At 39.1% G+C, this 60,918-nt stretch overlaps 5 protein-coding genes across 6 annotated transcripts; 2 read left to right on the top strand and 3 right to left on the bottom strand.

Annotated features, from left to right (window-relative positions):
• The first annotated feature begins 8,630 nt into the window (after positions 1-8,630).
• On the top strand, positions 8,631-12,317 carry LOC122648708. The gene is made up of 5 exons (XM_043841933.1): positions 8,631-8,947; positions 10,210-10,246; positions 10,368-10,528; positions 10,606-11,304; positions 11,869-12,317. Exons 1-5 carry the CDS (start codon positions 8,738-8,740, stop codon positions 12,115-12,117), a joined length of 1,356 nt encoding a protein of 451 aa, XP_043697868.1. The 5' UTR covers positions 8,631-8,737; the 3' UTR covers positions 12,118-12,317.
• Positions 12,318-21,926: 9,609 nt separating this feature from the next.
• Positions 21,927-23,620, bottom strand: LOC122648707 (scopoletin glucosyltransferase-like). The gene is made up of 2 exons (XM_043841932.1): positions 22,451-23,620; positions 21,927-22,420 (listed from the first exon to the last, which is right to left on the bottom strand). Exons 1-2 carry the CDS (start codon positions 23,450-23,452, stop codon positions 21,956-21,958), a joined length of 1,467 nt encoding a protein of 488 aa, XP_043697867.1. The 5' UTR covers positions 23,453-23,620; the 3' UTR covers positions 21,927-21,955.
• A 1,828-nt stretch (positions 23,621-25,448) lies between these two features.
• LOC122648705 (pentatricopeptide repeat-containing protein At2g29760, chloroplastic-like) lies at positions 25,449-28,005 on the bottom strand. The gene is given in 3 exon segments (XM_043841927.1): positions 25,449-26,157; positions 26,160-27,134; positions 27,137-28,005. Coding segments are annotated over 3 exon segments (2,193 nt in total). The 5' UTR covers positions 27,960-28,005; the 3' UTR covers positions 25,449-25,762.
• Positions 28,006-30,385: 2,380 nt separating this feature from the next.
• On the top strand, positions 30,386-31,723 carry LOC122670787 (lactosylceramide 4-alpha-galactosyltransferase-like). The gene has a single exon (XM_043867809.1). The coding sequence runs from the start codon at positions 30,386-30,388 to the stop codon at positions 31,631-31,633; it is 1,248 nt and encodes a 415-aa protein (XP_043723744.1). The 3' UTR covers positions 31,634-31,723.
• A 4,693-nt stretch (positions 31,724-36,416) lies between these two features.
• On the bottom strand, positions 36,417-59,593 carry LOC122648706 (probable zinc metalloprotease EGY2, chloroplastic). 2 transcript variants are annotated; one of them, XM_043841929.1, is made up of 13 exons: positions 59,288-59,593; positions 59,100-59,165; positions 58,645-58,731; positions 58,465-58,557; positions 57,284-57,334; positions 46,104-46,208; positions 45,642-45,716; positions 45,387-45,492; positions 45,070-45,163; positions 39,242-39,395; positions 38,580-38,787; positions 37,127-37,287; positions 36,417-36,693 (listed from the first exon to the last, which is right to left on the bottom strand). In XM_043841929.1, exons 1-13 carry the CDS (start codon positions 59,441-59,443, stop codon positions 36,445-36,447), a joined length of 1,605 nt encoding a protein of 534 aa, XP_043697864.1. In that variant the 5' UTR covers positions 59,444-59,593; the 3' UTR covers positions 36,417-36,444. The 2 variants fall into 2 exon arrangements, with proteins under 2 accessions (XP_043697864.1, XP_043697863.1); XM_043841928.1 differs by having other exon boundaries at positions 46,104-46,214; positions 57,284-57,337; positions 59,100-59,163; positions 59,289-59,593.
• Between the last annotated feature and the right edge of the window lie 1,325 nt (positions 59,594-60,918).

The raw sequence follows: 60,918 nt of genomic DNA, 5'->3' as shown, positions 1-60,918 counted from the left end.
GTGTTACTTGTACTCTCACATTATTATATACTCTCCTGATCATGAGCAAGAATAAACGATTTAGATTAAAAAATACACACAAAAACATCACATTCTGTTGTTGCATGGATAACTAGCCTCTTTTAATATTGCGATTTGATGAAAGTTGTTCTTTTGCGGTGTTTATACTTTATCGAGGTTTTAAAAATAGGGCCACATGAAGGTGGGGAAATTCAGTCAATGTTTAAATCACATTGTTTGTTTTTGGGTATTGTTTAAATTCTATAAATACATTGATCTGGGCACATGCAGATCCTTTTCTCAGAAATGGCGATTTCTGTAATTGGTCATGAATTCTCTTTAATATTTATTTATTTTTTAATCTTTTTTCTCCCTTTCTTTGAATCAGTAAAATAATTGAAATCAATCAAACTTGTCTTTTTTAGCAAGAATTACAAGTCTTTTGAATAAATAAAAAAACCTCTGAAAAATCACAGAAATCTTTGCTTCTTTTTCTTATTAACAATACCTAACTGACCAAGTTTATTAAGCTAAACGATTTCCATGTGTTTGTCTCATTCTTCTCTCAACTCTCATGTATGGAGTACAAGGGTAACAAACCATGTGCCAAAGTAGGGCTCATGATAGGTGTAGTACACCTTTCTCATTGATCTAATTTCAGCCACAAACAAGGGAAATACCTCAAAAACTGATTCTAAAGTGAGAAACTATGATTGTTCTAATAATAATATGCAATAGTATTTCTTTAAGTTTCATGAAGATGCTAAAGAAACATGAGTAGGTCTAAAATGACTCTAGGAGAAATAGTGACGAAAGACATTGAGAGCTTATGATTAGTGACAAGTATAATTTTGAATAAAGCTGGTTGGGAAAAGAGATTCATCTAACCAGATTCTATTTAATTATGATAAGGCTGAGTTGAGTTGAATTGTGTTCTTGTAAGTTTCATGAAGCTTCACATTCAAACCATTTTCCTTTCTTATTTCAAGCTTGAATATAATCAGTGAGATATTGTCACTATTTTTTTTTTTTTTTAATGCAAATCAAGCATATGAGGTACGGTGCCCTATTTGCTGATCATTGTTTGACGGTGTGATCATACAATTTTGTGTTTTTGTTAGAAGGAAATAGTAAATCTTCCTTCACTTAAAAAGATGGCATACCCAGTGCACGAGGCTCCCGCCACTATGGGGTCTGGGAAGAGTCATGCGCACAGCCTTACCCCTGGTTCACAGATAGGTTGTTTATAGAGACTCGAATCTGTGACCGCTTTGTTTAAATTAGTGGATAGCTAAAACAAGAGAAATGAAAAGTAGAGATTTTGACCATGTAAGATGTATCAAAGGTGAGAATGCAAGAGTGCTTGTAAGGGATGAAGACATTGTGAGGAGATGGAATAAGTATATTTGTGAACTAATAAATGAAAATAGCTCGAATAAGAATGACTCAGATGATTGCATTATTCATCAAAAATAAGAATGACTCAGATGATTGCATTATTCATCAAAATACCACTGTTTAACAATATTATGAGCACAAGGAAAATGCCAGATGAATGGAAGAGAAACAATATTATAGTGTCAATCTATAAAAATAAATGTGATATTCAGAGCTGCAATAATTATAGAAGCATAAAATTAATGAGTCATACTATAAAACTATAGGAGAAGATTATTGAAGTCCATCTGAGAAGAGAGATATATCTGGAAGAACCACTTTGATTTTATTCCAGGTAAATCTACGATAGAAGCTATTTAACTACTAAGGAGACTCATGAAAAGGTGTAGAGTTTGCAAGAAGGATCTCCATTTGGTGATTTAGCATGTTCACAATGAGCAAAAATAAATCTTCCTTCACTCATTATTCTTAAATCACTTTCCTTCACGTCACTACCACTTTTTCAGCCATGTGGATCAGTGATTTAGTAGGTTGACAATTAGATACATATATACTTTGTGATAGGTTATCTGTTGTGTTTGGTTTGTCTATCGCAATCATATGGTCCTAAAAATTTTTCTTTGATTATTCAAAATTTATTTATTGAAACTGTTTTTAGTTACCAGGAAAACAAAATAGGGAGTGAGAGTTAGATGAATCCAAAATCCAACCATAAATCAAAATCACGAGTAAAAGAAAACTTTTGCCATGAATGATAATCAATTGGATTGAAAAGAACCACTTCTTTAACTGCTCACTACTAGTGCATACATTAATTGGCCTCACTTCTTTTGTTTTTCGATAGAATTGGTCTCATTTCAATTCACTTAACTTTTGGAGTCAAATGCCTTAGTCCTGCTTCCAAGACTCTATCATACAAAAACAAAAAAGGGAAAAACTTCACGAACACTCCCTATAAGTATATCACATATCACAGACATCCCAAATGTTGTCAAAATATCACAAACACCCTTTACTTTATGATTTTATTTCAATTTAGTCCACTCCGTTAGGTCTAAGCAATTATATTATTGTTAATTCTTTTATAATGACAAAATTACCCTTACCTTACCCTTACCACTGGGTGAACTTCCCATAATACTGTCAAGGGTAAAACACAAATACTTATGTTTTAATGATATTACCTTTAAGATTCTTTATTTTTTGTAAACCCAAATTTACCCCTCCCCTACCCACTCTTCTCCTTCCCTGCAACCCCACCCTTGCCCAGCTCACCGTGCTCTGTTAGTAAATCCCCACCTCACACCTGCCTCTTCCCCGTTTGACCACTCCTGCTGCAAGCCTGCAACCCCACGATCCCACCGTCTCCTCTTCTCGCGCGACTACCTCCACACCCACCCCCCTTTGCAACCAACCCCGACCCTAGACCCTATCGTTGTAATCCTATCTACCCTCGCCGTTGCAAATCCCCTTCTGCGAGCTCTGTACCCAGCACCTTCTGCCCACCCCTGAGTCCCTGTAACCCTATCTACCCCCGCCGTTGCAAACCCCGGCCCCATGGCTATGTGTCTTTATGTGATCAGGTATCCATTGATCCAAAACTGCAGAACCCTTCTTAGTAGCTGTAACCAATTTCCTTTTTTTGCTCGCACATGAATTCTCTTTACCTGCCACCAGAATTCTATCATACATTCCCCCATTTCATTTTCTTCTTTTTATCTTCCTATCATTTCTAAAATCAATAACATTCGAATACAATCAAAAGAAGAAGAAAAAATACACCTTCAGTAGTTTTCTGAGATTGAGAATCCTTATCCAATTTGACAGAGTGCCTCTCTAAGAGTTCCTTCTTCAACCCATATGACGAAATCCCTCTAAGGATTGCTTGTTCGCGTAATTGGCGAATACCCATTTGCAGGTTCCTTTTGCTTTTTACCCGAGTAGGACAGAAGCACCTTTGGGGGTTAAAAAGCAAGAAAAGAATGAATGCCTAACAGTTACATTGTTGCTTACGTTACCCCCATCTCCTAAGAATTGAATCTTTGTATGTTACAGAATTAAATTCTTTCTTGCTCCTCCATTAACCCCATTGTTCTCCTTTACCACCAGAAGAAATGTTATCATTTCTAAAATCAATAACATTCGAATACAATCAAAAGAAGAAGAACAAATACACCTTCAGTAGTCTTCTGAGATTGAGAATCCTTAACCAATTCGACAGAGAGCCTCTCTAAGAGTTCCTTCTTCAACCCATATGACGAAATCCTTCGAAGGGTTGCTTGTTCGCGTAATTGGCGAATACCCATTTGCAGGTTCCTTTTGCTTTTTACAGGAGTAGGACAGAAGCACCTTTGGGGGTTAAAAAGCAAGAAAAGAATGAACACCTAATAGTTACATTGTTGCTTACGTTACCCCCATCTCCTAAGAATCGAATCTTTGTATGTTACAGAATTAAATTCTTTCTTGCGCCTCCATTAACCCCATTGTTCTCCTTTACCACCAGAAGAAATGTTATCGTTTCTAAAATCAATAACATTCGAATACAATCAAAAGAAGAAGAAAAAATACACCTTCAGTAGTCTTCTGAGATTGAGAATCCTTATCCAATTCGACAGAGAGCCTCTCTAAGAGTTCCTTCTTCAACCCATATGACGAAATCCCTCGAAGGGTTGCTTGTTTACGTAATTGGCGAATACCCATTTGCAGGTTCCTTTTGCTTTTTACAGGAGTAGGACAGAAGCACCTTTGGGGGTTAAAAAGCAAGAAAAGAATGAATACCTAACAGTTACATTGTTGGTTACGTTACCCCCATCTCCTAAGAATTGAATCTTTGTATGTTATAGAATTAAATTCTTTCTTGCGCCTCCATTAACCCCATTGTTCTTCTTTACCACCGGTAATGGAGAGCAAGAACAACCAATTCCACCCACTTGGGGTCTGCCAGAAGCTTTTCGATTTCATCTTTGATGGCGTTGTAGCTCGAGGCTTCAAACGTATCACCTTGGGTCCTCCTAAGGCGCATCGTTTGATTGAAATCTCCATTATTGGTTCCAGTGTTCATGGGAGCTCTAAGAAGTTACCTTCTTTTATTGCCTCTGAAGGTGTTGGTGGAATTATAGCTATCAATGACACTCAAAACCTGTAAAGCCACTATTGGAGCATTACAGGAGAGGGAATTGGGGGCTTTCGGCATAGTGAGACAGGGGAGCATGGTGGGGGGAAAAGAGAACAATAGTAATGTTAACAAAGGGGTTTCTTTTATTGCTATGATTCGTTTTCATTTGAGGAAATATAGTGTTTATGAGATATGAATCACTATTCACATCCTCTATGAAACATTTGCAGAATAGAGGGTATAGCGGGCGAGGGTTGCAGAACTGAGAGCATGGATGGGGTGGGGTTGCAGGGAAGGGAGGGTTACAAGGGGTATAGCTTTGGGCGGCGATTGCAGCGGTAGATTATTGCGGAGGTTGGGGTTCGCAAAGTGGGCTGGAGGTTGCACAGGTGGTGGTGGTGGTGGTGACGGATGAGAGTCTCAGTTGAGAACGAGAAGAAGAAGAGGAACAAGCAAGAAGAAGAAGAATAAACAGTAGGTGGGTCCCATTTATTTGATTAAAAAAAAACATTAACAGGGAAGATGATGGAATTGTATGAGTTTTTTATTGAAATTACTAAAAGGGTAAAATGAACTTTTTTTTACTTTGGGTGCTAACTGTGCTTAACGGCGGGGAGAAAGGTTTCTCTGATATTTTCCCAAAAAAAAAATCTATCCATTTGGTAATTTAGTTGGGCTCAAATTTTGCATGTCATCCACACTTCTGAAAAAAAATAAAAGATGATTTTCACAAGCAGCAGAGGCTACACCATCTCTCTCTCTCTCTCTCTCTCTCTCTCTCTCTCCTTCCTTGTTCAATGTTAACCTTCAATCTAAATAAAGTTGTAGTGGCAAATAAAGTTACAAATCCATAACAAACATGGAAAATATTGAAAAGAAATAAACAACTAAAAATACAAGGACAAACCACAATATATGTATATAATTGAATTTATATCTAAAATTTGACATGAGACCAATCCAAACCATTCTAGAAATATCTAAAAATCGAAATTGCCACATCAATCTTCCACATTGTACATTGTGTTGACCTGCCAAAGTACCAAGTGTATTCATTCCTTGATAGCTGTAGTTTATGAGTCATATTCCACAAAATTTCATCCCCTTCCATTCTGCCACATGGCAAACATTTGATAAGTTAATCAAGGAAGACAGTTTTGGAAAGTTTAAAAATTGAAATTGCAACATCATTGTGCTTGTTTTTAAGCTAATATTTTCCTGTAACGATGGATCCATTAAAAGTTTATCCAAATCTTGTAGGTGTGAAAGTATATGATATTTTCACTAACTTCAAGTCAAGGTTGTTTTCTACCAAAAAAAAAAAAAAAACAAGGTTGTTGGTGGCCAAATTTTATAGTCATATTGTCTACATCATCTTTCCACGGTGCAAATGAATCTTGAGTAAATCTTTGAGAAATGGTTAAGAATCTAACTTTGACATCCTTGTTCTAACAACTTAAAATATAAAACAGAGGGCACTATGAGTAGAGATGGAGCTCCAAGCTTGAGATATCCAAGCTAGCAATATGGCTAAGATGAAGCCCCAGCCTTGAATGTGGTTAATCCAAGGGTTGCTACCTTGAATGTGATTTAATTAAAGGGTTAGCAACCTTCCATGTCTCAAGACAGTGGACTACTAGTGAAATGCTTTCGGCCTACAATGAAAACATTTTCCCATCATACTTTAACGAGAGAGGGATTGACACACTTCCTGTTTATATTAACATCATATATACACGTCTAGTTAATAACATGAAGCATGATAGAAGTTTCGATGGATATCAATTTATATATAAGGAGGTTCACATCATTAAATAAGGAGAGAGAGATTTTCATGCAAGTACCTACTTATCACCATCTCATCTCAAAGTAACAATAGCATTAATCATCAAACACTAAAAATAAATATTTGCTAAAATTTAAACACCAAAATACACTTCTAAAAATTGAATACCTCCTAAATTAAATTAAGTATTACCTTGATATTTTATATGATTTTGCATCTTAAGTTAACACTTTTCAAGATCCCTAATTTAACTTATAAAATGGTTAAAGGACTTGGGAGTTCGAAACATCCACCCAAAAAACCCACAAGTTGCTTCTCTCAATGGAGAACATTTTGGTAGCTGGAGCCTCGAGACTATTGACCCAACTTAACGTCGAAGGCAAGGAGCTTAACCAAAGTAATTAAGAACCACGGATTCAACAACCTCGACCTCGCATGGACGCACCATCAATTATATATCATTCCGGAACTTGGACGTTGAAACCCCAAAGACACCAAAGTCCAAACTTAAACATTAGAAGAAAAGAATATTTCGCATGTAAAGAAAAAATTAAAAAAAATTTGAATTTGAATTTGAGAAGAGGGATAGACATGTGTATATATGATGTCAATAAACATCATTGGATGAAGTTTCTTTCACGTGTTGAGCCCTTAGGCCTGCACTGCAATGCACCACAAGATGTCCGCACTGTAGAGGATTTTAATCCACTCTCTACACAGGCTTCAACTCCGGCAAAAGATTGGGGTGGGATGGAGTTGGAGTGGTGGGAGGAGAGAGATCGTTGTGAGTAGCGAGGGAGAAATTGCTTTGTCGATGATACCAATTAAACGGTAAAGTGAATTAACGATTAGGATTTGAATTTTTTTTTTTTTGGGAGACTGAAGGGGTATTCGATTTTAGGCCTACTAAATCCCCCCTGGGCTCGTACATGACCCCCACACCACGCACGAACCGAGAACTTTTGGGCCCTAGTGAGCCTCAAGCGGGTGGCCCCAAGAAATTATGCAGCGGTAAAGATTTGATCACGAGACCTCGCTTCTTGAGATTAGGATTTGATTTTTTAAATCAACGATTAGATTGAGGGTGGTGCGTTTAAGAGGTGAGTTTAAAGTCGCACTGCCACATTTTACTCAAAATTTATCTCTCTTATCCATCTTGGTATTCTCTCTCTTATCTGCCCCCTCTATTCCGAAACTTGGAAGTTGAAAGTTGAAACCCCAAAAACACCAAAAGTCCAAACTTGGAGAGAGAGAGATTTGGTTTGTGGGATTTCCGAGTATCTCCACATTTTCATTAACATTAGAAAAAAAGAATATTTCCCATGTAAAAAAAAAATTAAAAAATTTTGAATTTGAGAAGAGAGATAAACACATGTATATATAATGTCAATAGACACCGTTGGATGAAATTTCTTCCACATGTCGAACTCTCAAGCCATCACAAGATGTTTACACTGTAAAGGATTTTAATTCGCTCTCTACCCAGGCTTCAACTTTGACGAAAGAATGGCATGGGATGGAGTTGGAGTCGGAGGAGGAGAGAGATTGTTGTTCGTGAGAAGTGAGGGAGGTCATTGCCGGAGAAGGGTGAGAGACCGGTAGGAAAGGGTTAAGTTGCTTTATGGATGGTACCAGTTAAACATTAAAGTGAATTAACGATTAGGATTTGATTTTTTAAATCAACGATTAGATTGAGGGTGGTGCGTTTAAGAGGTGAATTTAGGGTCGAACCGCCACATTTTACCCAAAATTTATGTGTCTCTCTCAATCATCCTCGTATTCTCTCTCTTATCTGCCCCCTCCCTATGTAGGCTTATTAGCGTCTTCAATTCCTAAAACTCAGTAGGGCGACAGTGTTAGATGGAGATGTCTACACATGGCAGCTCGGACATCCAAGCATTACCATGTGTCCGAACTGCCATATGTCAGCAGCTCCACCTAGCACTGCAGGAATGCGGAACTTTAGGAATTGGAGAGGATAATTTCCCCCTATGTAGTCCTCTAACTAATGAACTAATGAACTAATGAACTAATGTGTGTGTGTCTCCAACCTATAAAAAAATAAAAAAATAAAACTTACGTGTCTATTAATGTCCCTGGCTCCTCTATCACCTTATTGGTTGTCTCACGGTGGCCTCATATTGAGTGCCGCAGGAAACTGCCAAGTGTCAGAGTTACCTATTAACATGAAATCAAACCGTTAACTGGCTCCCCTCTGAATTTTTCTCCACTCTGATACCCTATTTAAGGCCCCCGTCATCGACATCTGTGGCCACTCGAACTGGATTCTACATTAAGAAAAATTTCTATTGTCGTCGTCTCTTTCATTACTTGCTCACTCCACTTTCTTCACTCTCGTGCGTGCTCTCTCTCTTTCTTTTTTTCTCTCTCTCGAACAACGGAAAAATAGGCACAGCTTAGCTCTGCTGCATTGGGCGATGGAGGCCCTTACAACTTTGTCGCCGAAGATTTTTGCAGAAAACTACACTAGCGGAGCATACTTGTCTTCAAGAACCATTTCTAATAGTTCACAAATTCGTTTCTTTGGGGTTCAGAAACTCGTTAATCTTGATTGCTCACTTTCGTTTCCTCTGCAATTTAAGGCAATTGAGTCTGTTGCATCCTCATGTTTCTCATCGGAAGCAAAGGTATCACTTACTGTTTATTTTCCGGAAGCTAAAGATTTTCGTTTTCCCCACTCATCTTATGCTGTTTTGGAGTTCTTCGTGAGTAATCGATTTCGCTCGATCTTTGTATTCATTTCTTGTACTTCTGTCGCTTTAATTCTTTCAGTTTCTGGTTTTTTATAAATAAGGTTCCTCCTGATTTCTTAGTTTTACCCCTACCCTGATGATCATTTTGTTGGTTATTCCGACTTCCGCAGTTCCCCCACCCCCCCAACCAACCCCAAAGTTTGGTTATAATACTCGTTGGATTATCCATTTCTTTGATTCTGTTTTCTTTCCACTTTCTTTTCTTCTCTTTTCTTTTTTTTTTTTTTTTTTTTTTGTCTGTCTTTTGGTGCGGCTAGGAGATGTTTCAGCTGTTGTAGTTAGTTTCCATTGTCACACCAGTATTTTAGGGTTTCGACCCTAATCACTATATCTTAGATCTATCCTTGGTTCCTTTCCTTCGGGAAGTGTCTTCTCTGATCTTGATTTTAGTATTTCTTGAATTCTTCTCTACTTATTGTTATTCTTTGATGGTCTTGTTAACGATTGTGATGAGTCTAATTTCTTTTATTCTTCTGATCTATCCCTTTCTTATTTACTGAATTCATTACTTTGTTCTCAAGTTTCTTTTGTTCTTCTCAGTCCTCTCTGCGTCTATATTCGTTTCTGTAGTCTGGTTCTTTGGACCTTTTTTAATTTGCTTTTTCTTTTTGGGTATTATTTTTTGTTGTTGTCTAATTCGTAATTAGCAATGAGTGCATTAGCTTAGACTAGGAGGTAATGAAAATTCATAGAATTCACACTATATTACTGCCTATGCTGGAAGAGAATTCACACTATATGAAGAAATGAGAAATCCTGATGTACAATAGTGAATACGTTCTTGGCCTGTGGTGATATGGCTACCCCATTGATTGGTAAATCAGTCCTAACATAAAAAATTTCAGCCACCATGGTGCCAGTGGATATTAGCCAAATGCTCTAAATAGTTGATGCTATTTAAGGAGATACTTGGCAAAATAGTGATTATAAGAGGTTTGTTTATTTAAATTTTTTTTTTTTGTGGGGGGGGGAGGGGAGGGAGGGAAGAGACTGGAATAATGTTCTTGATCCTACGTAAATAATTGATTGCAACTCATTTTAAGGAAATAATTCTGCACAATTGATTGTTGAAATTCTTTGTTTTTGGAGCTTAATCACAAGTAAAATAATGCCTTATCTAGTGATCATCTCTGCAGGTGAGCTGGGAGACTGTAGACGATCAGTCTCAAGCAAGTAAGTTTTACTTCTCATATTTTCGTTTCCCTTTTTCTTAAGGATGAATTATTGGTGATCTGATTTCGAATCAAATAATGCTTGCATTTGTCTATATATTAATTTACCATTTCAACTTCAGGTCAGTCAAAGACTGTTCATGTGAAATTTCAATTACAGAAGGAGTGTATGTTTGGTCAGAGGTTCCTCCTTGTTGGTGATGATTCTGTCTTTGGTTTGTGGGACCCTTCAAATGCTATACCGCTGGAATGGTCAGATGGACATATTTGGACGGTTGAGCTGGTAAGAAGTAATCCATGGAGAGAGAAAATTTGGATATTGACTGCTCTGTTCTGATTTGTGGGATCTGTGATGAATAGGATCTACCTGTTGGAAAGTCTGTACAATTCAAGTTTCTTCTTGAAGGAATCACTGGAGAGGTTGTGTGGCAACCAGGCGCAGACCGGCTTTTGCAGACTTGGGAAACTAAGAACACTATCATTGTTTCAGAAGATTGGGAAAATGCTGATATTCAAAAAGTAACAGAGGAGCCAATGATTAACCCAATCATGGAACCAGTTGCTACAAAAGGGGTGGATAATGTAAATGAGGGATTGACTGTTGTGGAGAACATTTGTTGTCCAAAAGAGGAACCTATGGGTAGTGCAAGCAGTGAATTGATTGCTTCAGAGTATACTAATCCGAAAGAAGATCCTGTAGTTACTGTAGAAAATACATTAGTTGTTGCAGAGAACATTACTTATCCAAAAGAGTACACAGCTGATTTTGACAAGGAATTACAAACCGTAGAGAAAATTACTCCTTCACAACAAGAAAGCATTTCAAGTGCAGACAAGGAACTCATCATTGCCCAGAGCATAACTCAAAGTAATGGGGGAGTTTTAAGTTCGAAATATGAGAACCACGGTGTTTATGAAGGAGGTCCTGTTCTGGTACCTGGCTTGAGTCCATTACCAACAATGACAACTCAAGATTCTTATCCACAGAAAGTTGAGAAAGTCAACAATACTGATGTCCCTGTACAAGCTGGTGAAGCTGATGACAACAGTGCAACTGAGGTAACTGTTTGAAAACATTGTGTGTTTTTTTTTCTTGTTATTCTTAGCAAGGAATCAATCACTTTTTTTTCCGCTGACCCTGGCGGTTTGAATTCATAGGCCCCATTGTGTGAAAAAGTGTTTGGTTGTGAACTGTAATTTATTTAGCTTCAAACTATTTGCTAAGAGATGGGGGAGGTTTGAGGTGAAAAACTGCAGCTTATCGTCACTTCCATTGAATAACATGAGAGCAATGGATCTGGGAATCGTAGATTGAAGTTGCCCAGTCTTCATAAGTCACATCTGATGGATGCCTTTCCTGCAGCAACTGAACTTAGAAATTGAAGTGACAAGGCACAATAAGAGGGAAACATAGCTTCTTATAGTTGCTCAATAAAAGATCAGGCTGTGCTTTCAACTTAATAGAATTGATACCCTTTACATTTTAAGTTTAATCTGTGGTAGATGTTTCAGCATTCTGTCCATTAAAGTTTGCATTGCACTGGCATCATGTAACATGGAAGATTGTTCTTGACATCCTTTCCTGTCTTTGTTTCATGTATCACATAACCATATAAAAATCAGTTACCTCAGAAGCAAGAACCCGCCGAGGTTACATGTCAGGAAGAAAGAAATATGATGATGACAAGTAATGGGCCGGAGGTAGAGTTGCATGTCGATGGGTTTGCAGAAAAACCTCAATTAACCAACGAGGAAGAGGAGTCCTGTTTGCAGCCAACTGATGATGATGATGATGATGATATTGTGCAGAATGACGTTGAATGGGGTCGCAAAACACTACGCAAGTTTCTATCGACTTTGGGTTTTCTGTAGCTATCGTAAGTCTGAACTGCAATTGCAAAAGAACCTCCACCATTTTACATGACGACATGGACATTCTGGGTTTGCAAACAGAACAAGAAAATGAAGTAATATGGATGTGGCTATCTGTAAATATTGCTTTCAACCTTCAGGTCAATCATGGCTGTTGGTATTCATTTTCTTTTCTGTAGGTTGTTGTATGACATTCTTTCAGATACCAGATTTGTTCGTCTCCTTTACCATGTCTTTTTTTTTTGGTAATAGTCTCCCTTGCCATGTTCTTTTTTATGGTAATAGTCTCCCTTACGATGATCTTTTTGTATGGTAATCATTGACGATGTCTGTATATTGCATGATATCTTTTTTTTTTTTTGGTTAAGGTGTGATATCTTTCCACAAGTGAATGAAAGTGAGAACTAGTTGATTTTGTAAACATGCAGGTATCTGCAAAACTTTTTGTTACATAGCTTCTGCAATCCCCCCCCCCCCCCCTCCCCCTCCTATTCTTTTTTATGTTCCTTCAAGAATTGCCAGTGATAATTGTATGGTATCTGATATAATGGCTGACCACTACAGATATTCACCATAATCAAGGAACAATTGTAGCCATGAATGGGAGTCAAAAAGCATGCCAAGCTTATAAATAATAGGGATAAAATGCCTTCAACTCAAGGTGGCAGACTGAAAGCCTGCCAAGCATGAGTCCCGAGTTCAGTCACTTTTCGGAGAGAGAGACAGAGAGAAAAGGGGGGGGGGGGGGGAGTTATAAGATTTTTGTGATTGGTGCCTACTTTGTTTCAATCAAATATTTCCTCTTCCATCATCATTCATGTTTGAATGAAACATGTTAAGCTGTTTAGCACACCAATTTTCAATCAATTCAAGTTAACTTTCATTGAATACTCTTCAAGAGAGGAGGAGAAATTGGAAATGAAGAAAGTTCCCTATCCAGTAGCAATAAGGAGTTTGATGTACGCTATGGAATGTACATGGTCAGATATTGCACATGCCATTAGTGTGGTTAGTAGGTTTCTTTTCAATTTTGGCAAAGTTTACTAGACAACAATGAAATGGATTTTCAGGTACCTCAAAGGCTCAAGTAAATCTTTACCAGAAAAAGAAAAAAAAGCTCATATAAAATTATGTTATGTTTTGGAGGCTCACAAACTGTATTGCATGATTTTGTGGATGCAAATATGGCTGTGACTTGGACACCAGGAAATCCATTTCAGGTGTCTTATTCACTTTTGTACGGGAGCTATTTCATGGCAGTCAACCACAAATGTGTTGATCTAGCCACTACATAAGCCGAGTATAGAGCAACTATTGAAGTGAGCAAAGAAATATTGCGGTAAAAGAGATTTATTCAAGAGTTAGGCTTGAAGCAGTCTAGCTAGGTATGTGGTGAAGTGCGATGGTCAGAGTGCTATGGATGTAAATAAGAATGCTATCTATCACTCTAGAACCGGGGGGGGGGGGGGGACTCCTCATGGGTCTGGAGGGGGAGATTGTTATTGGGTCCAACCCATGAGATTGGCTCAGACGTTATTTTGTTTGCCATGTCACCTTACCAAGTCACCTTGGAAAAGGAGAGCACGAAGAGAGGTAGTAAAGTGTGAGTCGGTGAGAGAAGAAAAAGGAGATCATGTTTTGAGAAGGGTTTTTCTTCGAGAGGGTTTGTAACCTTTATAGAAGAAGCCAAATGATATCAGATTTGATTCTTGGGGGAGGATAAAACCATTGCTTTGGCTAGTTTTTCCCAACTTCAACCATAGGATTTGTTGTTGGAAAGGCAAAACTGTTGTGACTTGATTATTGAATCATCTCGAACTTGTTGAAAGGTTTTGTTAAGGTTAGGGTTTTAAGCACAAGGTTGCTTAAAGCATTACACCCTGAGTATCTAGTTTGGAATACCCAGACTGCTGCCTCCAGCTAGTATATATAAGGAAACTAGGGTTTAGGTCAGATGGGCTAATTACTAGATTGCCCCTCACAGCCTGGGCATTAACACAAGTAGGATTATATTAGAACATATGAAGGGATATTACATAAATACCCTTACAATCTCCTCTTATGTTCTACATATATCCATTACACATGTATAGGAACCATTGTTCAATCAATAATTGAATCAATATAAATTGAATATCAATAATCCAATAAATCAAATAAGAAATAAGTAAACTTCAAGAAATAAAACTAGGGTTTTAGATCAAAACTAAACCCAACAATAAATCCAAAGTTCCACATGCAAGTGGCTAAACCAAAAGAAATAATCAAAAGGAAAAGTCCTTGCAATCCATGTGACTTTACTCATCAAGTAAGTCATCATCATCGAGATCTAGATTCAACCGTTCTTCTCCATCTTCGTCATTCTCTGTAATTTGTCAAATATGAATTTCATAAGATATTATGAATTCAATCATTTGCACAATAGTATCTAGTTCAACAATAAGAACTTAGTACATTTCATATATGGCTGAAGGTAAATAAAAAAACAATAAGCGTCATCATCAAGTTTCTTTACAAGAACTCGATCATATATAGTCTCTATCATAAGGACCATACCATGTTTTCATTTGGAATACTGTGTTCGTCATATCAGTCATAGATTTATGTTGTATCATCAAATTTGGAATGGTACACCATACTATGAAAGACATGTCATCAAATTTAAAATGACATAAAGACTAGCACAATATCATTGAAACATATCAGACATTTTCCATATTCCTTTGTGAAATAACAAAGTAAGGAGACTTCACATGAAAATTTGCTACACCATCAAGTTTGGAATGGTTTCACAAACCCCCATACTTAGTAACCTAACTAAGTTATCTGAAATATGTAAACTGTCCCGAATGCTTACCAAGGCTAGATGAGATTCGAATAATTCAAAATAATATGGGGTTAGATTAAGACCTGACTAAATGGTCTTTAACCCCATCTCCCCTGTAGTTTTGAATGTTCGATCTTTGTTCAATCCCTTTGTAAGGGCATCTACCGTATTATCCTTTGATCTCACATCAATCAAAGTGATAATCCCTTGTTCTGCTCTATAATTCAGCATGGCCTGTTCCTGTTTCAGCTTGATGTGTCTCCTCTTACCATTAAAGAGTGAGTTATTCACAATCGTCTTTGTTGCTTGATTATCACAGAATATAGATATAGAGTTTAACTTAAAACTCCTCAATGGAATATCCATGATCAGATTCTTTTTCCACTCTGCTTCATCTCCCGCAGAAGTTAGAGCATAAAGTTCCGATTCCATAGATGACAGAGCAATACTAGTCTGTCTTTTGGATTTCCATGCTACAGCTACTCTTCCTAGTGTAAATACATAACCACTGGTGGATCTGTTGTCTCCCAAATATGAGTACCAAGATGCATCAGAATATCCTTCCAAAGTTGGAGGATGTCCAGTATAACATAAAACATAACCTTGAGTACCCTTAAGATATCTCATCAGCCTCGATAGGGCATCCCAATACTCTTTTTCAGGATTACTAGTGAAACGACTCAGCATGCCTACCGTAAAGGCTATGTCTGGCCTAGTGCAACTCCTTGCATACATGAGACTACCAATCAGTTTAGAATAATCTAATTGATTCACGGTGTCACCTGTGTTAGGTTTCAACCGTTTGTTATAGTCATAGGGTGTCTCAATCGGTTTACAATCACTGTATCCCTAACTAGAAAGTAGCTTCTCAATGTAATGAGTCTGACTATGGGTGATCCCTTGCTCACTGAAGCTTACTCTCATCCCAAGAATGGTGTCTACCACACCAAGATCTTTCATGTCGAATTCTTTGGACAAGGTTTCTTTAATGTCACTCACTACAGAGAGATCAGAACCTAGAATCAACATGTCGTCTACATACAAGCAAATAATCACGACCTTGTTTGACTCAGACAAAAAATAAAGGCACTTATCCGAGTTGCTGGTTTGAAAACTAAGGCTCTTTACTGTCTTGTCAAACTTCTCATGCCACAATTTAGGTGTTTGTTTAAGACCATAGAGAGATTTGTTTAATTTACAAACTCTGTTTTCAGAACCTTCTATGACAAACCCTTCAGGTTGGTTCATGTAGATTTCTTTGTTAGGTCTCTATTAAAGAAAGCCGTTTTTACATCCATTTGATGGACAACATAGTGCTCAATAGATGCTATGGCAAGAAGAATCCTTATTGTTGCCAAATGGCAGACCGGGGAGTAGATGTCAAAATAATCTATCTCTCTCACCTGCTTATAGCCCTTAGCTACTAATCGTGCTTTATACCTAGCTATAGACCCATCCGAATTAAGTTTCTTCTTCAGTACCCACTTACACCCTATTGTCTTGGCCCCTCTAGGCAGATCAACAAGGTGCCAAGTCTCATTCTGCATTAAAGAGTTCATTTCTTCATCAATGGCTTCTTTCCATAATAGTGAGTCTCTAGATCTCATCGCTTCCTTATAGGTGGATGGATTAGCCTCTAAATGGTAGGTCACAAAATCCTCACCAAAATTCTTGGGTACTCGATCTCTAGTAGATACTCTTCTAGATTCTGATTCAAGGAACATTATGGGAGTAGTGTCAGAAACAATTGGTTCAGATTCCAAAGGTGATTCTGTAACCACTTCAGTCAGACCAGGCAAGGTCAGGCCTTTATCTCTAAGGAATTTATCCTCAAAGACTATAACATCCCTAGATTCTATCACCACATTGGTTGATAGATCCAAAAATCGATCTGCAGCACTGTCTTCTGCACAACCTAGATATACATAAGTGTTTGTTCTAATTCCCAGCTTAGGTCTCCTAGGGTCTTGTATCCTAACATAAGCTACACAGCCCCAAACATTAAGAGTGTCATATCTACAGGGATGATTATGTCATAGTTCATAAGGTGTAGAAGTAAGTTTTGAATGTGGTAGTCTATTTAGAATGTGATTTGCAGTCAATACTGCTTCTCCCCAATAGCAAGAGGGCATGCCAGTTGTCAATAACATGGAGTTTAACATCTCTGTTAACGTCCTGTTCTTTCTTTCAGCTATGCCATTTGATTGAGGTGAGTAAGGAGCGTAGTTTCAAGGATTATGCTCGCAGAGGCACGAGAATTCCTTGAACTCACAATTTGTATTCTCCTCCCCTATCACTTCTAAATCTTTTAATTTTCAAGTTCAACTGATTTTCTACCCTATTCTTGAAAATTTTAAAATTTTCAAATGCTTCATCTTTAGATTTTAACAGGTATAAATGACAATATCTAGAAAAATCGTCTATAAATGTTATCAAATACTTCCGACCTCCTTTAGTTGTGTAGCTTTTAAAGTCACAAATATCAGAATGTACAAGTTCAAGAAGTTGAGTGCTCCTAGAAACCGGTCTGAACGGTTTTCTAGTTATTTTGGTTTGAGCATACACTTCACATCTGTTAAATCTAATTGAAGTATCTAATGGTAAATTATGAGTTTTAGCTAGTTTGAGCATTTTCCTATAGTTCACATGTCCTAACCTACAATGTAGTATTTGATCAAGTGAATTATGGTTAACTTGGTTTATTGTCTCATTAGCTAAACTCAACCTAAATATACCATTCAAATTATAAGCACATCCAAAATAAAAGGAATTAATAGACAATGTTACTCTACCACTACTAAAAATAATAGACATGCCAGCATCAAGCAAAATTCCAATGGAAATTAAATTCTTTTCAAAACCAGGAAAGATTTTAACATTTTTCAAAGTTAATATTTTACCTGATGATAGAACCAGGTTCGCTGTCCCTTGTTGAGCCACTTCCACGACGTCTCCATTTGCAACAATGGCGATCTACCGCTACTTGAACAACATCGTGAGCAGGTCCTTGCTATTGCAAACATGACAAGTCGCTCCAGAGTCTAACCACCAATCAAGATGTACTTGGCCAACCCCTTACCCTTGCCAATCATGACAACAAAGTTAGTAGGCTCAGTCTTGTCCACCAAGATGTGAACTTCCTTCGTGGTGTGTCAGTGTTCCCTTTCTTAGGACTCCTACACTCGATGCATAGTGACCCCACTTTCCACGATTGCGGCACTTGCCCCTCTTTTTAAAATTAGTCTTTTTGGCCTCCAACTGTTGGGGTTCTTTCTTAGGTGGCTTGGACTGCCTAGGATATTTCTTGGGTTGTGAAACCAAATTGGCAGATGCATGTTGTTGTTTCATCATCTCTAAGTTATTCCTGGCTCTATTCTCATCTTCGATTCTAATGAACCGTTTGAGATCATCCAGCCCCACTTGTGTTTTCTTTCTGTGCATCTCAGTTTTAAAGGAATGCCAAGTAGAGGGTAACTTAAAGATAATTGCACCCACTAAGAATGCATCAACAACAGAAATGTTTTCTTGGTTCAATTTTGTTCTCAAGTTCTCAAAGTCTGTTACTTGTGAAAGTATCTCCTTATCTTCTTGAAACTTGAAGTCCATAAACTTGTCAACCAAGTGAGTTTTTGATAGGTCCTCCTCCTTTTTGAATTGGGCTTCTAGGTTTTCCCAAATCTCTTTTGCAGTCTCATATTTACTATAGGTCTCTGCTAGCCTATCTGACAGGTAGTTCAATAGGTAGTCTTTGCAAAAGTCCTTATCACTTATCCATTGGGCTTCAGTTAGGTCCGTACAATCAGAAAATTTATTTACTACAGTGTAGAAAATATTGAGGTACTTCAATCCAAACTGAGTCCTCCTTTTCCAAGAACTGAACTCAGAGCCACTAAAGCTTTCCAATTTGATCATCTCAATTGGAACAGCGTGTTTCTCCATTGTTAAGTGATTTGTTTATATGCCCAAGCAAAAAATTCAAATAAAAAATAAATGCTCAAGGAACAGTCACACCTGAGATGGAGAACACTGGATTTATTCGACGGAGAAAAAGATAGCGGCGATGCAAGGGCTTCGACAATCGTAATGTGCACCCTAGTGCTGGCAAGCACGGATCACTGGCTATTGTTTGATGACGGCTACCGATGCGATCGTTGGCAACTGATGATGGCTGCTGGTCACGGATAGCTAAGCGAAGCCAAGAGAATGAAAAGGGAATTGAAAAGATAAACTGTACTGCTCACGGACAGGCCACTTGAAGTCAAAACAATGAAAGGAGAGTTCGTAGAGGATCTTCTTTTCTTTTTTTTTGTTTTTTCAATCCAACGAATCAAAAATCTTCACAAAAGTTGCTTTTGACTTTCTCTAATCAAATAAATGCTTTGAATAATGATTCTGCCAATTCTAAAACACTTGTCCTTTTGATTTTTATTTTTTTTTTCAATCAACAATCAAATCAAAAAAGGAACACCATGATTTGTCTATTTCACATAATAGTAAAATCCAAATATCGATCAAATAAGAATTGAACAGAAGCGTGATTCCGTATAAAGTAGAAGCTTTGATCGATGCCGTTGACGAAAAAGAAAACAGTAACCGTGAATCAGTTTCGTGAATCTAATAACCAAAAACAGATCTAGTAAAACTTCAAAGCCGATCAGAAAACCAGAATTGTGACGAAGCCTAACGTGAATCCGAAATCCAAAGCCGATCTTGATCGTAGAGAAACAAAAATCCTAATGCTTTAAGATTGTTAGGGTTAGGGTTTTAAGCACAAGGTTGCTTAAAGCATTACACCCTAAGTATCTAGTTTGGAATACCCAGATTGCTGTCTCCAGCTAGTATATATAGGAAAACTAGGGTTTAGGTCAGATGGACTAATTACTAGATTGCCCCTCACAGCCTGGGTATTAACACAAGTAGGATTATATTAGAACATATGAAGGGATATTACATAAATAAGGATATTACATAAATACCCTTACAGTTTTATCTTATGTTTCTTGAAGGGGTGAGAAAATGACCATAGTTTGTTGGAAATTTGTGAGCGGGAATCTTGTATCTCCCATATTCGCTAGCCAAAAACTTGAGAAGCAAAGTTGATGTAATATTGTTATTAATTAATGGAATTTTCTCAGATTTGTTTCTTAGTTTTTTCTTTCACATTCAAAGGTTTTCCATTTTTTATGGGTTATTTTTAAAAGCAAATACCAAAGAAACACGAAGAAAAACAAATGGAGCAAAGATAATACGTAGATTTAACGTGGTTCACACACCAATGCGATGTGCTATGTCCATGAGCGAAACTGAAGATGATTCACTATATAATGTAAGAAAATGTAATGGAGATCTCTCAAGAACATCCAAACGGCTCAACAAGCTATCTCTTCTCAAAACCGTAACACGAAGAACCCCCAAAAACTGACTTCTCTCTTGCGTACACATGATACGAAAACAGGGTAATACTCCTCCAAACAGTCAATCCATTGGGTCAGGGCAGAAGCCTCCGCTACCAACATAGACCTCAGAAAAAATCTCATTCGGGTCACCACCAAAAATGTCAAAGCAGGTTAATCTTCTAACAGATACAAGAATTTGAGACACACATAACAGTTATTTTATCCTTGATTCACACATGGATGGAAAGGCCTACATGAAATAGATTAGTAGGACATTGGTGGGTTTTATAGACACAACAAATGCAAAGACAATTATTCCCGTGTCTCTCCCCTCCTCCACATGCATTTATTCTACGAGGAAGAGGGATAGGCACATTGCCCGTGTGCGGAAAACTAAGAAGATGACACCAATGGGGGCGTGGAAAAGAACATTCCAGGAGGGGCAAGGATATCATTTCAAAAGGGGAAGAGAGAGATGGACACAAAAGGCATTAGCTTATGGTACATCAGCAGTGTGCCCAGTCTTTTCCCATTCTACAAAAATGATATGGGAAAAAGAACGTTGTTTGGTCATGTGGTTCCTAAGCCTAGACACAGGTGTGAACAAAATTACAGCCCAACCCTTCCTAAGATAAAAAATATATATATCATCCGTATTGATGCCCTTGCACGCACTCTTGTTGGCCCCCCACACTAGTGTAGGGGTTACACGACCAAGCAGTGATCTCTTACCGTAATGAAATTATTCTTCTGTCTCTTCTCCTCCTCCATATGCCTAGATTCCCTTTAGTGGTTTGGCCCCCAAACAAGAATGTTTAATTCTTCATTTTTCTATGAAAACAATGTTTATTATATCAAACTAATTACAAATTCTTAATAATCAGTCTCATACTCCCATGGTATAAACGTCTCACAATTTCTTTACTCCGCCTTGTAGGGTTTTAATGCTTTGAAATTCTTTTCTAACAAACGAGTCAAACACTTAGACCTAAAGCCAAAGGGCTTTCAGCATAAGGATGTAAACGGATCGCATTCGGTCGAACAGTGGCATTATCATATTCGTATTCAATTATATTAGGATGGATTCAAATAATATCCTATCAGTTTTCGAATGGATTTGGATAGTTTTTAGATAATGATTTTTTAAATACAGATCCTCATAAATGGATATGAGCGCAGATCGAATACGAATTGTTGATTATCCGTTGAAATCTTTACCATTTTGTTGACGAGGGTTAGGGTTGAGACTTGAAAATTCAACAATTATCTTTTCTTCTACTCTTCTTAGTCTTTGATTTTCTTATGTTTTTTTACTTTTAATTTTATCTTGTATTTATTTTAATAGATATGTAATTCCATGTATCACAATGTAGAAAACAATAGATATAAACCAATAAAAAATCTAACAGAATCATAATATCTCCCTATCTTAATTTATAAAATTATAAAAAATGAGAACAAAATTCAAAAAAATTTAATCAAATGGGAGAATTATCATATTGATATCTTATTAATTTTCAGACAAATTTGAATTCTCGAACGAGCGGATTGAATACCAACCATTGAATATCCGTTGACATTCTTATTCAGCATGGAGAGCTAATGCAAATGGTGTCTAACCACACCGACCTTTAAGGTCGTTGATCAAGTCGGTCAAGTCAGAGTAAGACGACCCACCTTCTTCCATAGCCCTCTTGGCCTTAACGCTCATCTCCCTTGCTCGCCTTCTCATCTGCTTTGCTTCTTCCTCTTCTCCTCCACCGCCACTCATCATCAACCTAATCACTGCCTTCTCTATTTCCCCCCTCTTCACCACCTCCTTCGCCATTTCTCCATCAAACTCGAATGCACTCCACATTTTGGCACCCACTGCTATTCCTATCCTCAGCACCGGCGTCACCAGCTTCTCATTGTAGAACTGCTCCGAGGTGATTGGCCAGGTGATCATGGGCACCCCTGCACTCACGCCTTCCATTATTGAGTTCCATCCACAGTGAGTGAGGAACCCTCCAATGGCTCGATGGTTCAATATCAATACCTGCGGCGCCCACCCCGTTATTATCAGACCCTTCGTCGTCTTCTTCATCTCACCCGCTTCCATTACTCTCTCTTTGACCCCTTCTGGAAGCCATCGCTCCTGCAGGTTCTCTTTTCCTCTGATAACCCAGATGAAGGGATGCCCTGATGCTTCAAGACCCGACTCAATCTCACCCAATTGAGTTGCAGGAAAGCAAGGGTGGGTCCCAAAACAAACGTAGAGAACAGATTTGGGCTCCATGGAATCAAGCCATCTGAGACAGTCATCGTACGAAGATGATGAGCCATGCCCGTCCCCTCTCGTGACATTCTCGGTGGTCCTGTTAACGAGAGACAGTGGGCCCACATGCCATGCCTTCCTTCCCAGGACTTTCTTGTAATGCTCGACGTAATTGGGCTCCAATTCGTAGAAGCTATTAATCACAACGCCGTAGCTCTGCAACTCCGATTCTCTGATTTGATTAATTAACTGGGCTGTCTCACTGTTTGGATCGTTGACGAAATCTGGTAGTTGCGACCTCGTAATGGTTATATGATCAGGAAGACCCGGCAACAAGAAGGGTTCTGTATCCGACTGAACCTTCTCGTGGGGCGCAAATACTCTGAGGCTCTCGGAGACGCAGTGAGAGAAGAAACTCATACCATCAAAGAAGAGCCTTGGAATCCCAAGCTCGGCGGCGAGGTTGGAAGTCCAAGGAAAGAACATGTCCGAGACAATGCATTGAGGGCGAAGCTCTCGGATCAGTTGTTCGATCGGTTGTTGGAGCATCGTGACCGCCAGATAGAGCTTCTGGGCCATCTCAAGGGAATTGATGGAGTAGAAATTCTCGACTCCCTGGGGCAACCCAACCTCTGAGGAGGGGAACCTGAGGATGTGGAATCGGATTTTGAGGCCGGAATGGGTGTCTTCGTCGATGGCACTGCGGAAGAGGCTGGCGTTGGATGGAGTGGTGACAATGGTGGCTTTGACGCCGCGTGCGGCAAGCAATCTTGCCATGTTCACCATGGGGAGCATGTGCCCCGGTGTCAAGAAAGGAAGGAAAAGCATATCGAGAACTGGAACCTCCATATCCATGGCGATTAGCGACTTTCTTTGAGGATAAGACGCTTCTGAGTGGACGAATTGGTGAATAAATCTGCCTTTAGATATATTCTGATCCTCTTATTTGGTTTCCTTCAATACAAGTTGATTACTCTCACGGCTCCTTCATCTAGAGTTTCAATCTTTCTTCCATTGGGGAGGAAGTGAACAAGTAGAATTAGTAACCCATCACGCCCACCTCATTCTCGCAATTCTCCAACTAAAATCATCACTAACACCATAGATTAGGGAGCTCATAAGCTTTGCATGCTCTGTGATGACTTAACTATGAATGTTGGTTCACCCTAATACACTCGATCCTCGTTGAGTCGTAGAGCAGTAGAGCAAGACTTCACACCCTCCATATGTTCGTTCACGTGAGGATATTTGTTTGTGACTACATGCACCTCGCCTGATTGATCCGAGATACTTGAATCTGATTGGTAAAGATATTCCAATGATCCTGGATTAGAAAAGGGAAAAAGGTTCTTTAAGCTGTCAGCGGCATGGTTTTAGTGCACGGTATCAGAACGGATATCGATAACCCACAAAACTGATATGATATCCACCTGGATCGGACAAAATTACCCCTGAATTTCTTTTAAAAATAAATTTTCTAACCATTTTACCCCTTGTCCGTACTGTGTTGCTGATACGGTATCGGCACGATGACTAGCAAAATCGGTACGTATCACCTGATACTTAGAACCATGGCCAGGGGAGGGTATGCTCTCTCTCTCTCTAGGATCAAGATCGTCTTCAGGGAGCAGGGAACACCCAGGACGCTGCTAGCCATTGGGCTGTGCCGCACACATCTCTAGGTATGCACCGAGATGTGTGTAGCATAGCTCAACCGTTGGATGCCCCCTGGCAGCACCTTGGACGCATGCCTTCCTGGAGACGAGCAAAATTCCTCTCTCTCTCTCTCTCTCTCTCTCTCTCTCTCTCTCATTATAAATGACCTCATTGTCCTTTTATGTATGAAACCACGTCATTAGTGTGCTCCTCTATGCGGCTTACTCAAAGAATCCTCTCCCTCAGAAAATATACTTCATTCAAATAGTTGTGTTATAACTCATAACTTTTCCTAGTAGACATAGTTCTGTTATAACTTATAACTGTTCATAATAGACATAATTCTTTGTTGAATTGTACCATGCAGCTAAGTCCATAATAAGCAAAGTAAAAAAAAATTTCTGGAGTAGCAAGACTAAAGGGTATCTCTAGTCTTGCATCAAGCTTTGCTACTTGGAAGGATAGGTATCTTGCTCCACCCATTGCACCAAGTTTGCACAATCAGTCCAATTGTGCCAAGGCTCCTATTCCTTGAAAACCTTGGAGTAATCCCTTTTCTCCAAATGTCATCATAATTAATTTGTTGAAACATATGTTATACATCTTTAACTTCATTCAAAAAGGGTGAGATTTCTTAACTCTTACTGAGTTTCAAAAGTGATGTGTATAATTTTTTTTGTTTTTTTTTTTGGTTTGGGGGGGGGGGGGGGGGGGGGGAAAGGGTTGGGGTGGAGTGGAGTGGGTGTTAAGCCAATGGTTCCTAAATCAAACCTTTAAACTCACAATTTTCTACTTAAAATATATATATATATTATGCACTCCCAGAATCTAAAAAAAGAGTTTGAATTGCAGAGTATATATACATTTTCAGGATAAAGAAAAAGAAGTCTGATTTTGAATTGCTGAGTACGGTATCACCACAGAAGTTTCAATCCTGGGAACCTGTACAGCTAAGAAAGGATCCTTGGTTAGAGATATGAACAGGAGTAAGACTCATAAGTGACATGAGGATAAGTTGAATCATCTTTGCCAAAATAGCAAGGCCACTAAAAGAGTCGCATATTTCACGGAATCACCCGGGAAAAGAATATACAAGAGTAATGTTGTTAATAAGGAACTGCACTTAATCATGGATGCATTAAGTGATGTGAGATTTAAGGGTTAAAATTTGGCCCAGCATCACTCTACCAGTAGGGGTAAACCAGACCGAATAGATGGACCTGATTAGTTGATCAAGTGATCAACATTTTGTAAGTCCACTCGATTGCTGTGCTCTGAACTGTTCCTATTTTCAAACCAAGCTCATTGTTAAAGCTCCAAATCACAACTTCGCTCCAAATAGACCCCAGCTTCAAACTCGTGCAAACTGTAGGGGTTGCCCTACATGTTAATTCACTTCAAGCTACTGTTGCATGCTCCTGGTATCCCCGCATAACCAATCACAAAGTATTGTCAAGTTACATATACAAATATAAGATGAAGTTTTGTTTCCAGGCCAATGATACCGCTTCACCAATAGTCCATACAAGAACAGTGACCCTCTTTGAAGTGGTGGAATCGATACCGATCCCTTAGTAGTATCTCTCTATTATAAAGCTGAGAAACGAGCTTAGCAACCGAGTGACAATCCCCACATATGCGGAGATTTTTGACAATCCGAACTGGTGTAGGGTAGTCTGTGCTAACAAGTCCAAAAGCTATCGCTAACTTCTCACTGTGAAGATATAGAGCATGCTCCTTAGCAACCTCATCTTCAACATTCTGAAGAAGATGATCTTTATTTGGCACATAACCTATTGACTTCAATCTTGAAACGATCTCATCTAACTTAGAATAAATCTTCTTAGATAGGGGGTGAGAGTTATCCCCAACCAGAAATTCATGTACGACGCCATTAACCTCTTAGAGCTACAACCAGGCTCTTTCTTGATTCCAGCATTTCTCATACGCTTCCTCAACCTTGAGACAGCATCCCACTTCCCTAGCTTGGCATATATATTTGACAAAAGCACATAGGCTCCATGATTCCTAGGCTCCAACTCGAGCAGATGCTTACAGGCATTTTCTGTTAACTCAACATCTCCATGAATCCTACAGGCACCGAGCAATGTCCCCCAAACAGAAGCACCAGGGGATAACGGCATTTTCTCTATCAATTCTATAGCTTCTTCTAAGAGACCAGCACGACCGAGAATATCAACCATGCATGCATAATGCTTGGCCTCAGGTGCAACCCCATACACTGTCAGCATCTGATTAAAATAAAGTCTACCTTCCTCCACTAATCCAGCATGGCTACAAGCACAAAGAAGGTTTGTAAAAGTCACAGCATTGGGCTTAACCTTGGCCTCTTGCATCTGAAAGAAAAGTTCAACCGCAGCCCTACCACACCCATGCATTGCCAATCCTGCAATCATGGCACTCCATACATACACATCTTTCTGTTCCATGGATTGAAACACTTCAAGAGCTCTAACCATATCCCCGCACTTGGAGTACATGTCAATGAGAGAGGTCGTAAGATGGCAGTTCAACTTCAGCCCCTGCTTCTTTATGTAAATGTGTATCCACCCACCAAGGTCCATTGCACCCAATTGGGAACAAGCAGACAACACGCTAACGAGGGTTAGCTGGTCTGGTTTGGCAGTCGCAGCCACCTGCAGTTCATGGAAGAGAGATAACGCCTCCTTTGGATGGCCACTCTGTTCGTAAGCAGAGATCAGGGCGTTCCATGCAGCAATATCTCGATTAGGCATTATGTCAAAAACACTACGGGCAGCATCAAACTTCCCTGATTTTGCATACCCAACAATCATCGTGGTCCATGAGACAGAATCTTTCTCGGGCATCTTATCAAACATTCTTTTAGCTTCTTCAAGACACCGCATTTAGTATACATGTCAAGCATGGCATTACTCAAAATCAAATCCATATCAATCTCATTCCTCTCAATGTAAGAATGAACCCACCTCCCAAACTCCAAGTCCAAATTCTTGGCACAAGCAGAAAGAACACCCACCATGGTCACATCGTTCGGCTCTACGTTGTCCAGCTCCATTCTCCGAAACAACTCTAAAGCTTTCTCAGGATAGTCTGCCTGTGCATAAGCAGTAATCATAGAATTCCAAGAAACAACATCCCTATTGGGAATTTTCACGAACACCTTAAAAGCCTCATCCATTTCCCCGCATGCAGCATAGAAATGAATGAGAGAATTCAGGATGAAAATATCAGAACCCAAAGAGGCTTTAATGGCCATGCCATGAAACACTCTTCCCTCGTGCAAAGCCGAGAGCTCTGACGCTGCCTTGATTGCAAATGGGTAAGTGTATTTGTTGGGTGGGTGAAGACACTGATGGAGCATTTTGGAGAAGATTAGGAGGCTATGGTTGGGCGTTGGACTGGAAGCGTATGCACGAATGAGGGTGTTCCAGGTGAAAACATTTGGTTGGGGAATCTGATCGAATACCTTTCTAGCGTAATCGAGACTCGAGAAAGGAGAGAAGGAACAGAGTGTGACAAGTCTACTCGCCGAGTAGGGATCGAAAAAGAGGTGACCAACACGGAGCAGGTGAGCATGAATTCGCTTCACTTGTTTCATGTCGTAACATCGATCGATAAGGGACAGTAGCTGTTGGTAATGCGAGTATTGGTCGTAATTTTGGTTAGTAATGTGTTGGGGATGAGTGAGAGGTGAGCGGCGCATGGAGGGTTGCCATTGCTCTCCGTTTTTCTCCCTCCACTTCCACTTGGTGTGGGCCGTGTGGCTGTTAATTCAATTTTGAGGTTACTGGATGTTAGATCAGGTAAGTCGATCCCTCGAGTTAATAACTTAATATCAATCAAACCAAAGGAATCGACAATTCCCCCAACTCTCAGTGTAATTTTCTTTCAAACATCATCCATGCATTTGTTTTCGAATATTTTTAAAGTTTTGGATTTTCTATTTTCTTTTTTTGGAAAAAGAACGCTACCTAGTTGTGTAGTTTTAGACACAAGACTGCACGAAATGATCGCTGAACCTGGCACAACTATTCTTTTTTCTCCCTATTTTTATTGAATAACTTCTTAAATCTACTAGATAAGAACCGAAAGTGCAAAATAAATATGTTTCAAATTTATTTTATATTCACTATTTTCCATTTTGATAAAAAATTCCAAAAAATATCTTAATCTAAACTTGAGTTTGAAGGCTTTGAATCTCCATATGCCAAGTCCTGGTAATGCCTTGTGTGACATTGTCATCAACCTTCAATTCCTAATTAGTTTGCAAATGGCACATGGATCGTATCCTAATTAGTTTGGTGACTTTGGTCAAAGTATCCTTACTTATATTAGTAGTTTCAATTATTTTTTCCACTTGTTTATTAAGTAATGCCACGTTTGGATTCAAAACTTTGAAATTATAAGTGGCTAATTAATGTGCCAGGCCAACCCAGAGGGTCAATTATTGTTTCCATTAATCCATTTGGAAAGGTGATAAAGATTAGAGAGAACATGGGTAGAGATTAGCCAGACACAACAGAATCACTTTTATTGGAAGAGTTCCCCATTTGAAAATCATGAAACAGATCCAGCAAAAGGGAACACATCGAATGAGGTTGTTGGGCATGGCCATTTACGGTGGCTTAATTAATTTAATGTTGGTATTTTTACATTGTTAAAGGGTTTTTTAAACCCAAAATCGAACTCTGGATTCACTTTCACCGATTCCAATTCGAGTCGGATCGAAATCAGTTAGGATCAACCTAGAACCGATCAAAAACATAGAAAATAGAATGAGAATGAAGAAGCAAAGATTTCCGCATTTATATGATTTTCAGTTTATATATTGATCTTTTACTGGCTAATAATAGAAAGGAGAAAAAATAAAGATTTAATTGCATGACTCGATCTAGTGCATGTGCATTAGATTTGGCCAACCTAGTATGAGATAGGTTAAAAGGATTGATGTAACGTGTTTCATCAGGTTCTAAAGCTTTTGGCGCATTGATCAAATACCTAACATTAGCCTTGAAGCAAAGTGGAGTCCCTTGTAAAGGGCAACCTATCGTCAGAGTGAGAGCCGTCAAGGACGACGACTGCGAAAATGTGATGGTCTATATTATGTATTTATATACCTAATGGGGCTCGATCTAATGTATAGACGTTAAATTTTTTGTTAGCCTAATATGGGATAGATTAAAAGACTTGATTTAATGCATTCCATCAACTTTGGAGTTTTTAGCGTATCAATCAAGTACTTAACAATTCATGATCAATTAAAAAAATAAAAAAGAGAAGTAGTATGAAAATCAGCAGAATTGGAACCATAATTGTAAGATGGGTCTCAGTGTCTGACCATGGTTTTAAGTATTGGAATCGTATCAGCGTTATCAGCCAATGTGTATCAATATTATTAGTCTCCAATTCCGTTACAATACCGGATCAAAAGTGCTGCCAAAAAGTGACTCTTTTTTAAATTTACACCCGATATGAACAGCTATAACAGTGGGGAAACGACCAATTAAACAGAGTTAGTGTATGAACAAAACAGAATGGAGAGAAAGATAAAATAGAAAGAAATTAAGATTCCCATTCCCAACCATACAAGAACTTCCCTTCTATCTATATCTATCTGATTCGTGAAAAAAAATCATGGAATCTTCATTGATGAAACTTGGAAAGGGATTGAGGCAATAATTGAAGTTGAAGAACCAATTCAAATGAAGAAATAATTGTGGTGATTGATCCTCAGACCCTAACAAAAGTATTAGTTCGGTGGAGTTATAGCAGTTACACTGTTACAGCTGCAGGAAGACAAAAAAGATGGAATCTTCCCCAACCATAACTCTGTTACTACTACCTACTTCCTCCCAATTCCCCATGAAGCCTTGAAAGCTTCCTCTTAAATCTTAATAATAACAATCTCCCCATCTCAGAGACTCGGTCTCCCTCTGCAACCTTCATACGTCACTGACGGCTACCATTGTCAAGGTTACTCGGTCAGTCTTCTGCCACGAAAACTACCTTCATAGAAAATTCTTGGCCAACTAAGTCAAACAGACGAAACCCAGTTTCAATTGTATAGACAATCAACTCTTTCTCTTGATCAGCTCTGTTTCTTCTTCTTCCTCTGCAATTCTCAAAGCCATGGTCAATATACGCTCACTTGGTAACACCAAATCCTCCCTTTTCTCCACCATTTCATTTGCCACTATCCTCTTTCTTATACTGCTAACCATTAGTGTTTTCTCCAATTTTTTTCTCCAATCAATATACAAAGAAGAAACCAGAGTCTCCTTAACCCATAAAAGCCATTTCCAGTTCAGGTCCTCCTCACTCCCCACGCTTTCTTATTCAGTAGAAGAAAAGATCACTGAGGCATATAATATTAATCGAGATTCTCTAATTCCTCCAATCAATGCCACAGAGCAAGAAAGGATCGCTTGGTTCAAGGAAAAGCTTCGAGCTTTTGACGTATTCAAGTCAACCAAGTTGACTAGCCAATTTGCAGAGCGAGCACGCAAGTTCTTAGATAACACCTGTGAGGTACAGTTCTTCATGACTTGGATTTCTCCGGCAAGATCTCTCCGGCAAAGAGAAATCTTGGTCTTGGAGAGTGTCTTCAAAGCCCACCCTCATGGGTGCTTGATGATTCTCTCTAGTACTATGGATTCGATACATGGAAATAGAATTCTGAAACCGCTACAAGATCTCGGATTTAGAGTGATAGCAGTGAAGCCAGACCTGTCGTTTCTTCTGAAGAACACACCTGCTGAAGCTTGGTTTCGTCAGATGAAGAAGGGTAACAAGGACCCTGGCGAGATTCCATTAGCCCAGAATCTATCCAATCTCCTCAGACTTGCGGTTCTATATAAATACGGTGGTGCTTACTTGGATATTGATTTCATAGTTATTAAGAAGCTTTCAGGTTTGAGAAATTCAATTGGAGCACAGAGTATGGATGCAGAGACTGGCAAATGGTCAAGGCTTAACAATGCAGTTTTGATCTTTGACAAGAATCATCCTCTCTTATTCAAATTCATTGAAGAATTCTCCCTCACTTTTGATGGAAACAAATGGGGACATAATGGACCTTACCTGGTTTCAAGGGTGATTGAGAGGGTAAGGAGAAGACCTCACTATAATTTCACAGTCCTGCCATCCATGGCATTCTATCCTGTGCATTGGAACAGGATAACTGGTTTTTTCCAGAAACCAGTGGATCCTGCCATGTCTAGATGGGTATCTGCAAAGCTGCTACAGTTGAGTGAAGAGACTTATGGAGTTCATCTTTGGAATAGACAAAGTAGTGATTTGAGGATTGGAGAAGGGAGCATCATTGGCAGATTAATATCAGATCATTGTGTTCTTTGTGAAGATATATACAATGCTTGAGTAAGTTCTTCAAAATTGAATAGCAGAAAAGTAATGATTCAAGGATTCAACAAGGATGCCTGAGTAAGGTTCTTGAATTGATTTAGGATAATTCTTTACTGTTATTATAGGTCTCTACTGTTATTTTGTAAGTATTTCTATCTACTCTTTTTTCATGTACATATCAACATGCAAATCTCTTACATGGTGAAGGATTTCTATTTCTATTGTGGTAAAGATGCTAGTTGTTCACAATAAAAATTGTTTACAATCCAAAAAAAAATAATTAAAATTCAATAAACCTAAAATGATTAGAAATCATGAATTTAATTAGGTAGAATTTGGGAATGGTATCAGAATATTGTACCACAGATCATAATCTTCAAACGTCGTCTTAATCTGAACCTGAAAGTGAAGCCTTTGAGTCTCTGAATTCCAAGTTCTGGCAATGTTTTATATGACTTTGTTCTCCTCAACCTCCGATTTCTTCTACTCCTATTCGAGGAAACAGATCCTCTCTCCATGAAACTACTCCCACTGTTAATCCTTCTGAGCCCATGAATGCCACCATCTGTATCACTGCCCCTAATACGCATAGGCTTAACCATTGGTGTACTGCTAAAACCCTTGAAATAAGCCTCTGCACTAGTATGCTCGATCTTTAGTAATTCTTGTAGAGATTTACTTCCTCTTTTCATCAGTTCTTGTAAACTGCAACTCTTCCTTTGGGGAAAGAACAAAGCATGAGACACAACAGTATTAGAGGATGATGAATAAAGGCATCTCTGTTTTTGGATAATCTTCCTGATCCTTTCCCTTTGCGCCTCTGTGTTGGTAATGTAAAGATTCTCTACATCATCTTCCTCCTGTATCTCAGACATCTTCTTCATGGCCAAATGATCTTAGACCTTCATATGCGAATGCTTAGAAGTTAGAACATATCATGGAAAACTCTTTGTATTCAGAAGCTAGGAGAGACCTGTCCAGCTAAGAAAACTAAGTCTTCTTAATTCTTATAACCTACAAGTATAGTTAAAGAAAGTAATATTTTGAGCAAAAAGTTTGAATCTATTGGGCTCTGCAATTGTCATATGTGGAAACTTTGTAATTTAATGGCTAATGCTCATCCAATATGAGAAGGATCCTCCATTCTTTAAATAAACATAAGAATAATAATAAAATTGTCAGGAAAAAAATGCTAAATTAATGAAACAATCCTTAACAATCAACATACAATAATTGTTTAAGGCGGCTTGGGGCAAGCCTCCTCCCCCTAAAATATAAAAACTCTTTCTAATCTGTGTAGAATAAATTAGTTAAGAGTTTCTATTTCTTTCCCAGATTAAAATATAAATGAATAATTATGCTTTACACTTATAAGCTATCTCCTGGATACATTTATAAGAGATATTTGTTAGAAGAGGAATCATATGCAACTTAAATCCAGGTAAGTTGGGTAGCCGTCCCAGCCATGCTCATATTTGAAATGGTTACGAACAAATCTTATCAATGGAAAATGAATATAGAATGACAATTATCAACCCCACCCCCCCCCCCCCCACAAAAAAAAAAAAGGAATATGTAATGATAACTTGTTTTCCACTCTAATAAAGTAATAATCATATCTCCAACATTAAAGACACGTCAACACAACGATTGTTTAAGTAATAGAATTTTTCTCGGTATCTTATTGTTCAAAGTGAGGAGATTTGGTGATGTAAAGAAGTTGTCATATGGACTGATGATTTAACAAGCAAACCATTTGATAAAGAAAATTTTTTCTAAATTAACCATCTATCAAATTTAATGATCAATCATGTATGAGAGTTCTCTTATATCCATGTTGATTGAATTCTATTTTTACACGATCCCAAGGGCACCATGATATGTTAATGCAAAAATCAATTTGAGACTTAATCCATGACTTCATGATGATGATATATGTATTTTCCAAATTTGGGATCTAACTGAACTGAAATGATCCTTGGCATGAAGAAACCGGCTCCCAATCGTGGTTTCAGAACTGAGAAGATCCGCTGCTTATGTTTTTATACATGTGCAACTTGTCATGTTGTTTGAAATTCACTCAAAAAACACCGACGAAAATATCTTGCCAATATAAAACTGATTACTTAAGTCTTAAAAATGATTAATTGAATGATAGGACAATTCATATTGTCTTAGCAAAAATTAAATAAATAAGTACCACTAAAAAATACGGAAGGATGGTCCACAGAAAAGGTCTTAGGATGCTACACTTTGTAAGCTCTTAGCTGCATGGGTCCCAGCCATAGGTCCCCCCTCCCCGCAAAACAAAGGAGATGCGTTGAAAGAGAGGGGGGATGTGACCTTTTTTGCGCAAGACAGTCATTCTCTTGCCCAAGATACCCTTTTAACAATTTTGAGCTGTACCAACGAACTGCATTAGTAGTTATCAGTTATCTTCAAACCTCAAGATTCTAAGATGCTTTTTGCATCCCCTCCCTCACTGATTTAAAAAAAGGAAAAAGAACTTGCCCTGCGCAGGACACATGGGATGAAATGATCACCCTGTCCCCATGAAATGCATAATTGACACTCCGATTGATGCCTCCGCATGCTCTCTCATTGGTCCTTACACCGCTGCACGCACAGGATCCACACTCTCAGACAGAGAAAACTTCCCCCTAAAAAAATCTGATCACATTGTGAATATTCAATTTAGAACTTCCTGCATCAATACCTCACAACCCTAGTACCGAATAAACTGGGGGAAAAATGAAAAAATCCCCTACAACTAATGGAAAGTGACTAATTCGGGGGATACAAGTCGATAATTTCTGTAAGAGGACTTTATACAAAAAGCCTATCTAGTTCTCCATTCAACCCAATTATTATAAAACCATATAGCCAATTATGTCACTTGCCAGCATAGATCAAATTTTAATTAGAAGGGATCATGATATATTCAAATATGCCAAATGAAATTGACCCTAAAAAAAAAAAGAAGCCTTGATCAGTCCTAGTTCAGATTGGATCTGGATTAAGATCTGTCCCTCTTTTTTGGTTTTTTCACCCTCTATTTTGTGTATAAACCTGGTCCCTTGGAAAACCTAACAGAAGGCTCTGAATAGAAGAAATATATACTGATGGAGGATTCAGTCAGCCATGAACTGCACAAATGGATGAAATGGTGTAGTCTTAAGAATCATGTCCAGAAAGATCTGCAAGGTAAAGAGAATTTGAGTCTGCAATTTTTTTTTCTTTTTCTGCTACTCTCCATTCAGCAGCTTTGACATACAAGAAGGTAAACCAAAAGAAAGAGGAATGACAGGATTTTGATCGCTGTTTTGTCAAGGAGAAATGAGTGGATTCCTAAGGGGGCTTCATTGGGTGTAATCCTAATTTTCTGGTGTAAATTACATAATCTACACTAAATCCTAAATAGCGCCACTGAACCACTAGGGTGAGATTATGGTTCTGATTTCTGAAACTGCGTAGAACATGTTTTATGTTACAAACACATACATGCATGTTTTAGTAATCTTAACTAATTGGATGTTTGCTGTTTCTGGGTCCGCCATCTGCCAAGCTTGCTAATATCCATGATGCTTAGTTATGCTAACTAAGAAAATTGCGATCCACCATATCAAGTATCATAGCAACATGAACTCTTTTGCATTACCATGATCTATACCTGTAAAGAATAATGGGGAAGCGTGGCCCCTGCGCAATAGGAGCATGTGTGGAAACATTAATAGGGCATCAATTCGCATTTCATGGGGGTGGGGGCAGTCATTTTGCCCCTCCATCCCCCCCCCCCCCTCTTCTGGGCACAGGCACCCATGCTCCCCCACAGAAAACCATTTTCCCAACAATAATAATACAAAAGAAATATATCACTGAGGCTGAGTTTTAGTTGTCACCTAGAATGAAATTTCATTTTGATTTTACATGACATATTCCTTTCGGCTCACATAAATGTGTAAGTATTAACCAACTCCAAAACATATCAAAATTTGGTTATTAGTTAAACTAAAATGTATAATTATCCAATATGATAAGAGGTTTAGATTGGTTGAACAATCATTAATACAAACTATATACCTTCCCTTCCCTTCCCTTCCCTTTTTAACTTGCAACTACAGGGCGCCTTCATTATGGTGAACTGTTCTTGAATTAGTACATTCATAATGGACTTATCTCCAGTCATGATGGCATACCAATTTAAAAAAGAAAACAGGGTAGAAATAAAGTTGCTTCAAGGTTTATAAGAAACGAAACCATTTTTATTATCTATTCATATTTTCGCAAGGAATGGAAGCAGTCCTTGTGAAGAGCATCTATGCAACGAAGCTGGAGCACCATGATTCATGATACCATTTCATAAAAAAAGAACGTACCCAGTGCACGAGGATCCCGCCACTGCAAAGTCTGGGGAAGGTCATGATACCATTTCATCTCTGCTAAAAAATGAATGACCTTTTCAACTGTCTAGGGTCTCTCCCTATATCAGAAAGTTAAGACCTTAATCTACACTAGCTTGCGGGACACAACAGCATCAACTCCACACACCCACACCTTTTGAGAAGCAAATAGTGCTTACCATTTAGCACTTTCTTTTGAGGGGGCCTTTTAAGAAATGCTTTGTGTAGTTATTCAATGGATTTAGCAAGCATTGTTATGGAAAAGAAACATATTAACAAACTCGGTAGATCTGAACCAATAATGCTTCCATAAGTGTAGAATATATACATACACATTTATAAAATGAATTTTATTACATGAAATCATCTCCCAATAAGAAGGGGGGGGGGGGATGGCGACCTTCCTAAAGATTTATGCATGTCTTCCTACAGATTCATAATGGTTTCACTTGTGAAAGGGAAGGGGTACGGTAAACATACAAGCAACCCCAAGAGCAAAATTGAAATGCCAAGAGCAACATACTTGTCATCTGGATCAGTGATCTCTTCAGAGAGTGGAGCAATTGGCCCTCTCTGCAAGAAGAATATCAAAACAACCCAATAGAAGGCCACATCACTGAACAGCGAGGCTAGTCCCAGCAAAGCAATGGAAGCAGCTGTGATACGAGATGAGGCCTGCCAAATATAGACCATTAATAATTTCTCAATTTTCATTTATTATTTTTATTGCAAGGATATCTATCAAGGGATCAAGCCTACAAGCTTTATGCCGAGAGCAACTTTCCAACTGCACAGAAGAATCTCACCCCAGTGATTAGTTTAACAATGGCTGACACAAAGCTACCATTTAAATTTAAGGCCCCACTGATTAACAGTAAATAGAATTTACCAGTTAGTTCTCTGAATTTCCTCAAGAAATATCCAATGCTAAGAATTGGAATGATCAAATGATTGTACCATCAAATCTGGACATTCTTGGGGATTCATAGCATTTATCCGAAAATTCACAAGACTCTTCTTAGCTCTCAGATTCGCATGTGTATTTTAGATAAGAAATTCCCCATTCTTTCTTTCTCTTCTAAACAATGAATACCAATAAATTGATTACCTTTCTTCCCCATAGAGCAAAAGAAATGCGCCCCCCATCAAGCTCCCCTGCAGGTATGCTGTTGATTGCATTAATAAGGAGTCCAGCCCATGCCCATATTACTAGCGGATTGACGGATAAGGGAGTCCCGTCTTTGAGTGTATCTCCCAGGAGAAGCTTTGCTGTAATGGAAGACATGTTATACAATCTTTGTGAGACCCAAGGAGTATAATACAAGTTAATAATATTTTAAGAAAATTAGGTGGAAGAAAAATAGTCAAAGAGACCTCCTTCATCTTATCTTTACATACTGATTTCATTGTAGGAAAAAAATAATTTTAAATGAGATGCACCGGCATTTCCATGGAAGCATGAAATTCCATCCTTCCTATGTCAAAAGCAACAGGGAGCAAACAAAGAAAGGGCCACCTATGACCTAGCAAATTTACAGCTCTTTTTAACTTTCGTTTTAACTCTATTTTGAGTCTTTTGACCAAATCATGTACGTATTGAATTTTCAAAGGTAAATTTGGCTATTCATATATGGAGCAACAGAAATTTAATCCTCCCACTAGTCATATCACAATTTTCCAGGAAAATTTCAGAAAATCCCAATTCCATGTTATTCAGTTGCAATGGAAATCAGTTATATAGTAATCATTGAAATATTTCCATCAATAACCTGTTTTGATGCAATTTATTTTAATCCCAGATTATCTGAGTACCTTGAGGTTAACTGAATTTTGGGTGAGACTACATCATTTAGATCTCCCTTCATATTTTCTCCCAAGTCTTGACCTAAAATTCTCTGATTATTTTCTTCTCGCATAGACCCTAAATATATTAGATACCCCCTTCATCTTACATCTTGATGAAACTTACCCAGAACCATTCTGATAGAGTTCAAATAAGCTGGTCTAGCATTCATAGCTTGTCCATGGCCCTCTGCTTGTGCCAGGTCCTAAAGACTGGCCAATCGAGACAATTGTCACCTTAGCCCAATCTGAGTTTACTATGTTAGTTAACTTTCAGTGAAGAATCAGCTGATCCAGACTGATCCAGATTGGACTGCTCCCCAATCCAGATCCTTCATTCCTTGCTTGGCTAAGGTAAATACTGATGGGTCTTTATACAGTCGGTATATACCAAAATGTCTACAACTTTGAAACATTTTGTGAGCTGTACTATGAACAAGCAACGAAGGCTCTACCACCAAGTGGATTAGCTCATCCAGATTCATTTGGCTAACAAAGTTCAAGTCGATAGCTGAACAAGACAATGCAAGAGAAGTGCATGAAAAGCACAAGAATTTCACACTTGCACACCCCAAGTATTAGGAAAGATTTCTCAAGCAAATCTCATGCAATAGTAGCTGCATAACTTCAGAATGTCCTCATCATTTTATACCCAATCATTAACCTATGTAAAACGACATAACAAAAAATACCAAATGAATGTAGATCAATGTACTTACCTATGCCACCAGCAAGAAGAGACTCATGGAAGACTGATGCATCTACAACAATGCCAATACCATCACTTGGTGGTAAGATAAACCCTAAGAACAGAAGCACAAGACCAATAGAGAATCCAGCCAAAGGTCCAGCAGCTGCAAGCTTTAGAAGATCCTCTCGTTTGGGCACAATATTAACAATCCTTGTAATGGCACCATAAGAACCTATCTGCCACCAAATAGCACATCAATCATCCCATGCATATTTTCTTTCCAAAAAGTATGAAACCTTCTCAAACTGTGACCTTGTTCACATTATGAGTGAAAGAGAAGATGAAAGCAGTCCAAACCCAGCATACTTCATGGGAATCATGGGGAAGCAATTTGGGAGATTTTGCAATGATAAAATGGTAATATATATTATATATATTTAATGCTTTGTCAACAAGAGCTTAGACATCTAGACTCTACAGAATTGACCAAGGGTGGTCCTGGTGCACCCATTGTGGCAGTAGCTAGTAGAAACAAGTAAGGTTAAAATGCTGGCACAGCTAATGGTGATAGGATGGTCCAAAGTTGTGCAATCATTTTTGTACTCAATAATCCAATTAGACAGCCATTTTGATCAATACTTACAGAAACTCTCTCCAGTCATTAAATAGAGCTGGAAAACAAAATCTCACCTGCCAACTAGGAACAAAGTATGGCACTCCAAGCTTAATTCCAGTGTGTCTAGCAATTAAAATGTGGCCAAGTTCATGTGCAAACAAAACAAATGCAGTAGTAATGGCTCCAGGGAGGCCATCCTTCAATAATTCAAGATTGTCAAAAGTAGACCTGGGACAGAAATATCAGCGATAAGTGTTACAAACACAGAAAATATTTTGAAAGCATGAGAAACCAAATGAGTATGTTTGCACCGTAATGTATAGAAAATCACAGGGCTAATAGATCAAAGAATTTGAATTTGGATATAATATATGAATTGAGACTTGAACACAAGATAACATGAATAGCTACAACCAGTTCATCAAAAGCGTGTTATCTCAATTTTGTTCACATGCTTAATAAAAATAAGCAAATACGTTTGCTCATCCCAGATACAATTTATAGTAACTTATTTTCTTCTAGATTCATAGGATGTTGTAGGCAGCAGTGAATATTAATGTTTGAATGATCTAAACTGATCACCCAGCCCCTTATTTATAATAATCTCAAAGTACAATCAAAGTATGAATCCCTCCCAATCCTATTCTTATTAGGAATTTCCACTACAACTAGGAATCCCAAATAGAGATTGGATAGGAGGGAAAAAACAGAAAAGAAGAAAAAACTAAAACAGAAAATAACTAAAACAATAAGACTAAATTACCCCTATCGGGTAAAGTAGCCCATCTCACCACACCCCTTCAAGTTGGAGCAAAGATGCCAATCATGCCCAACTTGACTAGATTAGGATGAAACAATTTCCCAGACAATCCCTTGGTGAAGATATCAGCAAGTTGATCAGCAGATGTCACAAAGGGAATACAAATCAGCCCATCTTCTAACTTTTCTTTGATGAAATGCCTATCCACTTCAACATGCTTGGTACGATCATGCTGTACTGGGTTGTGTGCTACGCTGATCGCAGCCTTATTGTCGTAGTACAACATCATAGGAAGACGAATAGGAACACCAAGATCTTATAGCAAATCTTTAAGCCAGAGTAACTCACAAATACCTTATGCCATAGCCCGAAACTCAGCTTCCGCACTAGAACGAGCAACTACATTTTGCTTCTTGCTACGCCATGTAACAAGATTTCCACCTACAAAGGAGCAATACCCAGAAATAGACTTGCGATCCGCAGAACCACCCCAATCAGCATCAGTGTATGCTTTTATCCGTAGGTGACCATGTGCAAACAAAAGAATTCCTTTTCCAGGAGCTGACTTCAAATAATGCAAGATACGAAGTACAACCTCCATATGAGAAGAGTAGGGATCATGCAAAAACTGGCTCACAGTACTCACGGCGACAACAATGTAAGGACGAGTGTGTGAGAGATAAATCAGCTTCCCTACAAGTCTTTGGTACCGGCCTTTATCAACAGGCTCACCCTCTTTTTCCTTGAGTCGAACAGTAGGATCCATAGGAGTATCTGAAGGATGGCAGCCTAACAACCCGGTTTCAGCCAATAAGTCTAGGACATACTTCCTTTGGGAGAGAAAAATGCCTTTAGCAGATCTGGTCACTTCAATCCCAAGAAAGTACCGTAGTTTCCCTAGATCTTTAATCTCAAATTCTTGTCCAAGGAAGGTCTTCAACCGTCTGATCTCATCACCATCATTGCCAGTAACCACTATGTCATCAACGTAGACTATAAGAACAGTGAGTTTTTCACCAGCCCTCTTTATAAAGAGTGTGTGATCAGCATTACTCTGCTTATAGCGCACAGCAATTATGGCCTTGTGGAACCGGCCAAACCATGCTCGCGGTGACTGCTTCAACCCATATAGTGCACGCCTCAGCCTACACACTTTTCCTTGATTTCTATCGCAAGAGAACCCTGGTGGAATGTCCATATACACCTCCTCATCCAATGCTCCATTTAGGAAGACATTTTTTGCATCTAGTTGCTGCAAATCCCATCCAAGGTTGATTGCACAAGCTAATAACACACGAACAGTATTTAACTTTGCAACAGGTGCAAAAGTTTCCTAGTAATCAATGCCGTATGTCTGAGTGAACCCCTTAGCCACGAGTCGTGCCTCATACCTATCCACAGTGCCATCCACCTTCTGTTTTACCACAAACACCCATTTACATCCAACGGTTTTCTTCCCAGGTGGAAGAACCACAAGCTCCCATGTATTATTTTTCTTCAAGGCTTCCATTTCTTCCATCATAGCTGCTTTCCACTTTCCATCTGATAGAGCTTCCTGCCAATTGTTAGGAATACGAACAGAAGAAAGAGAGGAAACAAACGCACAAAAGGATGGGGAAAGGGAGTTATAAGAAACAACATGAGATATAGGATGCTGAGTGCAAGTCCTGACACCTTTGCGAAGAGTAATAGGTAATTCAGGAGAAGGAAGATTACCAGATGGAGAGGCAGGTTTTGGATCCGGGTTTGGCAATTGGATGGGTACTGGAGCAACAGTTGATTGAACTTGCTTATGTTTCCTTGCATAGGTCTTCACAGTATTGTCATCAATCCTCCGCTGAAATTCACTAATAGTCCTCTAGATAGGACTTTGGACCAGGGTAGATTGCTCCCCCTGAATAGGGATAGTCTCCCCCTGTATAGGAACCTCTCCCCTTGACTCAGGGGGAGTACTAGGGGCAGGCCGAACTGGTTCAAACTCGTGGTAAGCAGACTATAGTGGAGGTGGAGAGTCAATAGTCAGCACATCTTCACTAACACTCTCCCCCTGAAGAGGTGGGGACACATAATATGGAACACTTTCATGAAAGACAACATCCATGCTGACAAAAGTCCGGCGGGATGAAGGGTAATAACATTTGTACCATTTTTGTGTAGCAGAGTAACCCAAGAAAATGCAGCGGAGACTACGGGTTTCAAGTTTACCAGGGGACCTTGTATCCCTGGCATAACAAACGCAGCCAAAAACCTTAGGTGGTACTATAAAGGAAGAAGAGCCAAGTAATAGCTCAATAAGAGCTTTAGAAGTAAGAACCCGACTAGGCAGCCTATTAATTAAATAAGCTACAGTAAGGACAGCATCCCCCCAATAAAGGGAAGGGACATGGCGAGCAAATAGAAGAGCTCTAGCCACCTCCAAGAGGTGGCGGTTTTTTCTCTCAGCCACACCATTTTGAGCTAGAGTGTCGACACAACTGGTCTGATGGAAGATGCCATGGGTAGCAAGGTATTTTTGGAACTGACCTTCCATATACTCTGTCCCATTGTCACTCCTCAAAATTTGAAGAGTGGCATTAAATTGGGTCTTAACCAACTGATGAAAGTGCTGAAAACAGGAAAAAACTTCATTTTTTGTGTGCATAAGGTAAACCCAAGTGAACCTAGAATAGCAGTCAATAAAAGTGACATAACACCGATGTCCAGAAAGGGAAGCTTTCCTACTAGGACCCCATACATCAGTATTAACAACATGAAATAAGGAAGAGGATCTTTTATTAGAAATAGGGTAATTTGAACGTGTCTGTTTAGCCAAGACACAAGGCTCACAAAAAAAGTCTTCCTTATTACAGTCTTTAACAAATGCTGGAAATAAAGTTGATAAAGTACCTAAAGGGGGATGGCCTAGCCTAGAGTGCCATTTGTGTAATTCAGAAGAGAAAGATGCAGAAGGTAAAGCCTGGGTAGGTGTAGGATCTCCATCAAGCAGGAGTGAAAACTACTGATGCACAATGACCAGGAAAGGAAATACCTGTACGGGCAAAGAAGGACCCTAAATTGGCAGCAGACGTAGTAGAGGCAGCGGATGTGTTCAACATACGACGTAGAGCCTGGAGTTCTTCCTGGGAGAAACCGATGTTAGCAGTGGGAGTTGGAGCTACACTTTCAGTGTGATTGGCTTTGTTTTTAGACTTAGCACGACCACGTTTGACCTCAAAATCAGCAGGCTTCCCACGTAATTTCAACCACTGAGCCTTAGTGTGATATGATTTGTGACAATGCTCACACTTCACAGGCTCTTTGGTAATAGTAGTAGCAGCAACACTGTCAGAAGAAGTAACAGGGGTGGAGCCAGCAATCTGTAAGGCTGATCTCTCAACTTCGGGAGTAATCATCATGGCAGCCCTTCGTGTCTCTTCACTGTGAACATAAGAAAAAATCTCCTCTAAAGTGGGGAAAGGAACCCGCCCAAGGACTTGCACCCGGATAGGGTTATAATCATCATTGAGGCCAGCCAAGAAATCATAGACCCGAAACTGATCAACATAAGAATGATAGGCAATAATGTCAGTAGTAGTAGTAGGTTAAAACCTAGCATAATGATCCAATTGCTGCCATAAACACTTGAGGGCAGCATAGTATTTAGTGACAGACATCTCCTTCTGTTTAGTATTTCGGAGTGTCTTCCTGATTTCATAAACCTGAGCACCACTTCCTGATCGACCATAAGTTCCCTTGGCAGCAGTCCATATCTGAGTAGCAGTGCCAAGGAGGAGATATTGACTGGAAAGATCAGTGGTCATAGAATTTAAAACAAATGACATCACCATAGCATCGTTGGCAGCCCATTTAGTACGGGCAGCACCTTCTTCAGTAGGCTGTTTGGTGGTGCCAGTAAGATGGCTAGTGAGTCCCCTACCAGTCACAGTCAAGGATAGTGATCTGGCCTAAATTAAATAATTCGTATCATCAAGCTTAATGGCAGCAGCATAGGGAAGGAAGTCATTCTTAGTCTGACCATCCCCTCCAGAAGTAGCAGTAGTCATCTCTGAATCACCCATAATTCAGCCAGGCAGAAATTGATCCACAAATTTGAAAAAAAAACAGATCTTCAAAAACTGAATCAAGTCTGAAGTATGGGTTTTGAAGTTGCAGCAATTTCAGCCTTCAGAATAGGATGAAAAACAGATCGAGTGCTCCTCTAGTAGTGGGGAAGAAGTCCTCCAAAAATTAGCTCCTTCGGATGAGCTAATAAGAAACTCTAAATTTATCAAAATTTAGGGAAAAACAAATTTGCAGAAAAATCGCAGGTTTGGAATCTGAATTAGGTTTGATCCAAAGCTGCAGTCTTCTATCAGGGAATGGTGTAGACCAATAATGGCAGGAACCAATCTCCAAAGAACCAGAAGTCAAACTGTAGTTGAAGAAGTAGCTTGATCTCTAAAGATGGAGGGAATCTGCCGGCAGAATTAGGTCACACCAGTTGTCTTCAATCTTCAGTGAGGTGTCATTGAGGGCAGCAGCTATATCTTCGTTGGATTCACCTCAAAGTTGCTGCCCTGAATGAGATAGAGAGTCCGAGAGTGGTGGAGAAGGAGAGAACTAGTAGCCAAGACTGTTGGAGAAGGAGAGAACCAGTAGCCGAGAGAGTTGGAGAAGAAAAACCAGAAAATCGAGAGGGCTGCTCTTCAGATTAGAGGTGGCTCTGATACCATGTAAGCAGCAGTGAATATTAATGCTTTAATGATCTAAATTGATCATCCAGCCCCTTATTTATAATAATCTCAAAGTACAATCAAAATATGAATCCCTCCCAATCCTATTCCTATTAGGAATTCCCACTACAACTAGGAATCCCAAATAGAGATCGGACAGGAGGGAAAAAACAGAAAAGAAGAAAAAACTAAAACAATAAGACTAAATTACCCCTATCGGGTAAAGTAGCCCATCTCAACAGATGTTATCCAGAAAATAATCAGAGAGGAGTTGCCCAGAAAGTAATCAGAAGTCAAGTAGATTTTGCACAAGATGAGCTGGTGAAATTAAACAATCCATCTCAAGGGGGAAAAAAAGGTTAACACTTTAAACTAGACATAAGATATACTATATTAAATGAAGAAGAAAAATCAAGAGGAAAAAACATACAGTAAGTTTGATTGCAGTGCAGGTACATTCCGGAGAAGTAAGGTGAAAATGGTTACCAGTCCAAAAGCACCAGCTGCAAACCATTCTGGAACCGCTGCACAAGGAGTGCCAAATGAATTACTATTTAAAATAAAAAACACATCTAACTACTCTGTCCCCCATATCATACGATCACATTTTATTCTTTGCCACAACATAGAAAGATTAGATATCACATACCCACCAAAAACTAGTATTCGAAACAGGAAGATTCAGAAGGTGTTCAATCGGCAACACACACACACAGACACATGCAAATAGAGAGTTGGGACCATTACCAGTTGTCTCTGGTTGCAAGGTCGTCCTTGGAACAACTACAGCCACCGGCTTATCATCCTCCGGATTGATGAGAAGGAAAAGCTTATATTGATCCCCAAATCTATCCTGTAAATAGACAAAACTCAACTTAACTACGCCTTATCACAATTACTTGGATTGGCTGCATAAATCCTGTATAAAATGTACCGAAATTTAACTAAGCCTAAATAACTGATCTCCTCCAAGTATTTGAATGTCAAAAGTCAGGTATGCACCTGCATCCTTTTTGTTATCTTTTCATAACTTTTATCAGCCTTCCCTCGCAAGTTTCCTTTGAACAAAATTCCACCCTGGAACAAGAAAGGAACACCAGGGATGCTTTCAAACATAACATTTATGGGAAATCTTCAACGACAGGTTAAATCAGAACATAGCAAAATTACAAAAATATTTGTCACCTATAATTTTAAGCTGTAATCATTCAGAAAAACAGCAAAATCCATAAAACTAGCACATGGATTTCTTTTTTCCCATTAACCAGTGTCATTCCATGACCCAAAATAATGACTTTAACATAAATTGAGACTCTAGTAATGTTATTGAAAAGATTAGATAAGGTAGTAACTTCTAATAATAGGTGCCTAATAATTTTTAGTTGATCAGAGAATTCTAGAGCCTCTAGAAATTCCATTTGAAAATTTTGCCAGCCTCTAATAAACAGGACCTCATGAACTCACCTCGTATGGCTCCTGGCTTGTGACGAAAAAGGTATCAAAACCAAATACTTGGTCCTTAAGAATGTCAATTGTTTCCTTTGGGACCCTGACTGCTTCACTCAGTTGCTGCGCCAGCAATGAGGAAAAAATATAAGTAATCAATATATAAGAGGGACGCCATTACAAATAAACGAGTTGGAAAATAACAAACATTATGGTTTGTTTGGTTGCAAAGTAAAGGGCCATGAGGGGAAGTGAAATTAATTTCAAAAGAAAATGGAAACTTTTGTAACCATGATGGTGTACCTAACTAGAAATCTTGCCAAAGATGGTGGATAAACTTTTCAAATGAAAATAAAAGTAAAACTCTATCACCAGAATTGGAAAGTCATTGAGTTAGTTAGGCAATCAATGCTAGTAACGATTACAGAAGTTTCCATTTTGGCCACTGTTAAGACTTTAGTTGTATGTGTGGTGACATTTCTTTAGCATTTATGGTGACAGTGACACTTCATCATATATAGTGGTGCTTAGTATTCTTGGTGTAGTGTAGTTGGTAATATTAAGTTACTTGTTGTATTAGTATCCTGTTATGATAAATACTTACTTTACCCATGACATCCACACTCAAGCAAAGTCGTGGGCTGGGTTTCTTCCTCCTACAATTTTCTCTCTTTCTCCTTCCTCTCTTGTTTTCTGTTGGTCCCAACGAATCACTGAGACGGGGGTGTGAATCAGTGACCCTAAAAAGTTCAACCTCAACTCACCCGTCAGCATCACAGTTACTCAATCACACAGGAACATATACTTATTCACACACACACAATCGTGTAACACACCTTGCCTCTCAACCGCAGGCACACACACAACCCTGTGGCAAAGTCTACCCAGTGTGCACACCCATCCTGCAAACAAGGCACTCCAATATATCCATGCATTCACACAACCACATAACACCAGACGTAACGAGGTCCGGCAATGTGCTTACGTCCACGAAGCAATGCCTCGTTGGGCTTCAAATATTGCTCAATACTCAATCACAATTTTGATTGTCACTATGATCATGGAGCCACAACCCCTGTTTACACAGCCACAACTATGAAGGTGCAACCGACCCTGGCTTTAGGCAGCCAAAACCAGCAAGGAGCTACAACCCCTCTCTGTTCAGTGCCCACTGGACTCCCCGAAAATATAGCAAATCGGATTATATGATTTTCCCCATTGACAAGCTCAGTACATATGTAAATCCCTCCCAATACAATGCAAATACACCTAGCCTACTGTCAAATGCAAAAAGAATGGGAATTTCACATACTGGTCACCTATGATGTTGGGTAACCATTGTAGATCAGACGACTCCAATCAATGACAATCTCCTCTTCCTTCCGTATCCTTCTCTTCACACAACCCCTAGGTTTGTTCTCCTCTTCTTCTTCTCAATCTCTTCTCTCAAATTCAAACCCTTGATGTTGCTTGATACTCTTGAAGAATCATTCTGATGGAACAAATCGTTGACCGACTTGACGGTAATCTTCCAGGGTTCTTCTTGGAGACTCTTTTCTCTCCCTTTTTCTTCCCTCATCTTCTCTAGGGATTTTTCTCTTTTCTCTTGAGAGTTCTAGTGTTGACAACACTAAAAGAACAATTATAAAGAGCCCTAACCCGCAACCGAAAATGGACCAGGTTGAACCGCCTGCGATTCGACCATATTCTGCGCACTGTCAGCAAAACAACCATATTGCACTCGTCCGATGTCAGAATGACTTGATTCCGGCAGCAACGAAAAGCAAACTTGAAATCTACAACTTTCATACAAATAGGTTTCCTCTAATTTCGCCTCGAAGATGTTCAAAAATCAATTCGGAGTGATATGAACCAAACCCGTATCGCTGCCTAGATTTCAGTGCCGGCCAGACTCCATTTGGAGCCGGATGGAACCATTTTTAAGCCAGTTCTTGTCAGAACCCCAGAGTATGTATCTTTCAACATCAACCGATGTCTGTCCACTCAAACCTCCATATCTTCCTCATGCACACTCCAATTGACCCGAATCTTTCGCTGACATAAAGCTGACTCGAAAGGCTACATTTCTCATGATGATCTTCAACTCAGGTGCAGCATGCGGATCCCAAAACTGGGCTTGAACCTGACAGATATGCAAACACTGCTATCTTTAGCTTACGCGCCATGCTTAAAGATCATGCCATAACTTCCCACTCCGATACCGGATTGATCTAATTCAAATTTTCTTGGAAATCTAACTTGCAAAACTTCATTTCTCATGATTATATATTCTGTTAAAGAGAGTCCTTCGTGTAAATTGCTTTGAATAGGTAAATCAATCATTTGTCCTTGGGGATCCGACATTAATCCTCTCATCCCTACTAATTGGTGTACCTGAGATGCATTGCCTCTAGCTCTACCGCAGCTGCTGGCACAGAGTTAGCCGATGCTTATTCCCCAGATACCGTCATTGCTTCTTCTCCAGGAAAAGAAGTTTACAACCTGTGGGCCTTCTTCCTCCATGCGGCATTGCTCCGTCAGGCTTTCGCCCATTAATTTCCACCAGAAGGCAGCTCAAAAAAATCCATGAAGTCATTCCAAGTACACAAACATGAACCACAACTGTGCATGGCTTATGGATGCCAAAACTCAACCATTCAAGCCATCTTTTCTCAGTTCACATGCCACATCATCAATATGCCTGTCAGCCTCTCTGCCTTCCTCAGCCATGTCTACATACTGCCACTCACCATGCCAGCCCATACAATCAACTCTTTGCTCTGCTTAACTCTTCTACATATGTCAACTACCAATGACGTTCCACAGTAACACCATAACCACTATGTGAGTATGTTGACTATCTGACCGTGTTGACATTAATGACAACATCAACGGCCAAAGCTCCAACATTTTCCATCGTCTCATACATTGATATTGATTTTACCTTGTCTAATTGTTATACCCACACCCGGGATTATAATTAATTATTATTTCTTCCCCGTGACATGTAGTTACCGCTGCCATGTATGCTAGTGAGCTGTTCTCACTGGTGGTCAAACACAGCTACAAAATCATTGACCACAATACGGGTTTGCTGTGGAGGAAAGATTCCTCAACCGACTGTGGGGAAATTCGTCGATGTCAACTTTGTCGACTATCCTCCTAGTACCAGCCCGGGAAGCGAAGAATTTCGAAGAGAGTATCCCGGAGGGTCGCCTCACTTGGACACTTCATTCAATGATGAACTTGGCATTGCTGTGGGGAAACTATTCGGGGTCTTGGGGGACACACCATGGCAGTTGTAAAATAAGTTGTAGCCCCTTGTCTTATTTATTTACCCTTCCCTTCGATGTCCTCGAAGTGTGGGTCAAGTTTTGAACCGCCTAGGCTATTTTAGTTGATTAAGGAATATTTTATTGTGGGTCCCACTTACCTCGGGAATCGTATGAGGGACTTGTGTTCCATTGTCATGTGGACCCCATCCTTTAATAGACTCCTTTTCCTATTAGGACCAATGGGTTGACCCATTTAATCTATTTGACCCAAAATGGGTTTTGATCTATTTGTTGCCCAACCAAATGGACCCTAAGTCCCACTTACCATAAATAGAACCCATGGGCATTCATTGGCCATAACTTCTCCCATCTACCCTAAACGTGGAAGAGAGCAAGAAGGAAGGAGAGTGGAGAAGCTTGGCTGGAAGCTTGAGACCCCACCTCTTGGAGCCCTCAACGTGGAGCTCCTCTATCTTGGGGTAGGTAAGCCATTAAACTCTCTTCCCTTCTTCTATTTTGGGTTTTGGGAGTTTGGGAAATGGGAAAAGCCTTGACCTAGGGTTCCACTTAGAACCCAAGGATCGATTGGAACCTTTAGCCTATGCTATTGTGGAGTTGTTACACTCCATTGTTAACCCTAAGACTCACAATCTCATTATATTTGAAAGACTTAGGGTTACTACCCTATTATGCCTTAGATTAGGTTCTTCTTGGACTCTCCTCTTAAATCCTTTGGGTTGTATGGACCTAATGAGGTATTAGAACCCTAATGGACCTAGGGGGAAGCTCCCTTGGTGTTCCTTTGCCTTCACACTCCTTGGAAACGAAACCCTTGGTGAAGAACCCCTTGAATCTCGGACCTGGAGGTATGAGGTTTTACCTGTGGTTTTAAGACCTACGAGAAACCACCTTCCCGTGTAAGCCCTTGGTTAGAGAGGTTTTACGTGCGGTTTCATGTTCTGAGAAAAACCACCCATAAAACCGCACTTGGCCGAGACTCTTCTGAGCCCCTAGTTAGAGAGGTTTTACCTGTGGTTTCAGGAATTGGGCATAAGACCACCCTTAAAACCACTCTGCCTCTAAAATCTTATACTTAGGTGATTTAAGGGTTACCTTTTGGGGATCTTCTCCATTACTTGTTAAACTTATTCTCGCTCTTTACCTAGGTATAAAACTCCCATCTTGTGACGTGTTACTCGATCGCGGCAACAAACTTGTAACAACGGGGCATAACATATATTGTGAGTGAGTTTGGCTGTTGTTTGGGCTTGCTATTATTAATTGTACATGTACCATGCTATTAGTATACTTTATTGAGCATGATTGTGCATCTTGCATACTTTTAATACTTGATTGATATGATGATGTTGTGATTGTTTTCCATTCTTTTATTGGGTTACGGTGTCGGTGAGTGCCGGTGCTGGAACCCCGGAATATATATATAATACCTTTGATTGAAGTCATATTGAACTGTATGTGCCGTGCCGTGCTGGTACCCGGGTGCTAAATGGAATGGGACGTTGATGCACCCGGAATACCTCTCGGGACGATAGGACTTGTATGTAGTATATCTGCGGCTAGGACTTTAGTACCCTTATGCTACGACCTTTACCAACAGGGGTTTAGGTGTTGGATAACCAGAGCCCGGATTCTGTGGTGTGAGAGAGAGCCAGTCATGGTAGTAATGGTTATCGGGGTCTGCCACTGGATGGTCTTGGAGGCTTTGACCGACGCAGGCTCCCTAGTGACAATTGAGGTTTCATTGTGGCGATAATTGAAGTGACCCACAGTGTCTCCCGAGTTGTCACAGTAGCATATACCTCTGACTTAGTTTGTGTGTTAGGTGAAAAATTTATTAACATATGCATGCATCATGGACTATGTGAATTGTGTGTTTGTGCATCCCCATCCCCTCACTGGCTCAGTGGAGCTAACCCCCTCGTGCGCACACTTTTTAGATTATGATGCAGATGGTGGTTATCTCGTGGGACTCGAAGTCCAGCCCTCGGGATACGATGATATTGGTACGGAGGAGCCGGAAGCTGTGTTAGAGGAACATGGCGATGGGTGTCCTTGTGACGATTGCGCCTACGGGCCGTGAGGATATTTGGGACTTGGTCCCTTTTTGTTTATTTTGGGGCTTAAGCCCATGTATAAACTTTTACTATTATACTCTTTTGTTAGTGTAGAAAACCTAGGACCTGTAACCAGTAACTTGAGAGAAGAGAAAAAAGAAAGAATGAGAGAATAATAACTTGTTGTTTTCGTTGATAGGAAAGCCCTTCTATTTATAATAGAGGGAAAATTACAAATAGAAAGGGGAACTCCTAATCAGATTAGGAATTCCTAATCATGATAGGATTCCAAGTTACAATAGGAAAAAAACTAGAACTAATAACTCAAATTGAAACTAAGACTAACAACTCACAATAGAATTAGGACTTGACATAATTAGAAACTAGGACTCCAACTAGGACTAGGAAAATAGAAGATACACATATCAACCAAATCACTGTTCACGTGAAACTGTTCACGTGAACAGTACTTCTCAACACTCCCCCTCAAGATGGATTATACAAATAAGTAAAGAAAGAAGATCCAGCTTGAACTAAAGAAAAAAGAACTCCTAATAATGCTAACACTCCCCCTCAAGTTGGCGCATACAAGGTACTAATGCCCAACTTGAACAAAATGAAAAAAACTAAGTTGTAGTAGAATCCAGCTTGACATATAAATGCAGCTCCCAAATAAACCTTCAAGAAATTGAAAAAATAGATCTTTAAAACTTGGACAGACATGATCAGCAAACCGGGACTAGAATGTCTTCCAAAACAGGCAGCTTTCAACGATCTTCAATAGCTATCCAATGATGAATCTCAAATTGTCATAGTGACTTAGAATCTTGAAGTGAAATAACTGGAGCAGCAAGTAGCGAAAACAAACTGAATTAGGCAGCGGAAAAAAACTATATCAACCGAATCAAAAGTCCTCAAATAGGCAACAACCAAATATCTTCAATATTTCAATACTTCAATCTCCCCCTTACGGCAGACTCAACCCAATAACAAAGTAGATACCCATTGGCAATGGTGAAAACTCTGATCGTCTATGCTTTGCACCAAGTGTTCTTGCAAGTTCGCTTCTACAATGTCTCGGGTGTCTCGTACATAATCCCCCTCACGTGTAGTACACGTGGACATAACGAGATGATGTAAGAGATAGGGCAAAAACATAATATTCCAGAATTTTCCAAGAGGTGCTAAGGGTAATGGAAAAAGGAAGAAATGACAAATTAGAGAATACCATTAACTTCCAAAGGTGTTATGGGTTTATGCCAAATGTATGGGATATGAAGGGAATTAGAATTATTGAAAGGGAATGGTGTTGGAAAAAAGGATGGCATGGTTGTAATTTGGTGGAAATCCACTTTTAAATACAATCCAAGCCAAAGGGCAAACTGGTAATAAACCAGAATTTTCAAGGGTCAATTGGGTAGTCAAATATGAGAATGTATTAAAAAGGTAATGGCAGTTCCGTAAATAACCAGAATTTTGCAAGAGGTTTTGGTAAACAAAAACAATGGGATGCAATTGGTAAAATAATGGCTATAGAGAGTGTTTATTTGGTAAATGACCAGAATTTTCAAGGGGTTATTGGAAAATAATGAAGCAAGGGGACAGATTTGGAAAAGAATTTAATTCCCTAGTAGAAAAGGTAAACTAGGAATGGAATGTAAAAAATGGATTAAAGATAATAAGAGATAAAGAGAAGGGTATTATTGGAACTCAAAATATAAGGTTTTAAGAAACCAACTTACGAAGGTTGTCTTCAACCTTATGACAAAGAATCCAGGGAAAGCTGGGCAGCGGCAGCGACAACGGCAACTCACCATGGTGTATGATCTCAACAAGAATACCTCATCAAGAACAGAAAATCGAGGAACCAAGAACCAGTAGCACTTCTACCAAGAACTAGCAGCACCATCTCTAACCTCCAACGTGAATCAGAGGCTGAAGTATTGTCTTCAATCTCTGGACTCAACAAACCAGACCACAAAAGCCAACAGCAGAGAACGAGAGCCCATTCAGCAACTTACAAAACCCAACCACAACTCCAAACTCTCCTCCTCACAACCGAGAAGAAGAACAGGCGATGATGTGCAACCAGACGGAACCTCCACACAACAAGCCCAAACAAACCAATATTCTGGGAACCAAGTCGCAATACATCTCCCTGTGAAGTCCAGGTATTATCTCAGTGATACAGGCTCGACTCATTAAGCAAAAAACTCTCTGAGATTATTTTGGTGGTAACTTGAACCAATCTGAGTTGCAGACATCGATTCGCCTAGCAGGAAGGGATTTTTGCCAAGAGGCTGGAAGGGTTTGGTCGCCCAGGACAAGGGTTCCTTCAACCCTAATTTCAGGGAGGAGAAGGGGGTGGAGAGATAATGAAGGCCAAGAGAAGGCCTGCTGTTACCGCCTGGAACAGAGAAGAAACCAGAAATGAAGATCAGTGTACACCAGTAGAAATTGATCGATACAGGTATGATTTTCATACTAAATCTGCATCGAAATCAGTATATGAAACCCATACAAAATCGAAACGAAACCCTAGTTCTTCTTCTTTTATGAACTAGGGTTTCCTTCTTCAACCCAGAAACTTAAATGACTCTCAAAACTGCAAACCAAGGAGAGAATCAATCACTGATTGCCTATCTCTGATACCATGTAGAAAACCTAGGACCTGTAACCAGTAACTTGAGAGGAGAGAAAAAAGAGAGAATGAGAGAATAATAACTTGTTGTTTTCATTAATAGGAAAGCCCCTCTATTTATCATAGAGGGGAAATTACAAATAGAAAGGGGAACTCCTAATCAGATTAGGAATTCCTAATCATGATAGGATTCCAAGTTACAATAGGAAAAGAACTAGAACTAACAACTCAAACTGAAACTAAGACTAACAACTCACAGTAGAATTAGGACTTGACATAATTAGAAACTAGGACTCCAACTAGGACTAGGAAAATAGAAGATACACATATCAACCAAATCACTGTTCACGTGAACAGTACTTCTCAACAGTTAGTTATTAGATGGTCAGGGGAAATGTGTTGACTACAGTATTTTATCATTTAACCTTTGAACATCTTGTAACTATTTGATTTTATATGCTTCCGTAAAAAAAAAAACAAAAAAATTACTGATCTTTTGGAATGTAATATTCCCTTTCTGCATTTTGATATTATATTGCTTTAATATTGGTTATGACTGTGCGTTGGGACACTGTGTCAGTGATCCTGGTAGCTTAATGGGATGACACGCGTCGTCCTAGTCACCCCTTATATTATATTATATTCCTTGTCTGGAATAGGGGCATGACACTAATAATGTCACATGGTATCAGAGCAAGGTCGATCAATACTTGTGCAATCATATTCACTATTTTGAGAGTTTATTCAGTTTTTTTTTTTATTGGTTGGCAGCAACTAATGCTGCACCTTTCTTCTTAAACCCTAGTGAAGATGTTGTTAGAGTAATAGGGGTACTTGAGCCACTGGTTTATTATAAGTCATGTGGGGTTGTAATTTTTATCTGTTGTTACTTTTTACCTTTTACCTCCCTAGGGAGGCATATGTAATTCTAAGAATAAGTTTAATGGAATAGATAGGTGAGAGGAGTCTATTCTCCATCACCACGACTTTCTCTCCACCTTTCTTCTTCTTTCTCTCTTCTTCTTCCTTCTTCTCTTCTCCTTCTTCTCTCTTTAGTTGTTACTCCTTGTTCCTTGCTAGAATCAATCCATACCTAGTCTCTAACTAGGTATCAAAGCTAGTTTGAGAGTCGACTAAGCTCATTCTCTTCTCTTCTCTAACGATTAAGTGAGTTTGGGTTTAAGAAGGTTTACTAAAACAAAACTCACAACATACCTGCAGAAAATCAGATCTAACAGCAGCCATAAATGTTGAAAATTTTCAAATACAAGTGCAGAAAATCCCTTCTAGGATTCATGAAAATTTAATAAAGGATACGGTTTTCTGACCAGCGAATTGGAGTGTTGTGATCAAGTGCTAAGTCACTACCAAACTCCAAAGAATGTGTCCTCAGTGCCTCCTTATAATTGATGAATCTCCATAGTGTTTGAGGCTATAATTTAAGCCAACAGTGGGAAATCTGGGATTGGCAGAAAGGAATACGGGAGAGGGAGAGGGAGAGGGTGGTAGCGTATGAGAGAAGAATTAGGAAAAGAAAGGGTCCTTGGCTTTACACCAACTTAGATTCACTCAAAGGTTTGCAGGGAATCAATCATGCTACAGAGAATGAGAGAAAATCTCACAAGTTACTTCCAACATCTTTCATTGTCTTCAATCCCTAGAATACAATCTTTTAAACCCCCCCCCCCCCCAAAAAAAAGAAAAGAAAAGAAAAGAGAAATAACACCCTAATAACTACTTCTCCGGTAATAACTTCCTAATAACTACCCCACTTAGCATTAAACATTAGTACATAACAGTTTTGACACCAAATAAAATAAAATACAACAAAATAAAACAAACTACACATAAATAAACAGAAATACGCATCCACAAAAGTTAATAAATCCATAATGAAGTGATGTGTGGCCATATATGCCTGCGTCTCCCCTGATATATCCTAAATCCTTGACTGATGTCTTCATCACTACTATAACGAGGTCCAGTACTAAGGCTGAGTATAGAGTTATGGCTCAAGTTGCAGCTGAGTTAATGTGCTTGAAATCACTTCTTCAAGAGCTTGGGTTTCCAGTAACTAAACCTATAAGCTATGTTAGAAATCAGAACTAACTAACCAGCAGAAGATAGAAGAAGAAGAAGAAGAGAATAGAGGAAGAGAAGCACACTGCCGAGAGAAGAAAACAGCAGCCTGCGATAGAAGAAGATAACTTCTATCGCAGGCCTTGGGTTCTATTAATAATAAAGCCAAACTAATCAAGGTAAGCTGGCTAGGGGTTTATTAGAAACTTACCCCTAAGCCCTCACCTATTACATCTTAACAAATAAAGACTTAAAAGATAGAAAATTACATGGAACCCCAAAGACCCAAAATAGCCATGACAAAACTACCCCTAATTTTCAACAAGCTATAACTATTTTTGTGATAATCAAGCAACCATCTACATTGCTAGCAATCCAGTTTTTCACAAGAGGACCAAGCATATTGAGGTCGGCTGTCACTTTTTGAGGGATGCAGTAATGAGGAAGCTGATTTCTACTCCATTTGTATCTTCTGTGAATTAGCCCGGTGATATGTTTACTAAAGCTTTATTTTGTCCAATTTTCTTGTAGGTTGTTCCAAGATGGACATGGTTGATGTCTATACTCCAGCTTGAGGGGTGTGTTAAGACTTTAGTTGTGTGGTAACATTAGTATATAGGGCGACACTTCACCATTTATAGTGGTATTCAATATTCTTGGTGTAGTGTAGTTGGTTTAATATTAAATTACTTGTAGTAGTATTTTGTTATCACTCTATAGAGTCATAACAAATTAACAATTATTAATAAATACTTACCCCACCCATGACATCACACTCAAGCAAAGTCGTGGGCTGGGTTTCTTCCTCTCTTACGATTCTCTCTCCTTCTCCTCCTTTTTCTCTTGTTTTCCTTCTACTTCTTCCTTCTTCTCATGCATTGGTACTGATTTTACCCTGTTCAATACTGTCACAGCCATCATTGCCAGTAATGATTACACAAGTTTTCTTTTTTTTTTTTTAATAATTTCATATCCCTTTCCTTCTTTTATTTCACTTCTAACCAGATGGAACCTACATGAATATTCATGTAAAGGGTGAAAATGGGAAAACAATACATGAAAGACAAGTCATCTTCTGAAACTAGATTTCCAAACTCAAAAGAAAAAAATAGATCCAGTAGTAATTACCTTCACACCTGGAAGAGGAGATCCACTTGCAACTTCTAGATAAACAGTCTCCTCCTGCATGAAACATTAAACACTGAAAAAAATTAAATTAATTGCCTGTCCATCAAATAAAACCTCGAAGTATAAGAATACTCAAATGAACCAGTGTCTAGACAGGCATCCTCCCCATCTAGTAAACTATCACCTTTTTTTTATAAATCCAGTTCAGCATTACCTTGGGAAGGATTCAATTGATCTATTCAGGGGGCAACCGACCTAAGGGTCAAGGGGTGAAAAATTCCTGTGTACATATAGGTAATTCAGTTAGATATATAGGCTGCTACCCCTCCACTATTTGCATCTATCCGTATTTAAATGTTATTAGTTTTAGTGCCCCCTCTGCGACACAATTCCTGGGTCCCCTGGATCACTGTTGCTTTCGTTCATAATCAAGGCTATTGGTGAAAAATTCCTGTGTACATATAGGTAATTCAGTTAGATATATAGGCTGCTACCCCTCCACTATTTGCATCTATCCGTATTTAAATGTTATTAGTTTTAGTGCCCCCTCTGCGACACAATTCCTGGGTCCCCTGGATCACTGTTGCTTTCGTTCATAATCAAGGCTATTGGTGTGTTACACATGACTAAATGAAAGCTCTTTTCCACATATATGAGAGCTCTTCCTCCTTATTTCTATATGACAACAGCTAAAGACTGTTTCTGTTGAACAACTCCATAACAGCCATTAGTTGCTGTCAGGAAGAACATTGCACTTAGAAGGAGATCCTTAAAACACTTTTGTTAAGTAACCACTAATAAGAAATCTCTCAAGCATTTGATCTGATCGATGGGTCAGATAATGAGATTGCCCTTCTCAGACTAATCAGCATGATTTTCCAATAAATCATTATCTGATTCTGAGAACTCAACATGTAGCTTAAGTGACATGTTTTGGTTTTAGTTTCAAACTTACTAGAAAGAAAACTACCTGGATATTATGACTTAGTATACCAACTGAATAAATAACTAGTGTATTTTAATTTGTTGGAAGGGAAGTTACCTGGATATCATGACTTAGTATAGCACCTACACTATTAATTAGCTACTTAACTTCCAAAATAATTAGAAAGAAAATTACCTGGATATCATGACTGTAGTAATATGCAGCAGAGCTATTTTCAAACTAGAAAGTAAGTTACCTGGATGTCACCTTCACCCTTAGTTTCTCCTGTGCTATCTTCAACTGCATCAGTTGAACCAAGCATTTCTATCCTGGTTAATTGGTCCTCGTCCTAACAAAAGTTGGTGACCACACAGATCAAAAGAAAAGATCAATTCAATCAACACGATGGAATAGATCGAAATACTTCCACAGTTACTTGATCATCAAGAATAGGCTGAGAATCATTCTGCGTAAGTGGATCACTGGAAAGTGGCATTTCTCCATCTTTCGGTATTTCTGTTTCCTGAAAAAAGAAAGAGACGGTTCAAAGTCCAGAGACAACAATATTGAACCAGAACAATCTCAAAAGGGGGGGGAAATCTCCTGGTATGTAGCCAAAAAATGGCGAACCAAATAAAACCATAGATTCTAAAGCAATCTGAAGCCAACATCAAGTTCATATTTAAGCTACTCTGAGTCAGCGAAAAACTGTTAACGGCGAACAACACCAATCCAATCGAAAAATCGAATAGACGGTGATAAAGTTTGCGAAACGTTAACAATCCAAAGTTGAGTAATCGACGCAGTTAGTGCCAGCCAAATAACAGTTTGAAGTTGTCCTACTAATGATAACGACATAAACTGGAATTAGGGAAGTGAGTAAATAGGCACCTTATCATTATTACTTTCTGGCTCAGTCTCTGTCTCAGTCACTCGGCAAACAATCCCTGGCTTCCTATGAAGCACCAACCGAATACAGAATAAAATATACAGAATAAAATATCAGCTCTTTCATATTCCAAATTCAAATACATCAGACGCCGGAAAGCTGATAATGATAACTAAGAAAGAATCGAAGACCTTGAAACAGGATTTTTCTGCAAATGGTGCCTTGGAAAACATCTCCGCCTCACGGCAACTGAAGAGGAGATAGCTGGATGAAGACGAAGATTACAGCAAGGACTACACGGCCAAATGGAGGAGAAACTATCGCGGAAGGTGATCGTAACGTTCATCTCTGGTGTTTGCAACAAACGCAACTGCTCTAAAATCAAGCAGCGAACCTTGATTTCATGGCGATGTCTGTGAGACCTTAACTAACACATTAGAATCTTGGAAACAAAGCTTCCTACTGCAATACTGGATTGGCAGCGAAGTGTAACAGAGGACTAGGATATTACAGAGAACTTAAAAAGAAGGAATTCAGAATTTTCAGTTTAATCTTCCAGCGGAGCGTCGTCCGTCGAAACTCGACAGACAAAAGCGCTTATAATCTCTGGGTTTGCCTCTTTTTAGCCGTTACCCAAAACCCCCGCCTAATCTAATCTAATGTTCTGCTCTCAAGTCTCATCGAGAAGCGAGATCTCACAACGAATCGTTATTTGACACGTGTCCGTTTAGTGTAGTTTATTTTTTTGGCCTTTCTGTAGGCTTTAGTGCTTTACGCTGTGTTGGCTTTGCGCTGTGTTTGTTTGCATAGAAACAAAAAGAAAAGAAAAGAAACTTTAATTAAAAAAATGAAATAAGGGGGAGGGGGGGGGGGGAACTTGAATTAAAAATAAATGAAATAACATAAATAGAAGATTTGCCGAGTATTTGGAAGAAAAAAAAAGACAAATTAGATGCCAATGAAATAAATGGGTCTATACATTGTAGGGGTGTCAATACCCAACTCGAACCGATGAAATCGGCCCGAACCAGCCCGGACCACATCGGACCGAACTCTTAATGGTTCGGTTCGGTTTGTGGAACCAGAAAGGCAAACGGTTTGGTTTGGTTTGGGCTAACCCGACGGTGCACTGGTAGCCCGAACCGTTAGGCCCAAACCCAAATCAAACCGACCTAATCCGATAAATGAGTAAATCAGTAAATGCCTAATGCCCCATTGCCCCCTAAATGTGTTGTGATAGTTTCTCACTTTATCTCATATCCTTTGTTAGTGATTACCCATCCAATTGTATCCATAGGCCATAGGACATAGGATACAAAGATGCACTGTATTTGAAATATTTTATGTACTTAAATGAGAAAGAGAAGAAAAATTAGCACTAATCGGATCTTACTAGTTATATAAAACCGGTACCAAACCGATATCAACCCATTATCATAAATCGAAATCGACACGAAACCAAATCGCACCAAAATCGAAACTGCACCGAAACCAAATATTTCTTAATGGTTTGGTTTCGATTTCTATAAAAGTCACACCGAAATCGAAAAGCCCGAATCAAAACCGGCCCATTGACACCCCTAATACATTGCCAACACTCCATACATTGTCAAACATTGAAGCTCATAATTATTCCCCATCTCCTTGGTAAGATTCTCATTTCTTGATGCTACTTGTTTATAGTAGAAACAATCTTCTTCTATAAGAGCAAACCTGATACCGAAAACCAGAGAACAAGTTGGTCTCGGGGAACTCTCCAATGATTAAGTTAGTATTAAAGCTTATTATTAAAAGTAGGCGAGAGATGGAGGGAAGGAGAGA

The sequence above is a fragment of the Telopea speciosissima genome, chromosome 1, assembly GCF_018873765.1.
Source record: "Telopea speciosissima isolate NSW1024214 ecotype Mountain lineage chromosome 1, Tspe_v1, whole genome shotgun sequence".
Taxonomy (NCBI): domain Eukaryota; kingdom Viridiplantae; phylum Streptophyta; class Magnoliopsida; order Proteales; family Proteaceae; genus Telopea; species Telopea speciosissima.
The sequence above is the reverse complement of the archived record's forward strand: the minus strand, read 5'-3'. Positions and strand labels throughout refer to the sequence as shown.

What these genes read in the sequence shown, in the direction of transcription:
- LOC122648708 (XM_043841933.1), top strand. Translation starts at nt 8,738, where the DNA reads ATGGAGGCCCTTACAACTTTGTCGCCGAAGATTTTTGCAGAAAACTAC. An exon ending in GTTTCTCATCGGAAGCAAAG is followed by an intron (nt 8,948 to 10,209) that starts GTATCACTTACT and finishes TCATCTCTGCAG; the next exon opens with GTGAGCTGGGAGACTGTAGA. An exon ending in AGACGATCAGTCTCAAGCAA is followed by an intron (nt 10,247 to 10,367) that starts GTAAGTTTTACT and finishes TTTCAACTTCAG; the next exon opens with GTCAGTCAAAGACTGTTCAT.
- LOC122648707 (XM_043841932.1), bottom strand. Translation starts at nt 23,452, where the DNA reads ATGGATATGGAGGTTCCAGTTCTCGATATGCTTTTCCTTCCTTTCTTG. An exon ending in GGCTTCCAGAAGGGGTCAAA is followed by an intron (nt 22,421 to 22,450) that starts GAGAGAGTAATG and finishes GGTGAGATGAAG; the next exon opens with AAGACGACGAAGGGTCTGAT.
- LOC122670787 (XM_043867809.1), top strand. Translation starts at nt 30,386, where the DNA reads ATGGTCAATATACGCTCACTTGGTAACACCAAATCCTCCCTTTTCTCC.
- LOC122648706 (XM_043841928.1), bottom strand. Translation starts at nt 59,443, where the DNA reads ATGAACGTTACGATCACCTTCCGCGATAGTTTCTCCTCCATTTGGCCG. An exon ending in CAGAAAAATCCTGTTTCAAG is followed by an intron (nt 59,164 to 59,288) that starts GTCTTCGATTCT and finishes GGTGCTTCATAG; the next exon opens with GAAGCCAGGGATTGTTTGCC. An exon ending in TTGCTCTATGGGGAAGAAAG is followed by an intron (nt 36,694 to 37,126) that starts GTAATCAATTTA and finishes TATATTTGGCAG; the next exon opens with GCCTCATCTCGTATCACAGC.